General features: G+C 41.4%; 1 protein-coding gene across 1 annotated transcript; it reads left to right on the top strand.

Moving 5' to 3' along the window:
• Positions 1-20335: 20335 nt before the first annotated feature.
• Positions 20336-68914, top strand: LOC140740544 (palmitoyltransferase ZDHHC1-like). The gene is made up of 11 exons (XM_073069795.1): positions 20336-20499; positions 24962-25177; positions 27776-27951; positions 29180-29281; positions 37321-37445; positions 42460-42615; positions 51246-51361; positions 55016-55086; positions 56298-56400; positions 59697-59799; positions 68206-68914. The coding sequence occupies exons 1-11, from the start codon at positions 20449-20451 to the stop codon at positions 68355-68357; spliced, it is 1371 nt and encodes a 456-aa protein (XP_072925896.1). The 5' UTR covers positions 20336-20448; the 3' UTR covers positions 68358-68914.
• The last annotated feature ends 3175 nt before the right edge of the window (positions 68915-72089 follow it).

Below are 72089 nucleotides of genomic sequence, written 5' to 3'. Positions count from 1 at the left end.
ACCGTCGCCACCAGGAAGAAGGCACAGGAGCCTCTATGAGATGTCTGTCCAAGAATCTGATAACAGTGGGGCAGAAGCTGTCCTTGAGCCTGATGGTATGTGCTCTAAAGCCCAACGGGATAGGGAGAAGAGAGAACGTTTCAAGTGGGAGAAGTCCACATTTACCGAAGTGGTAGAAGTCAGAAGGTACAGCTTTTTACCATTTTCGGGCTCTAAAGATGTGGACAACAGGGAGAAGTGGTGGCACAACCAGGAGTGCATTTGGCAAACTGGGTGCAGTCCCCATAGGGCAGTGAACAAATGGAATTGAAAGACAGACAGTAGGTTAGAGCTTACACTTAGACTATTGCACAGTCTCATCAGAAGAATTGTGAAATCAATCAATCCACTTTCCAGATAAAGTTACAATACTGTGAGTGACAGGGCAGCGTTCAAGTGGATGGGAAGCAAGAGGGGAGCGTGGAGCTCCAGAAGACCTGAAGGAGACACACCAGGATGGAACTAAAGGTGTTGTGAAAGGGCTTAATGGGCTGTGTAGGGTGAACCATGATAAAGGATTTACACAGTGAAGAGGCTACTAACCTATAAGGATTTGCATCTGTTGTAGGTCAGCTAAATATTGTGACTTGTATTCTATCAGATAAGATGGAGATTAATTCTTAAGGCCACCAATTAAGAAAAAATCCCTGCTAAGTTTAGTATCTTTAGCAGGGATGCCATCTGCTCCAGTGAGCTTCCTGTTTCTATTTGGTTCTTCTCACCATCTTCGTCAGTCAAGTGCTTGAAGATCCAAACCAAGAACGTAAAGCTCATTGCACTAGCTAGCAGAGGTCAGGGACTTCCTACAGCAGGCACTTTAAAGCAGAAAGACCCTGCAAACTCCTGCAAATACAGTGGCAGGAGAAGCAAACCAACATTAGCATCATCAGAGAACAGCTCCACTGAGGCCATAATTATGCCATCATCCAGTATGCAAATGATGTTCCGTGCTGACACTGCATTTCCAATCTAGATACCATTCACAGCTCCATCATAGGAATAGATGTAAATGGCCAGCTGGACAGAAAACCAAAGATGTCTGTCTCCTTCAAACAAATGCAACATCCCTACACTTGGAGTAAACATTGACTCATAACTAACAGAACACCTTGTGGATCCAAGGTGTGGATAAGGCCAATGTATGCAAAACCACCACTCAAATGCAACACAGAAGGCAATTCTAGGAAGTTTCTAACATTGGAAATGTCAAACTAGTCTAACCACACTGAAAATGTCAAAGACTTGACAATACTCATAGGATTACAGATTTTCACCAATCCATTGTCACACATGTTTAGTCATGTATTGATACTTTTACTTGGTTTGTTCTGACAATTTGAAGGAGTCTTCATGTTTTCATTACTTCAGCCAAGGTAATTGCAAGGGCAAAGACCACCATGGAAATTATTACAGACAGGGATGATAGTGAGCACAAGGTCTGCAACAGAAGATTGAAAAGAATTATGCTGGTGTAGTTGCATCAAGAATAATAAACAGCTTTTTATTTTCTAAACTAAGAAAAGCTCATCCACTTTTAGAAAGCCACTTGCCTTGGAATACCATTCAGGCAGATGTGACTGAAGATGGGTTCATTGAATAAGTCCATAAGGCAATAAAACTTTATAGATGTGGTTGGTTTCCTTTTTCATTTTTGTGATGATTAGCCAAGACGTTTCTACATGTTGGGAAGTAAAAATAATAAGTAATCATGAGCTATTTTAATATTCTATATTTTGAGTCTGGGGAAAGAACAAGTGCTTCATTTTACAGAATCAGGGACAAAGAACTTACAATCATACAAGGCTCCAGACTGTCAGGAACAAAAATTTCAGTTCTGTAATGCACAGATACTTGGAAAATCAAAACATTTGCACACTGAAGTTGGATGTTGTTTCATTTCCAATTTGATTATGATATTGCACAGTCTCATCAGAAGGACATCTAATAAATATCAATTCTTTCCAAATCGCAACTTCAGTTGGAGAAATTCAAAGCATTCATTACTTATTTCCTCTAATTAGATTTGTGAAATCAATTAATCTACTTTCCAGATTAAGTTACTGGAAAACAGGGTAGAGGGAATGTATAAACATTGACAAACTTGGAGTATTGAAAAGACCCAGTGATGCTGGGCACATTCAAGATTGTACTGGATTTAAACATTATCTCCTCATGAGAAAAATAATTTTAAAAAATGAAAATTCAAGGTACTTGATGTAATAGCCATGTATCGTTTAGAGCCACTATTTCCAGGAACATTTGATTTGTTGATTTATAGCTGAGAATTCCACAGATGTAGTCTCATACATGCCACTTTCAGAGTGCAAAGCTGGAAAATCATGGGTGAATTCATTCATCATTTATAAATGATAAATGAGATACAATCAATCTATGTATATTGAGTTCAACCTGGATAAGTGTGAGGTGGTTTATTTTGGTAGGTCAAATTTGATGGCAGAATGTAATATTAACGATAAGACTCTTGGCAGTGTGGAGGATCAGAGGGATCTTGGGGTCAGAGATCATAGGACACTCAAAGCTGATGTGCAGGTTGACTCTGTGGTTAAGAAGGCATATGGTGCATTGGCCTTCATCAACTGTGGGATTGAGTTTAAGAGTCTAGAGGTAATGTTACAGCTATATAGGATCCTGGTCAGACCCCACTTGGAGTACTGTGCTCCGTTCTGGTCACCTCACTACAGGAAGGATGTGGAAATTATAGAAAGCATGCGGAGGAGATCTACAAGGATGTTGCCTGGATTGGGGAGCATGCCTTACGAGAATAGGTTGAGTGAACTCAGACTTTTCTCCTTGCAGCGGTAGAGGATGGGAACACCTGATAGAGATGTATAATATGGTGAGAGGCATTGATTGAGTGGATAGTCAAAGGCTTTTTCCCAGGGATGAAATGGCTAACGTGAGAGGGCACAGTTTTAATGTGCTTGGAAGTAGACACAGAGATGTCACAGGTAAGTTCTTTATGCAGAGAGTGGTGAGTATGTGGAATGGGCTGCCGGCGACTGTTGTGGAGACATATGCAATAGGGTCTTTTACGAGACTCCAGGATAGGTACATGGAGCTTAGAAAAATAGAGGGCTATGTGTAACCACAGGTAATTTCTATTGTAAGTACATGTTCAGCACAACTTTGTGGTCTGAAGGGCCTGCATTGTGCTGTAGGTTTTCTATGTTTTTATATAAGCCATCTTAAACAAGAGAAAATCTACTGTTATGTACCCGTGACACGTGACAGTGATACCCTTGTCATGTGACTGGGGTTGAAGTTATACTGGACTTGAGGTAATGGTCTTGTGATGGTGGAGTGATGTCATTTTCCCACCAGTAGAGGTCATGTGACAGTTTTTTTTTACAGGGTATAAAAGGAAGACCCCACCCTGTGGGGAGGGGCAGTTCATGGCTGGATTTGCCAAGTTGACTTCATGCCACTGCATGATTTAATGTGATGACGCAGTTTAGTTGAAAAATGAAGTTTTATCTAATGCCTAAAGTTTAAAAGGTCATTGCCAGCAGTTTCTTTACTGTGGAGAGTGAAGATAAAAGTTTGGAAGTTAAAGATCGAGGAGAATCGATTTTCGACGGTGGAATGGTTTCGACCTTGTGTGATCCTCATTCGGAAGGATTTCGTTGACTATTCTTGTGTTAATCTCTGCTGGGAAAGCAGGAGATTGAGAATAGTGTGGAAGAAGAGGTCAGTGCCTTTAAACTGTTATGTTTCATAAAATTTCTACGTGGGAAGAGTTTGACGCCTGGGGATTGAAGGACAACGATGTGGAAGAGAATTTACATCACCTTAAAAAGTCTCTCCTTTTAAATGGACTGTGAGCATTTTTAACTTTCGGCATACTGCTTTAAAGAACTGTTTTTTTTTCAATACCGCTTTAAGAACTGTTTTTGCTGCATCGCTTTAAGAACTGTGAAGTTGCCGCACAGCAGCTGTTTTCCGGTTACGTTAGTGTTTGTTTACTTTTGGGGGGTTTGTTTTCAGTGTTTAATAAACGTGTTATTTGTTATAAAAACCCTTGCCTAACTCACATATATTTATTGTTGCCTGAATACGTAACATAAATATGGGGGCTCGTCCGGAATTGGATCGTTTGAGTTTAAATGCTTGTTAACTTTTGAGTCGGTGTTTTGGAAACGGGGAATACTCGATTCTTTTGTTTGATTGGCTTGTGAGTGGTATTCGGCAACGATGAATATTGATGAGTTCCTGGATTCACCAGATGCGGATTTGTTAGTGAAGGCGAAAAAAACTGAGGTGTCTGAGATAGCTAGTCGATTGCAACTTAAAGGTATTTTGCAGACTACATCAAAGGCTGCAATACAGAGAAAAATCGCATCACACTTTGTGGCTTCGGGTGATTTTGATGAATCGATTTTAGAATCGTTTCCAATAAATAATATGGAGATACAGTTGCAAATTGAACAAATGAAGTTGGAACAAAGTAAAGCAGAATTGGAGCATTATAAATTGGAAGCTGAACAGAAAAAGAGAGAGTTTGAATATGCAATGGTGGAATTAAGGTCTGGGAAACAGTCTTCTGGTTCTAAAAAGCCGTTTGTTGCTAGTCAAGAAATTAAATTGGCCCCTCCATTTAGTGAAACAGAAGTAGAAAGATATTTTCAACATTTTGAAACTATTGCTTGGATGTCAGAGTGGCCGAGAGATAAATGGTCAGTGTTGTTACAGAGTGTAATTAAAGGCAAAGCACAACAAGTTTACACAGCTTTAACTGCTGCGCAAGCATTAGATTATGATATTGTGAAAACACATATTCTCAAAGCGTATGAATTAGTCCCAGAAGCTTATAGGGAAAGATTCAGGAGTTTGAAAAAGTCTGTGGAAAAGACTTCTGTGGAATTTGCCTATGATAAATCTATGTGTTTTGAGAGATGGGTTTCTTCTAAAAATGTAAATGAGGACTATGATACATTGAAAGAGCTGATTTTAATGGAGGAGTTTAAAAGAAGCATTCCTGTTGAAGTAAGGACTTACTTAAATGAGAGGAATACTGATAAATTGCAGGACTGTGCTAGATTAGCTGATGAGTATGTTTTAATCCATAAGAATAAATTTCCTGAGGACAGAATTTTTAAGAGGAAAAATAATATGGAGACTCAAGGTAAATCAGAAATTAAATCAGAGGTTAGTGAGAAAAGTAAGGAGGAAGGAAAACCTGTGAAGGAAAGACAGTTTGGTCTTATTTGTAACTATTGTAAGAAGCCTGGCCATGTAATAGCTAACTGTTTCAAATTGAAAAAGAAAGAGAAGGAAGCAGTTCCAGATGCTTGTGTGCAACATACTGAAGCACCTGTAAAGTTACAGGGTTTGGTAAACACAAAGCCTCATTTGTTAGAGTCTGACCAAGTTAGAAAGGGATATGATCATTTTATAACTGAAGGGTTTGTATCCTTGAAAGAAGGATCTACTCTAGTGCCAATAAAAATCCTTAGGGATACTGGAGCTTCTCAATCACTGATGTTAGACAATGTGTTGAAGTTTACTGAACAGAGTGATACTGGTGAGGTAAATTACATAAGAGGTGTTGGGAGTGATTTTATGCCTGTACATTTACATAAAGTAAATTTAAAGTCAGGGTTAGTTACAGGATTTGTTAAAGTAGGATTACAGCATAGCTTACCTGTGAAGGGCATTTCTTTATTGTTAGGTAATGACTTGGCAGGTGGACAAGTTTTTCCTGAAGTACATTTGACAATGGAGTCAGAGGAGCCAGAGATGAATTCTAACACAGATTCTTCCTGTGTTGTGACTACAGCTATGGCTAAAAAGATTGATGTGCAGAATGAGGTTGTTACTCATGACTGTTCAACTCAGGATTCGAGTTTTGAGGATGTGTCAGAGACTTTCTTACCTTCATTGTTTGAACAAGATTCTGGGAGTAAGTCTGACTATGAAGATTTATCTCTGTCTCGGAAGGAGATGATAGCAGAGAAGAATAGAGATCCTGAGATTATAAAATTGAGGGAACAAGCTTTACTAGATAGTGAAATTGAGGTGTCAGTAGGATATTACTTGGAAAAAGGAGTGTTAATGAGGAAGTGGAGGTCACCTACAATTCCTGCAAGTGAGGAATGGAATGTTGTTTACCAGGTAGTTGTTCCTAAAGTTTATCGGAATGAGATTTTGACTTTAGCTCATAGTGTGCCTTTAGGTGGACATCTTACCAAGGGGTAAGGAAAACTGTGGACAAGATTTTAAAACATTTTTACTGGCCTGGTCTATGAAAAGATGTGGCGATGTTTTGTAAAATGTGCCATACTTGTCAAATTGTGGGTAAACCAAATCAGGTTACACCAGTAGCTCCATTACAACCTATTCCAGCATTTGCTGAACCGTTTTCTAAAGTTATTGTAGATTGTGTTGGTCCATTACCAAAGACAAAAACTGGTTATCAGTATTTGTTGACTATCATGTGTACTTCGTCTAGGTTTCCAGAGGCAGTACCACTTAGGAATATAAAAGCTAAAACTGTGACAAAGGCTCTTATAAAATTCTTTACTTATTTTGGATTGCCTAAGGAAATACAAACTGATCAAGGCAGTAATTTTATGTCTGGATTGTTTCAACAGATAGTTTATAAATTGGGAGCTAAGCAAATCACTTCGTCTGCATACCATCCAGAATCGCAAGGTGCCTTGGAGAGGTTTCATTCTACCCTCAAGAATATGATTAGGACATATCATATGTCTGCTCCTCAGACAGGATGAAGAGGTCAATACTCCCCAATGCCATTAGGCTTTACAATTCTACTGCCAGGACTTAAGAACTTTTTAAAAGCTATTATTAATGCTTTTTGAGATAGTGATTTAGATGCATATCATATTTTTTTACTGAGTTAAGTATTGTATGTAATTAGTTTTGCTACAACAAGTGTATGGGACATTGGAAAAAAAGTTGAATTTCCCCATGGGGATGAATAAAGTATCTATCTATCTATCTATCTATCTATCTATCTATTGTGTGGAAAATGAGAGTGACTTGGATGAGGGTATAAATTTACTTTTATTTGCAGTAAGGGAATCGGTACAGGTATCTTTAGGTTTTAGTCCATTTGAACTTGTGTTTGCACATAGAGTTAGAGGACCTTTAGCTTTATTGAAGGAACAGTGGATTAGTAAGGAAGTGCACACTAATTTGTTGGACTATGTTTTGAAATTTAAGGACAGGTTACATAAAGCTTGTAGCTTAGCCAAGGAAAATTTAAAGTTGGCTCAGGAGAAAATGAAAACTTGGTATGATAAAGAAGCTAGGATGAGGATGTTTAAGCCTGGAGATAAGGTGTTGGTTTTTTTCCCAGTGCAGACAAATCCTTTACAAGCTAGATTTCATGGTCCTTATGAAATTGTGTCTAGAATCAATGATGTGGATTACATAATAAAAGCTCCAGATCGTAGAAGGTCAACACAACTTTGTCATATAAATAAGATTAAACCGTATTTTGGGAAACAATCTGATACTGTGACTGTTGTGGTTAGTGAGAATGAGTTTGATGTAACTGGGAACATGATAGATGATTCATCTGACTTTCATTCTAAATCCAACATTGTTTCTGTTAGGTTACCTAATTCGACCATTCTGGAAAATATGGATGAGAAATTAGCACATTTACAGCTAGAGCAGAAACAACAGATGAAGGAATTGATTTTTAAATATAAGGATTTGTTTCCAGATGTTCCGAGAAGGACTACTATAGCTTCACATGATGTAGATGTTGGAGATACCAAACCTATTAAACAACATCCATATAGGATGAACATGGAAAAATGTGAACTTGTTGAGAAAGAAATTGAATACATGTTAGAGAATGATATTATTAGATATTCTAACTCGAATTGGAGTTCACCATGTGTTATGGTGCCAAAACCAGATGGTAGTATTAGGTTTTGTACGGACTATAGGAAGGTGAATGCTGTAACGAAAACAGATGCATATCCAATTCCTAGAGTAGATGATTGTGTAGATAAAGTTGGAAAAGCAAAGTTCCTTACAAAGATTGATTTATTGAAAGGGTATTGGTGTGTTCCATTAACGGACAGAGGTAGAGAGATTTCTGCATTTGTAACTCCATCTGGGTTATATGAGTATAATGTTCTTCCATTTGGGATGAAGAATGCCCCAGGTACTTTCCAGAGGATGATTAACTCTGTGATTCAGGGATTGAAAGATACTGATGCTTATATTGATGATTTAGTGACAGGAAATGATACTTGGGAAGCACACATAATTGCGGTGGAGAAATTGTTTGAAAGGGTTTCAAAAGCTAACTTAACTATTAATTTAGCTAAGAGTGAATTTGGACATGCCACTGTGACTTACCTTGGTTATGTTGTGGGTCAAGGTATGGTAGCTCCTGTTCAGGCAAAAGTTCAGGCAATTTTAGAGATTCCCACTCCAACGGGGAAAAAAACTCTTAGAAGATTTTTGGGAATGGTAAGATATTATCGAAAATTTTGTAAGAATTTTGCTAATGTTGCCCTTCCATTAACTAATCTTTTGCAGAAGAATGTGAAGTTTGTGTGGACAGTGCCTTGTCAAGAAACATTTGAAAAATTGAAAACAATGATATGTCAACAACCTGTGCTTAAGGCACCTGACTTTGAAAAACCTTTTTCATTAGCTGTAGATGCTAGTGATGAGGCTGCGGGAGCAGTATTGATGCAAAGGAATGAGGGTGATGAGGTTGATCATCCAGTAGCTTACTTTTCTAAGAAATTCAATAAGCATCAAAGAAATTATTCGACAATAGAGAAAGAATTGTTGTCTCTTGTTTTAGCTTTAGAATATTTTGAGGTATATGTTGGTACAACTCAAAAACTACTTATTGTTTACACTGATCTTAATCCGTTAGTTTTTCTGAGTAAGATGAAAAACAAAATCAGAAGATTATTAAATTGGAGTTTGGTGTTACAAGAGTACAATATTGTGATAACTCATATTAAAGGTAAAGATAATGTGGTTGCTGATTGTCTATCTCGATGTTGAATGTACAATGTAATTTTTTTTGGAGTGGTTATTTTTTCTGATTGATACACTCCTACTGTATTGTATATTGTGTATGTTATATAATTTATACATTTGTTTTTCTTGTAAGTAATTGTTAAAATTTTTGTTCTTGTCAGAGCAAAAATGTTTTTTTTTGGAGGGAGGTGTTACATACCCGTGACACGTGACAGTGGTACCTTTGTCACGTGACTGGGGTTGAAGTTATACTGGACTTGAGGTAATGGTCTTGTGATGGTGGAGTGATGTCATTTTCCCGCCAGTAGAGGTCATGTGACAGGTTTTTTTTACAGGGTATAAAAGGAAGACCCCACCCTGTGGGGAGGGGCAGTTCGTGGCTGGATTTGCCAAGTTGACTTCATGCCACTGCGTGATTTACTGTGATGACGCAGTTTAGTTGAAAAATGAAGTTTTATCTAATGCCTAAAGTTTAAAAGGTCATTGCCAGCAGTTTCTTTACTGTGGAGAGTGAAGATAAATGTTTGGAAGTTAAAGATTGAGGAGAATCGATTTTCGACGGTGGAATGGTTTCGACCTTGTGTGATCCTCATTCGGAAGGATTTCGTTGACTATTCTCGTGTTAATCTCTGCTGGGAAAGCAGGAGATTGAGAATAGTGTGGAAGAAGAGGTCAGTGCCTTTAAACCGTTATGTTTCATAAAATTTCTACGTGGGAAGAGTTCGACACCAGGGATTGAAGGACAACGATGTGGAAGAGAATTTAAATCGCCTTAAAAAGTCTCTCCTTTTAAATGGACTGTGAGCATTTTTAACTTTCGGCATACCGCTTTAAAGAACTGTTTTTTTTTCAATACCGCTTTAAGAACTGTTTTTGCTGCATCGCTTTAAGAACTGTGAAGTTGCCGCACAGCAGCTGTTTTCCGGTTATGTTAGTGTTTGTTTACTTTTGGGGGGTTTGTTTTCAGTGTTTAATAAACGTGTTATTTGTTATAAAAACCCTTGCCTAACTCACATATATTTATTGTTGCCTGAATACGTAACACTACAGAAGTTGCAACTCAAAACAACCCACACAAAATGCTGGGGGATCTCAGCAGGTCAGGCAGCATCTCTGGAAAAGAACACAGTCAACACTTGGGGCTGAGACCCTTCATCAGGAGTGTTAAAAAAGATGAGGAGTCAGAGTAAGAAAGTGACGGGAGGGGAGGAAGAACTACAAGGTGATACGTATTTATTGTAAAACACAAAATGCTGGAGCAACTCAGCAGAACAAGCAGCATCTGTGCATTTTATGTGTGTTGCTTTCGATTTGCAGCATCTGCTGATATTCTGGGGTTTACGTACTGTGTTCTTTTTTATTGTGTTCTTTATCTCTTTGTGGTTTTTTTGGGCTGCATCAGATCCAAAATTCAATTATTTTGTTCTTCATTACACTTCTGCATTGGAAATTACATTAAACAATTTTGAATCTGAAGTGTGGAAGGAGTGTTGAATGAATGGGTAATTTGAGGATTCGCAAATGCATTCGGTTTCGATAGAATGAAGCAATCATTTAGACCCCCATCAGTTCCGTCAACTGTATTGTGACGCTTTGGCAGGAGAGCATGGTCGACAGCCTGCCCCTGCATTTCTAATGACCAGTACTGTTTATTGTTCTTGTGTTAAAATGCTTTTGTGTGATTATGGTGGGAAATTCAAATTCATTTATTGTTGCTTGGGTTATACAGTTATTTGCTTGCGTATTTACTGGTCACCCTAACGGTAACTGGGGTGCGTGATGGTCACCTCCCCTGACTGCAAGAGACTGGTTGGGTTCACTTTCTGGGTCAAGGTGCCCGGTCTGTTTTGAGTCTATCACAATTAAATGGTTGTTGAGTTAACAAGCTTTCTCGTCTGTCATTATGGACTAAATGCTCGCCACATTTGTGTCAGGAGTGGGATGCGAGATTGAAGAGCTACGACGTTGGATAGAATGCCTTAAGACCCGGGGAATAAGACAAGGGACCAAGCAGAATGCCATTAGCGTGCCCATGGGCAGGGCCCATGAGGACGATAGCCAAAGGGAGGACCGGCAACCTGAGCATCATGCCCTCCCAGGGGTCTCCAACAGAGTGAGCGTACCCAGGCTCTGCAACCCAACAGAACGGGGCGCATCACCTGCCTCCATTGCGACCTGCTACAAACTGTACAACATGTTTTCCCAGGAGTCCCAACAGAGCAAGCGTACACAGGCTCCCCAACCCTGGGAACAGAGCAGAGTGCATCACCCACCTCCATTGCAACCTGTGCCCGAGAAACCAAGATGCCGTAGCCATGGGATGATGGGCACCATGGCAGATGCCACCAGAGCAAGTGGAAGATCAAAGGGCCCTAACAATTTGTACCTCAAGGTCTATCCTGAAGATCCCCAGATCCAATGGTACCAGCCGCCTGGAGCCTTACCTGACACAAGTCAAACTTGCTACCTGGCACAACAGGTGGAGCCCCACTGAGACAGCGGTACACCTTGCCCTGGCACTGGAAGGAGACGCCCTGTGGGCCCTCCTCAATCTAACACTAGTGGAGCAGCGTGACTACAGGGCCCTTGTAGCAACGCTAGAGCAGTTTTTCAAGCAGAGGCTGTTGGTGGAAGCAATGAGGATAGAACTTTTATTAGCAAAATATACTTTATTCACAATATAATTATTTACAATAAACTATTCAATAACTAAATTATTCACAGACTATTACATTCTATACAGTTTAAAAATTTCAGCCACTCACGTGGCGCTCTGGTGGTTCATATTATACAACCATAGATGATGTTCCGGCATACAGGAGGGATATGACTGGGAGGGCCCCTCTCACCGCCAGCCAGGCTCGGTTTTGGTGCCTGTCGGTGAGATCTGGCACTGATGCATTTTGCCAGATGACCTGCAAAGTCTGCTCCGGGAACTATCCCACCGTGTCTATCACGTCCTTCTCCTGCAGTGCCTGCAGCACATTCTGTGTTGACCACTGCCAATGGCCCTGTGGTCAAAGATGTTGTTCTGAAAGAACTCTTCCATGAAGGACAGGTAGTGCGGCAATGTCCAGCTGACTGGGGCATTGCACGGGAACGGGGCCAGACCTATCCTTCGTAACCAGGGCGACAGGTAGAACCTGGGTATGTAGAGGTACTTGGTCCCGCATATTTGGGATCCACACACAACCTGATGCAGCCACACACGAAGCTGGTCATCAGGATGAAGGTGACATTGGGAACATATCTGCATAAGAAATAAAATGGATGATCTTGAAATTCAGCTACAGATTGGCAAGATTGTGGCCATTTCTGAAACTTCGCTGAAGGATGGCTGTCATCTGAGCTGAGCTGAGCTGAGCGAAGGGCGCTGAGTAGGCTACGGTCAATTATGGATAACTCTGAACATCCTCTACATAGCACCATCCAGAGACAGAGAAGTAGTTTCAGCGACAGGTTACTATCAATGCAATGCTCCTCAGACAGGATGAAGAGGTCAATACTCCCCAATGCCATTAGGCTTTACAATTCTACCGCCAGGACTTAAGAACTTTTTAAAAGCTATTATTAATGCTTTTTGAGATAGTGATTTAGATGCATATCATATTTTTTACTGAGTTAAGTATTGTATGTAATTAGTTTTGCTACAACAAGTGTATGGGACATTGGAAAAAAAGTTGAATTTCCCCATGGGGATGAATAAAGTATCTATCTATCTATCTATCTATCTATCTATTGGGTGCTGAACGTCCAAGGATATTCGGTGTATTGGAAAGATAGGTTAGTAGGCAGAGGGGGTGGTGTGGCTCTGTGTGTAAGAAATAATATTAAATCATTTGAAATGGATGACATAGGATCAGAAGGTGTAGAGTCTCTATGGATTGAGTTAAGAAATGGCAAGGGTAAGAGGACCCTAATGGCAGCTGTTTATAGGCCTCCAAACAGCAGTCGGGATGTGGATTACAAATTACAGCAGCAGATAAAAGGCATATCAGGAGGGCAGTATCATTATCATTGTAGGGGATTTTAACATGAAAATGGATTGGGAAAACCAGGCCAGTACTGGACCTCAAGAGAGTGAATTTGTAGAATGGCGAAGGGCTGGCTTTTGGAACAGCTTGTTGTTGAGCCCACTAGGGGATCAACTGTGCTGGATTGGGTGTTGTGCAAAGATCCAGAGGTGATAAGTGAGTTTTAGGTTAAGGAACCCTTAGGGAACAGTGATCACAAATATGATGGAGTTCACTTTGAAATTAGAGAAGGAGAAACTAAATTCCAATGTGTCGGTATTTCAGTGGAATAAAGGAAATTACAATGTCATAAGAGGAGAACTGGCCAAGGTTGACTGGAAAGGGACACTAGCAGGAAGAACAGCAGAGCAGTAATGGCTGCAGTTCCTGCGAAAAATTAGAGCAGTGCAAGACAGATGTATTCCAAATCAGAAGAGATTTTCAAATGGAAGAAGGACACTGCCGTGGCTGACAAGTCAAGTCAGAGCCAAGTAAAAGCAAAAGAGAGGGCATGCAAGGAAGCAAAAGCCAGTGGGAAGATAAAGGATTGGGAATCTTTTAAAGACTTGCAGAAGGAAAGTAAAAAGGTCATTAGGAAGGAAAAGATGAATTACGAAAGGAAGCTGGTGACTAATATCAAAGAAGGTTCTAAAAGCTTTTATAAGTATATAAAGGGTAAAAGAGAGTTGAGGGTAGATATAGGATGATTAGAAAATTACACTGGAGATATTTTAATGAGAAACACAGAGATGGCAGAGGAACCAAATGTGTATTTTGCATCAGTGTTCACAGCGGAAGACATCTGCAGTATACCAGACATTCAAGAGTGTCAGGGAAGTGATGTATCTGCAGTGAAAATTATGACTGAGAAGGTGCTCAGGAAGCTTAATGGTTTGAGGGTGGATCAATCTCCTGGAACTGATGGAATACACCCTTGGGTTCTGAAGGAAATAGCTGGAGAGATCGCGAAGGCATTAACAATGATCTTTCAAGAATTGACAGATGCTGGCATTGTACCGGATGACTGAAAAATGGCAAATGTTACTCCGCTATTTTAGAACGGTGGGAAGCAGCAGAAAGGAAATGACAGACCAGTTAGCCCCACAGCAGTGGCTGAGAAGTTGTTGGAATCAATTGTTAAGGATGAGATTACGGAGTACCTAGAGGCACATGACAAGATAGGCCAAGGCCAGCATGGTTTCCTGAAAGGAATATCCTGCCTGACTAACCTACTGCTATTTTTTGAGGAAATAACAAGCAGGGTAGACAAAAGAGATGCAGTAGATGTGGTGTACTTGGATTTTCAGAAGGCCTTTGACATGGTGCCATACATGAGGCTGCTTAGCAAGATAAGAGCCCATGGGATTACAGGGGAGATACCAGCATGGGTGGAGCATTGGCTGATCGGCAGAAAACAGAGAGTGGGAATAAAGGGATCCTATTCTGGCTGGCTGCTGGTTATCAGTGGAGTTCCACAGGGCTGAGTGTTGGGACCACTGCTTTTAACAATGCATGTCAATAAAACCACACTTGGAGTACTGTGTGCAGTTTTGGGCTCCATTTTTTAGAAGGGATATATGGACATTGGAGAGGGTTCAGAGAAGATTCAGGAGAATGATGCCAGGAATGAAAGTGTTACTGTATGAAGAACGTCTGGCAGCTCTTGGCTGTATTCCTCAGAGTTCAGGTGAATAACGGGGGGGGGGGCGGGCAGGGGGAGGAGGAAATCTCATAGAAACAATCTGAATGTTAAAAGGCCTGAACAGATTAGATATGGCAAAGTTATTTCCCATGGTAGGGGAGTGTAGGAAAAGAGGGCACAACTTCAGTATTGAAGGATGTCCATTTAGAACAGAGATGTGGAGAAATTACTTTAGTCATAGCCTGGTAAATCTGTGGAATTTGTTGCCACCAGTAGCTGTGGAGGACAAGTCATTGAGTGCATTTAAGCTAGAGATAGATAGGTTCTTGATTAGCCAGGACGTCAAAGGGTATGGGGAAAAGGCAGCGGAGTGGGGATGACCAGAAGAATTGGATCAGCATATGATTGAATGGCAGAGCAGACTTGATGGGCCAAATGGTCTACTTCTGTTTCTATATCTTACAGTATAACGCAGGGGTCCCCAACCTTTTTTGCACCGCGGACAGGTTTAATATTGACAATATTCTTGTGGACCGGCCAACCGGCGGGGGTGGGGGTCGGGTGTTGGTGTTCAACTTTCCCACTCCCAAATTAGGGACAAAAGTAGCAGTCAAATACGGGACACTTGTTTTTACCCCGAGAAAGTCTACCATGACCATGAAGCCTTGCGCAGGCACCTGTGTGCACATCCGTATGTGCCGATTTTGTTCTCCTCAAATCAGTATTGCCTTAATCTTCCTGATTCTGTTAAGTGAAACCCTGACAAAGAGTCAGCAAGCGTTTGGCGTCGTCCTGACCATGAATGGGTTGTTCGAAGACCTTCTTCATTTCAGCAACAAAGGAGGGGAAGGAGGAACAAACCTCTGGCCTGTTATCCCATATCACGGTTGCCCAAGCCAAAGCATCCCCTCGTAAGAGCCCCATGATGCACGCGATCTTCGACTTATCTGAAGTGCAGGTACGTGGCTGTAGCTCAAAGACCAGAGAGCATTGTAACAGGAAGGCCCAGCACCTCCCTATGTCCCCAGCGTAGGGTTCAGGCTCGGGAATGTATGGCTCTTAAGGGGACTGTGATGCTGCTCCCGGGGGTGACGCCATCCTGAGTGGTGCGGTTTGGGTCGTTGGGATTCTTGGAGAGAACAGAGAAAGGGCAGCTGGAACTTGATCCGCCTGCTCACTGACCTTCTGTACATTCGTGGACAACGTCTGACGGTTTTCCATGACCTCCCTAAGTAGTTGGTCGTGGGTGCCCAGTAGGTAGCCCTGACTGGCAAGGGCCTGTTGTACGGGATCCATGTCTGCTGGGTTCATTATGGCCAGTTCATTCTGTTGCAAGGACGAGGCTGAGGATGAACCCAAGTGCAGAACATGGGAGCGGAGGCAGAGTCAGGAGGCGTTCTTGACGTAGCGAGCGTGGAATCGGTATTCAGGAGTGATGCTAGACTTAGAACTGACAGTCCTAAGAACCATGAAACAAGGTTACTCACACCGGAGTTGACCAACGAACTGGCAGCTCCTTCTTCTTCCATTTCCGGCAGTTTAGACGCATCTTGGCGTATTTCTGCCCTCCACAGAATGTATAATTAGTTACAGAGTTTCAAGAAACTCAGATTCTTGAGTATACACTAGTCGCACATAGAAACAGAATAATAAACTTTTCAATCAGATTGTGGTTCTCTTGGTGGCCAAACAAAGATTTAACAGAAAAACAAAATACATTTAAATCAGACAGCCTCTTGATCAATATGCTTCTCCCAATTTTATATCAATTACAACTCAGCAAAATATGCTGAACTGTCGCTGGACTACCAGTCACATAATCCAGTAGGATACCTTCCTATTATCTTTAAGTAATAGTTTAGCCCACAATGCCCCAACCTAAATCTTGTTAATTTCACCATATCTCTATGATTTAAAGAGTAACAGTCTGAGACCTTTTTAACTAGTGACTAGAAAATAAATGCCTTCCCTTTAATTCATTTTTCCAATTCTCCTGCCATTGCTTCTCGATAGTTTTTAAAAAAAATCTTAGTTCTCAATTCTGCACCACCAAAGAATATTCTAATTCCTACTTGCCCACTCTGTAAGGAAGACTTTGCAATGCCATCCACAATTTCATTTCCCTCCACCCTATCATGCCCAGGTATCCATGTACATCTGACTTCACAACCCATCTTCCCTACTCTAAATAAAGCTAAGAGAATCTCAGTAATTATGTCAGGATGAGCTTTTGATTTATTCCCTTTTATAGCCTCTAAGGCAGCAGCAGAATTTGAACAGATGACAACCCTGCATAGTCGAGAGTCTTCTATCCACCATAAGGCCCAGAGGATTGTTAATAAACTGGCAGCTCCTTGTTGTGATCACAGGGTTTTTATCCTGCATTTGCTGATGGAAAGCAGGTGTGTGAGTTAGTGGAACCTGGGAATGACTGGAAACTAAAAGAGGTGATTGAGGCCCAATTCCTGAGGTCAATAGCCAGGTGGGTGATTGCCAGAAGGGACCATGACACTATCCCAATGAGTAGATCTTGGCGATTTAATTTAACTCTGTTATCCGATGAGAACTTTTTAAAATTTATGAAGAATCAAATTACTCATTTTTTTTGAAGAAAATACGTCAGAAGGACGTACCGAAGGTGCTGTACCGAAGGAATTTAATTATTATTGAGCGTGGCTTTCTATCCTGGGTAGGTTTTGGGACTAATGCGCAGTGGGCTCTTTCGACTTCCAGCTTCATAGCTGGGGGAAGATCCGCAGTAATTTTCTGACAAACTCCATCATAGACGAGCCCTCTGCTGCTTCGGGAATGTTGTAGATTCTGATATTTTTTCACCGTGATCTTCTCTCCAGGTCAAGCAGTTTACCTTCTTGGTGATATATGATTTTTATTGTCTTACTCAGTATCCATTCCACGTTTTGAATGCAATCTTCCACCTTCTCAATTTGAGTCTCTGCTACCGCTATTTTTTTATTAACGCTGGCGAGCTCTGCCTTAATATCATGGCGCTGCTGTTCTATTTCTTTCCGGAACTTCCTTATCTCTTTCAGGATTTCAAAGATATTCACCGCTTTGCCTGAACGAGGCCCAGCAGCCGCCTCTCTCGCACGCGGTCGGGTTGGAGCGCCACTCGCTGCACTCCTCTCGGCCGCAGGCTCCACAGTGTCGCTTTTTTTATTTCCATTCCTTTTCCCCAGTCTTGCCCCTCTTTTCAGTTCAAACATTTTTTGAAAGATATTATATCTGATGAATTAACGGGGCTTAATACACATTTTTCCGGAGGAGCTAGCGACTTAAGCTGCCATTTATGACGACGGCATCACCGGACAAGCTCTCTTGTTTCTATATAGATATTTCCCCCTACTGTGATAAATGTACTAATGGAGTGGCCACACTAATTCATATGTTTTGAACATGTCTGAGCCTTGAAAATTTTTGGAAAGGTGTATTTCAAAGTTTTTCTGTACTCTTTAATGTGATTTTTAAGCCAAATCCCTTGACTGCCATGTTTGGTATTGCTGAGGATAGTATTACAAAACTGAAGCCATCTAATTTGTGGGTATTGGCCTTTATGTCTCTTATGGCCAGGAGGGCGATCTTGCTCAAGTGGAAGGAGGCTGCCTCACCCACTCATGTTCAATGGCTACCTGAAGTTATGTTGTGCCTTGATCTAGAGAAGATTCGTTGTTCGATTTCTGATTCTAAACATGATTTTCTAATGTTATGCTTATTCCTGATAACGATGGATAAATATCCTGCTGAGAAACAGAAGATGCGTCAATACAAAGTTACATACTTGGAGTATGGTTTTATTCCGTTCCCATCAGATCAGCAATGCTCCATGAGTCTTCTCTGTATTGCCTAATGAAGGAATGAAACCATCAAGATTGCAGGAACACTTCGGTAAAAGACACCCTCAAAAGGCCGCTTATGGTGTTACTCAGTTCCAGAAGATGAAAGAAGCATTTGAAAAGCGTTGAACACTCAAAGACCTTGATAGTGGTCTCATTGCTTCTTATAACATTTCCAAAATTATAGCAAAATGTGGAAAATCTCATGCAATTGGTGAAAGGTTAATAATGCCAGTGTATCAGAAATGCTCACCACTGTTTTCAAAATGGATACCAGCATTTTAATATCAATTCCTAAGTAATTACTCTGTAGCTTGTCGTATTGACAAAATGAGTGACGACATTGAGAATAATCTGTGCATAGAGCTACAAAAACAGAATTTCTGATACAATTGGATGAATAAACAGTGCAAGACAACGAGGCATTGCTAAAGGCATATGCATGGTTTATCAAAATTGGAAAAGCTTATGAAGAGATTGTCCTTTGTAAAAAGTTAAAAACAAATATCTGTCAAAAGGCTGCTGCTTAACACGTTTCTATGATCTTTTTGACACGGTGGTTCAGTCTTTGCTCCAATTCAACAAGAGCTTGGGAAGTAAGATTGAACTTCTACATGGAGCTGTAGCGTACCAAGCCGATCTGTGTGATGAAATGAACATTCTAAATACGAAACTGTAGGGTGAGAATTTCAATTTAATCCAGGCAAAAAGCACAGTGTCCACTGTGGGTAAGGAGTTGGACGTTTGGAAATAAATAAGCAAAACATTGGGAGAAGTATGTTCTCACAGTTTCCCTGTGTGGAAGGTCTTTCACAGATGGTGACTTAACAGAGTACTGCAGTCACTGTAGAAAGATTTTCAGAATGGATTCAAGGACTTGAACGATCTGGAAAATCTGGACTGGGTAAATAACCCGTTTCTTTGCAAGATGGAAGAACAGAGAGAGCGCTTGCAAGAAGAAATGATCAAAATTCAGGATGATAAAGAAGCAATATTTTTTCAAAAATGTTGGCTTTTTTGGTGTGTGATTACACTGTCGTACGAAGTTTCCTAGTCTTTGGACAAGAGCCAAACTGCTCTTCATTGCATTTCCATCCTCCTACCTTGTTGAAAGAGGCTTCAGTGCAGTGAACGACATACAAAGAAAAAAGAAACCGCTTGGACATTGTTACGCGTGGGGTCTTAAGCCTTTTGCTGTCACAACTTGATCCCGATATTTCAACTCTTGCTAAAAAACCATCAAGCTCAAAGATCACAATGATATCGAAGATGCTGTACAACGTGGTGTGTAAGATAGCTTCTAAAGACAGATAAAAGTTTAAAGCAGAATCATTTTCTCATTTTAGCATATGGTAGATTTGATTTTACACTATGGCGGCGCCGGAAAGTATATTATGCCTAAGAGGAGTGTTGGCAAGTAGGAAAGGTCGGAAAACACTGGGACTTTTTGGGAAAGGAGGAGCGGGCAGACGATCGGAGTTGGAAGAAGAAAACAGCCCCTCCCCCAACGATCCGCAGTCTCCCGCGCCGCGCAGGCGTCGGAACACGCAGGCGCAGTGTGTGTCGCGTCACGAAAGGCGGTTTGTGACGTGGACAGTGGTGACCATGGTGTTGGCGGTTGCAATGGCTCATAACGTGTTTGAAAGGTATGGCGAGCGGACGTGTTTTCTGCTCGGGGAGTGGCGGGCATCACTATCCGCTGTCCGCCCGGTCGGTGCCCGCCGTGGCGCGGTTCTTGGCGATATGGTGGTGCAGGGTGAAATCACAGCCGGTCATTCACTCGCCCTGCGCGATGGTGTGGGCAGCGCTCCGGTGCCGAGCCCCGGGTCGGGCTGCCGAGGGGAAGGGGATGGTTGTGTATTGCTGAACCGAGTTACTTTTCACGGGGACGGATTTAACGATAATGATCCGCTTCGAAAGGATCTCAGACCCAGAGCCAATGTCACGGCCCAAGGTAGGAGCATGGCACATCGTAAACTTACATTGCGATGTCCTCCAGAGCCGGCCTTGTCGCCACCCTCGTCTACTACATTTACAATACTATCCCGAACATGCGAAGTAGTGACCAGGTATGACAGTGTAAAACCACTCTAGTCAGTTTTCTTTCAATTGTCGGCACAAATATTCATTTTCATCATCATTGTATGCCGTATCAGCCAAAGTGTTAGTGCTGTCAAATGGGACTTAACCTGCTGTAACCTGGGCTTGGGTGCCCAATGCTGGTTTTGCCTGGATCACACAGCAGAGGTGAAAATGTAGATGAGACAGCAATTTTCCAGTAGTGAGGTGAGAGTGACCAACATTGAGGCACTTCAGGATGTGCGATGGCTTGTGGTATCAAGGAGTCCTGGTAAATTTGAAGCTTGCTGGCATCACTCTTCTGGCCCAGGTAGTGCCAGTGAACAACGCCACCTCAGGTTGATGTCCAGTCACAAACTGGAGAAAATCTGCAGATGCTGGAAGTCCAAGCGACACACACGAAATGCTGCAGGGGCTCAGCAGGCCAGGCAGAGAGTGCAGTTGACATATTGGGCCCACTGTACTCTTTTCCATAGACACTGCCTGACCTGCTGAGTTGTGTGTGTTGCTCAGGTCGATGTTCTTGTTGCTGTTCCAGGGATTTGTTTGTTGTGCCGGGGAGGGAGGGTGATGTTCTTGCTGCTGCTCGGGGGACTTTTTTTTGCGGGGGGGGGAATGTTTTATTTTGAATGGGTTTTGTGACTGTGGAGAATTTAAGTCTCAGGGTTGGCTACTGCATGCAATCTTTGATATAAATATACTTTGACCTTTGATCAAAGGGACAATAGAGAGACAGATTAGGGGTGCTGGAAAACTGGAGTGACACGTGCTGGATGCTGGAGGAGTTCGGGGGTCAGGCAGCAGCTAGGAGGGAAATGGACAATCCCTTCATAAGGCTGGAAGGAAGGGGGACATGCGCCAGAAGGAGAGGGCAAGAGTGGAAGAGGTGTTGATGAGTGATGGGTAAATCCAGGTGGAAGGTAGGTAAATGGGATTACTGTCACGTGATAGAAGAGGCAAAAGGTTGAACAAGATGGAATCTGATAGGAGAGGGCAGTTGACTGTGGAATAAAGGGAAGGAGGTGAGGAATCTGAAGGTGCTGGTCTGTGATGTTGATGCAGGTTGGAGACTATCAGGATGGTATTGCTTCGAGCAAGCCTAACACTCTAACATGGTAGTCGAGGAGGCCCTAGACAGATATGTCAGTGTGAGAATTGGAAGCGGAATGGAATGGCTGCTCACGAGGATATCCTGACCGTTAGCATCTGGAATGAAGGTGTTCAATGCAGTGGTCCCCAAGTCTGCTTCAGGTCTCTGCAATGTAGAGCAGGTCACGCTGAGGGCACTGAATGCAATACATGGCGCTGATGGAGTTGCATGTGAAAGCTGCCTCTCCTGGAAGATTGTTTGAGGCCCTGAATGGTGGTGAGAACGATGAGTAGGGGCAGGTTGCTGCGATAAGAGCCTGGAGGGGAGTTAGCGAGCGATGAGCAGGCAAGGGAGTTGTGGTGAGTGATCACTGCAGAAAGTGGAGAGGGGAGGGGAATATGTGCCCTAAAGTGGAACTCTTGTAGTTCTTCTCTCACATTTTGGACTGGGTCAGGAGTTAGCTTTTTCATTGCAGTGCTTGTAAATCTTTGAGATTCTCCGTTGTCCCAATGGATTGGAGCTGATCGACTACCTTCACAGCTGAGACTGACAGCTTTTGGTAGAATGATTACATGTTATAGTTCTTCAGTCATTATATAAACTGTTCAATCTCAGCAATAATATTAAAGCGCAGTCTTCAGAAAGAATTTTAAATTACTTTGTATATTTAAAACAGTTTCCTGTTGCTACCTACATGATAATATCTTGTGGTTACCTTCCATTTCAAAAAGCTATCAGTCGCACTGATTGCCTACAAGCTGACTGGGCTGGGAAATTTCAAACATTTACTCTCTTCTCAGTGAAAAGGTCTTCGTCACTCGGTCCTAAGTGACTGTCATCTCCTTGGATTTAGGTCTCTCTTTTCAGAATATACATCAAGGCTCATAGATTGTTAAAACCTAATGCAAAAATGTTACCGTGTGGTCTCCGCTTGCTCCTTTAAACTGAATGGGATGTGTGTCATGCAGGTGAGAAACTGCTAGAAAATTCAGCAGTCTAATGAACAAATAGGCAATTAAAAGAGAGAGAGGACTCTGACTTGGTTTTGATAACACTTTTAATTGTGACCTTGAGAGAGGGAGAGAGAGAGAGAGAGTACGGCGCCAGCTGAGACACAAGTTGGGAAGTCACCATGGTAACAGCTCAGAGCAGTTGAGCTAACGGACGGCTGGAATTTCGAATGGATTATAAAAAGTTGAGGCTTTTGGTCTGATAACGGCAGAGGAGACACAATATGGGAGAAGTGCGGAAGCTACCCGAGAACCCACTGGTGGAGTTTAAGACCACCACGAGGGTGGAGGCCACGGACCGATTAATTTCAACCTGTAATTACCAGTGTGGGTAAGAGCTTGCCGGTGGGGGGTCTGCTGGTGGTGAACCCGTGCTGTGGGTTAGTAGACCGTTCCCTAGATGGGGCTCTGTCCGTCTGTGTGGGGTTCACACAAAGTGACTCTAAAGACTTTGGAAGCAAGAACAACTAAAGCTGCCAACTTAAACATCAACTCAATTAACTCTCTCTCTCTCTCCCCATCAATTCAACTCGACGCAGCACAAAGTGAACTGAACTACTTAAACTTACCTGACACCGTAAGACTGATATCTACCTCCGGGACTATTATCTTTGTATCCACACACATTTGTGGAGAGATATATATAATATAGTTTATAACCTGTATCGTATTATCCGGTTTAATGATATTAATTCGTAGTAGTAATAAATATAGTCTTAATTTATAGTAAACCAGACTCCAGGTGTGTTCCATTTCTGCTGGTCCTTTTCAACTTGTCACGAGATTCGTGACATGGGCCTGTTTGGATATATGGAACAATTTCCTTATGTCCGGGAACAGGAAAGTGTTGGATGTATTGGAAAGAGGTTAAAGCTCGGGAGAAAGCACAGAAAAGAATGATTTGTCGGAATGAAAGGCTTTGTATGTTATGACAGACAAAAATAAATTGTTTTCACAAAGAGAATGTTAAATAAAATCTACATATTTTGTTTGAATTTGGGAGGTTTTAGTAAAACAGGTGTGCGGCTGACTGAAAGATAAAAATCAGAATCAGGTTTATTATCACTGACTGATAGGTCATGATGTTTGTTGTTTCGTGGCAACAGTGCAACACAAAGATACAGTCTACTATAAATTACAAAATAAATAGTGCAAAATCCAAACTAATGAAGTAGTCTTTGTGGACTATTCAAAAATCTGCTGGCAGAGGCAGGAGGCTCCTGTACCTCCTCTCCAGTGGTAATTAATAGAAGCGGGCATGCTTGAGTGGTGAGAGTCCTTAATGATGGATGCTGCTGCTTTCTTGGGACTCCGCCTCTTAAAGAAATACTTAATGTCGGGATGGTCTCTGCCCATGATGGACTGGCTGAGTGTATGTCCCTCTGTGTCCTCTGTCGATCCAGTCAGAATGCTCTCCACCACTCAACTATAGACATTTGTGACATGCCAAATCTCTTCAAACTCCTAATGCAGTACAGCATGGAGGTGCTTTATTTCAATATTTTGGGCCCAGGATAGATTCTCTGACACACAGAAGCTTGAAGCTGCGACCCTTTTCCACCGCAGACCCCTCAATGAGGACTGGTGTGTGTTCTCCCAGTTTCCCCTTCCTGAAGTGCACAATTAATTCCCTGGTGTTGCTGACATTGAACACGAGGTTGCTGTATGACACTTCTCAGCCAGCTGATGTATCTCACTCTCTCACGCCTTTCATTTTCAGATTACTAAAAGAACATGGGGAGATTATACTGCAAATACAACAATATGACAGGAAATACAGCAACATTAGCAGTATTTTGCAGAAAGGGCCACAGGATTATTGATTTAAATACATAGTGCAGTTCCTTAGAATACAGACCTTTTTATAGAATTTGAGATATATAGGATTTTGATATCCTGATTCACACTCCACTTCAGAAGGTGGTGGTAATGCACCTCAAAGCTGTTTGCAAGCTGCCATATAGCCGGAGGAGAAGAAAAATAACTAAAAGGAGAGGGTGTGGCAGATGTGAAAATGTTTGTGTAAGGAAAACCATCTCACAGAATAAATAAAATCAAGGTTTATACAAAGGGAAAGTGAATTGAAACTGCATAGGAACTACTATGAGAATTCATTTTACACTCATGACTGGGGCATAAAGTTAACGCAGTGTAAACTGAATTGCCTCTATAGTGGAACTAACATAACTTTCATTTCAACGTTAATTTACTTATGACTTTTTAATGTTACATTGCAGATGGATTGCTTCCGTAAGGGTCATAAAACTGAACCAGAGGAAAACCGTCGTAGTCAAAGACGCTGCACCCCCAGGCGTCCAAAGGTCAATGGTTGGAGCTGGCCACCCCATCCCTTTCAGATAGTATCTTGGATCGCCTGCTTGTACTTCCCTATCGTTGTAGTGGGTATACTTATCCCTCTTCTTCCATCGAGATGGGTACCTGCTGGCTACATTGTATCCTTTTTAACAGGACTGCAAGACCTTACTAGTGCGCGGTTAAGGAAATAGTTGCACAGCCTGACCTGTTTCCTTGCAGTGATCTTATTTGCGAGTTGCATCTTGCAGATAATCTGCTGGTTTCAGGTTTGGTGAGCATGGAAATTTACAAGCATTTGAGCTGATAAAGAACTGTAGTAGAAGTGGGTATTAATCATGTAAAAATATACTGTATGAATTTTATAATTTATTCTTCTGATTTAGCACATTTTCCTGTAATAAACTAGAGTCTAAAGTATTAAGGTGACTACGAGACCAGGAAATCTTACTGCAAATGGCTAGCAAGTACTGCCTGTCTCTGCAGGCAAACCCTATCATAGAATGGTTACAGCATAGAAGGAGATCATTTGGAGAATTGTGTCCATGCTTGTTGTCCATCCGAGTAGCTTGTCAGTTCTACCCATTGGTCATTTCTCTGCAGCCTTTCAAGATTTTCCTCACCATTTATTTATGCAAGGACAGAACGGAACCTGCCTGCATCACATATGCAAATTACTATCATTCCAGATACTCATTGGCCACTTTATTGAATACAGGAGTGGAACTCCGTGTGTCCTTCTGTTGCTGGAGCCCATCCACTTCAAGGTTCAAACATGTTGTGCATTCAGAGAGGCTCTTCTGTACACCACTGTTGTAATGCAAGGTTACCTGAGTTACTGCCACATTCCTGTCAGCTTGAACCAGTCTGGCCATTCTCTGACCTCTCATTAATGAGCTATTTTTGCCCACAGAGCTGCTGCTCACTGATTTTTTTTTTTCCTTTTTGGCACCATTCTCCGTAAACTCTAGAGACTGTTTTCTATGAAAATCCCAGGAGATCAAGAGTTTCTGCGATACTCAAGCCACCCAGTCTGGCATGGTCACAGTCACTTAAATCACATTCTTCCCCGTTCTGATGTTTGGTCTGAACATCAGCTTCACGTCTTGACCATGTCTGCATGTTTGTATGCATTGAGCAGCTGCCACATGATTGGCTGATTAGATATTTGCATTAACGAGCTGGTGTGCCTAATAAAGTGAATATATATGTTGCATAATGAAAATGAGATTTATCTTAAGTCACTCTTAATTGATTTTCCCTTAGTTATATACCTGTGACTTTTAGTTCTTTACCCCTTCACCAGCGGGGACAGCTTCCCACTATCCCCTCTGTCCAGACCCCTCATCGCTATCAAATCTACACTCAGATTTCTCTTCTTTTAGAAAAGTGACACAAACTTTTGTAATATTTCTAATTGTCGTATCACATTCCAGGAATCACTCTCATAAAGTTTTTTTATTGCAGTCTGTAAAACCTCCACATCTTTGCTGTCATGGGATGACCAGTACTGAATGTGATACTTATGTTTATAAAGGTTCAGCATGACTTCTGTTTCTTTTAATAAAATATAAAGTTGTCTCACATAGTCTACTGTAGTTTTGTGTTGTTTCATGTAACGCCATGGTCCTGGAGGAACGTTGTTGCATTTTTACTGTGTACTGTGCCAGCAGTTTATGGTCGAAATGACAATAAAAAGCTATTTGACTTGATTATGGATCACCTTCATTTGCCTGTGGATGGGCAAAGTGACTGAACTTCAAAGACACGCGGGACCAATTTATGAAATATGAGAATCTTTAGGTTGAAAAACCCATGAGGGAATATTTCTGTTTAATGGGAAAAGCATGAACTAATGATAGAATAGTTACGGAAGAATGATCAGTATTATCAGTTTAAAAAAAGTATTATCAGTGATTTGATTCGATATTAAATCTAAGCTTTAAACCTGAATACGCTACAAAACATGCAACATAAGTTGGGGGAACTACATTAAAGAATATAACAGTAAGCAAACAATGAGTCTCTCACACACATGCGCACAGCTGGAGGAACTCAACAAGTCATAAAGCATCTATAGAAAAGAATAAAGAGTTATGCTTTGGGCCAAGGACCTTAATTAGGACTGAGACGTCGACTCTTTAGTAGAACAGGGTTTAATACAAACAGCCTAATGATTTTACCACCTTAGAAGAACTTACAGTTTTTTCAATATTCGTGCATATATTTTGGAGCTATTCACTTTTACAATCCTAAGGAATTTTAGCAGGGCTCAAATTGATTAAAATATTTTACTTGGGTGATGGTTTGACCAGCTTAACACCAATAATGCAAGACATTTAACTTGGATCAAAGCTGAAATAGCTGACTTGTGTGTATTCATGTGTGTATAACACTACTGTATTTAGTACTTCCAGCTTTAAAATTATAGATAGGTCAGGTCAAGTCAAGTCAAGTCAATTTTTATTGTCATTTCAACCATAAATGCTGGTACAGTGCATAGTAAAAATGAGACAACGTTTTTCAGGACCATGGTTCACATGACACAGTACAAAAACTAGACTGAACTACGTAATAAAAAAACACAGAGAAAGCTATACTAGACTACAGACTACAAGACAAGTTGTTATTTGGCTTGGTCATGTCTAATTTTATTTCAGTGTTTTAAAACTGATAAGCAAAGAGTTACAAAATTTCATCCATAATATTCAGAACATTTTAACCTTAACCCGTTTTAGTGGTTTGGTGGTACTTTTATTTGGCACGTAGCTTTTCAGGTGATTGCAGCCACCATCGACCCAGCTGAGGATATCGTTCGGGCCAAGGGATATAAAAGATTACCCCCGGTGTACAAAGGCAAACCACTTAAATCTGGTCGCCATAAGCGCTACTGCCCGCTTTGTGAAGTTATGGTGTAAGTATCAGATTGAGTAATGCTTCTGTTGCTTAGAACTGAAAAATATACAAAGTAGAGGATCGGCGAGGTTCATTTGTTCAATGGTAGTGTGGCAGTCGGAGTAACACTTTATAGCACTAGCTGTGAGATGAGGTCAATTCCCAACGCTGTCTATAAGGTGTTTGTATGCTCTCTCTGTGATTGAATGGCTTCCCTCCAGGTACATATTCCAAAATGTATGGGCTAGGGTTATTGAATTGTGAGTTTGCTACATTTGTGCTGGAAGCATGGTGGTACTTGTGGGCTGTCCCCAGCATAAGTGATGGAGTTGTTCTGACTGTATTGGCTGCTGAGACAAAACAGTGCGTTTTACTGTAAGTTTTGATGTTTCAATGTACATGTAACAAATAAAGCTGATCAGATCAGGTTTGAAGAACTTTATACCTAACCTCTGACCTTGTGTCTTTGTAGACCTATGATGTCGTAAGCCATTAGAATAATACAAAATCATGTATATTACTCAATGCAGAATTAAGATTGTCTAAACTGATATCTTTATGTCTATATCATATTAACAGTTTTGAACTCCAACCAGTAGTTACTTGATACCTTTATAGTAACTGCAAATAATTGCCTTAGAATTGTAAAATTGATTGAAAATACTTGCAACAAAGAAATTATTTCTTTAAGTCCTTGACGACGAGGCTGTTTTCCTGTGACAATGCTCCGCAGTTTCTTTTGATATTGAAGAAAAAGATGCAAATACTAAGTAAGGTTTTAGAAAGTATGATATTCGGAATATTCAGAGTAAAACACGGTACTGTATTATCTATCGAACATAATACATTGGAGCACAATTAGTTCATTTGGCCCATTAAGTGTGCTCTTCCATCCATCATGGCTGATTTAATATCCCACTCAACTCCATTGATCAATCTCATGAACCTCCTCTGGACCCTCCCCAATGAATATTCTGATCTGTGCTCTCCTTCAGACTTTGACTGTTTATCTGTTACTACTTCCCACCATGTCGTTTCACTACAGATGCTGTTTTAGAATGCTGTACAATATGTAGGCTATTTGCACTGCAGTGTTAGTGTAATTTATTTGTATTTTGACCAAACTAGAAGCACACTAGGACCCTACAGTTATTCCTCTGTGGGAAAAGTATAGAAGTTCCTATTTTTTAATATTTATTATAATTTTGGGATGATAGATTATATTTTCTTGTGTTTCTGATTCACAGGTGTCGAAATTCCCATCACTGCAATAGATGCAAGAAGTGTGTAGGTAATTTTGATCATCACTGTAAGTGGCTGAACAATTGTGTAGGAGGCAGAAATTACCGGTAAGGCAGGTTTTTGTATGCTTGTCAATAAGAAAAATACACATAGCTATTTCGCAATATTTTTGAGTGGAACAGAAGTTGAATTAAGCTGTTATGACCATGTATAGTCACATGGTCCTGACTAGAGGCTGCGGTCGGGTCTGGTTTTAACATCATTAAGTTGAAAATTTGCCCAATCAGAACCAGTTCAAACACAAACCAAGCTAAAGTACTTAAATTTTCGACCAAACCCTCACCATCACTGTGAATGTAAGTTTCGTATGTGCTATTGATTGGAGGTATGATATAATGGTCCTGATATATTAAGTGGTATTGTATCGATGGTTTTGCCTAATTCCGAGTGCTAACTTACGTAGAGCTTTATTTCAGTACATCTGTTAATGTTTTCATTCAGTAAAGTGCAGATGATTTAAACGAGTGTTACTGGACTCACTGCTGTCCATTTCGCGCACGTTTGGGAGTGCTGGGTACCAAATATATCTCCAAAGTATGTTCAAAGATCGTGTAACTGTAATTTTGCATCTTGACATTTAATAGCCGTGTTTGTTGTGAGGGTGCACAGAAATATAATGTAGAAGGAAATATACAGAATGTACTGTTCACTATGCACTGAATGCTTTGAATACTGTATTGGGAATCAGAGCTGGAAAACGAATGCCTCTTTGCTTTTGAGATCAGTTTTTCAGGTACCACTAGATGCGGATATTTAACCTCCTGTTTGATTGTGGAACAAGCATAACATTTCATTTTCAGTTCAATATTATTTTGCTTTCCCTGATTAAGCTCAACCCATCTCAGCATTTGCTCCAGTTTCCAGATTTTGGTTATTGGTTTATTATAGTTATGTACAGAGATACAGAGGAAAGCTTGTCTTGCAGACTGTTCATACAGTCAAATCCTTTGAAGTAGAGCAAGGTTATACAATATGATGATACAGAATAAAAAGTTACAGAGGTCACCAGGAGATACTCATGGAGTGAGCACTGTTTTAGATTCGCTCCATAACCTTTACTTTTTTACCCTATGATCACCTTTATTTAACTTATTTTTACCTACACCAGAAGATTCTTGCTACTTTTTTGGACTTATCTTTAAGAGGGAACTGTGAATTTTGAAGAAATGAGTACTGAAATGGCTTTAAGATCTAAAGGGCGAGACCCTGGGAAAGATTCTAACAGCAATGGAAAGAAAAAAAAAGACTGATCCTAAGCGTACTGAATTGACTTATGATACGTTATTGGAGCTCTTGAATGAAAAATTTGAAGAACAACAACAAACTTTCAAAGCAGATTTAAAGGCTTTCCAGGATTCTCTGGATAAGATTGGTCATGAAGTTAAACAGCATCAAACTTTAATCACAACTCTGCAAGAGGACACTCAGAAGCGAGACTTGAAAATCGAGAAACTAGAGCAGAAATTATTTTTGGCGATTAAACAGTTGGAAATACTTAAAACCAAGAGTGTCGATTTTGAAAATCGGTCTAGAAGACAGATCTTACGCATACTTGGTCTCCCGGAAGGTATCGAATAAGGGGACCCCTCGAAGTATTTCGCTCAACTTTTAAAGGATGCGTTCCCTTCTGTATTCCCAGATAGTCCTCCGTTACTTGATTGTGCCCATAGAATTATATGCCGATCACCAAGTTCTTCATCTAAACTACTTGTTGTAATTGTTCGATTTCATTATGTGCATTTTAAAGAGCACCTTATTCGTTTGGCTCGGCGTTTAGGGATGGTTAAATTGAGAGAATTCCAATTTCGGCTTGTGGAGGATTTCAGCCCAGAAGTGATGAAGGCGCGGCTCGCTTTTAAACCTTTGATGTCTGAATGTTATGAGAAAAATCTAAAACCAGCGCTTTTATACCTGCAAAACTTAGAATCTCGCCTTCGAATGCACCACGACGTGTTTTTCTCTCCACATCTGATGCTTTAAGCTTTCTGGATGAGAACTACCCTACTGCTTCGGATTCTCGTCTCTAATAAATGTATGGTTTTGATCGTTAGGAGATAGTTTTTGTTTCCAAAACCAGATTTTGTTTCTGACTATTGGTGTAGGTTTATTTTACATTTTATATTCCAATTAAAGTTTTTCTTTATCGACGTACTAATCTTTTTAATTTACTTACTTGAACCATTGTATTTTATTTTTGGTCATTATTATTATTCCTTTTGAAGGTGTATTTATTTTAACGTTTTGATATATTTCTTCAGTTTTTGTGTAACTAAGATAGCGGTTTCTTTTCTAAAATATTTCTTGCTTTTTTTAAAATTTTGCCTTTTTTTTGTCGTCTTCTTCCTGTAATGCCTTTCTTATCACATCCTAACTTTTATTTGTTCGGGTTTTAACCCGATTTATAAGTTACCAGTGTTTATATTCTTTTTGTTTTTTTTTACTAGCAATTATATTAAGAAGTCTGTTTTAGTATAGTGTTAATTACTTTTTAGGATTTTGGGTGGATCTTTTTTTTCTCCTTTATATATCTGGAGTCGCCTTCTGGAGACATGGGGGTAGATTTAGTCTCACACCTTTTTTTCCTGGCTTCCTTTAGACTCAGGAGGGTCTCTTTTCCATGGGTGGTGGGCGGGCGGTTCCTTTCTAATTCTATTGCTCTTTTTATTAGTTTTTCTAGTTCTTTCATTTGGGCTGATTTCAAACTACTAACATGTCCGCCGTGTCGTCATTTCCGGGTCTTCCCCTTATTTTTGTTCCTCTTCCGGGAGCATGAGTTCATACTTTGGTTAACTCTTTATATACCAAAGGGTTGATTTTAGAAATATGGCTCAGTCCATTAATTTTGTCTCTTGGGATACTAATGGCTTAAACCATCCGATTAAACGGAAAAAGATTTTTAAAGTATTCCAAAGACTGAATGCGCATTTTATTTTTGTACAAGAAACTCGTGAGGAAAGAGGGTAGTCAACGTTTTTTTAGGTTTTGGGGGGGTCAACAGTACCATTCAAATTCAAATGCTAAAGTAAAAGGCGTTTCAATTTTTATTGACTCCTCTATAACTTTTGTTCTACAGGATATTATTTCGGATCCGAGTGGTAGATTTTTGTTAATTACTGGGTTACTTTTTAATAAGAAGGGTGCTATGGTTAATGTTTATGCTCCAAATGTGGATTATCCTGATTTCTTTAAGTCTTTATTTACTTCTGTACCTAATCTAAATGAATATATGTTAATAATGGGTGGTGACTTCAGCTGCTGTTTAAATCCTTTGCTGGATAGATCTATATCCATTCAGACTTTACCAAATAAGTCGGCCACTTACATCAATTCTTTTTTGACTGATAATGGAATTTTCGATATTTGGAGATTTCTGCATCCTAAGGACAAAGAGTTTTCATTTTTCTCACATGTTTATCATTCTCGAGAATTGACTATTTTTTCATTGACTCTCGTTTTATTCCATCTGTAACTGGTTGTGATTATGACATTATAGCCATCTCTGATCATTCTCCAATGAAACTTCCTATTAAATTAATGGATACAGCTTCTAGTAGTAAGCAATGGTGATTTGATTCTACCTTACTGTAAGATCCGGATTTCATTAAATTTATGAAGGAACAGATTGATTTCTTCTTTTCAACTAATTCCACGGATGAAATTTCCTGCGGAATACTTTGGGACACTTTTAAAGCATATATACATGGACAGATTATCTCCTATTCTGTTGGTTTGAGAAAGCGTATTAAGAAGGAAACTCTTTTATTGGTTGATAAGATTAAAGAAATTGACAAGAAATATTCGATTGCTCCCAGTAAGGAGCTTTACAAACAAAGGTTTGAGCTTCAACTGGAACACAGTTTATTACTTACATCTTCAATTGAAAATCAGTTAATGAAAGCCATAACTGATTTTTATATACATAGTGATAAATCGGGTAAACTGTTAGCTAGCCAATTGAAAAATGCTTTGGTTAAACGTCAAATTATTAAGATTCGTCAACAGAATGGTGAACTGACAGTTAACCATGATGAGATAAACAAATCTTTTCAAGATTTTTATACCTCCCTGTATCATTCTGAATTTCCTCATGATCATAATACCATACATGATTTTCTTGGGAAATTGAATTTTCCAAAATTATCATAAGAACTTTTAATATTAGAAACTCCTATTACAGATGCAGAAATTAAAGGTGTTATTTCCTCCAGGAATTCTGGGAAAGCACCAGGTCCATATGGGTATACAGTGGAATTTTTGAAGTGTTTTTCCTCTACTCTTTCTCCTTGATTATGCAAGGTTTTTGAAGAAGCAATTAGACTCGGTAAATTGCCACAATCATTAAATAGAGCTTCCATTTCTTTAATATTGAAAAAAGATAAAGACCCTACTGACTGTGCATCCTATAGACCAATATCCTTATTGAATGTAGATTCCAAGATCTTTTCCAAGTTACTGGTGACCAGGCTGGAGAAGGTATTACCTCAAATTATCTCGGAGGATCAAACTGCTTTCATTAAAGATCGCTATTCTTTTTTCAATATTAGGAGATTATTGAATATTGTTTATACTCCTTCAAGCAGCACCTCAGAATGTGTCATTTCATTCGCTGCAGAGAAAGCATTTGATATAGAGTTGAATGGCCATATTTATTTACTGTGCTTGAGAAGTTTAATTTTAGTCCGACATTTATATCCTTGATTAAATTGATATATCATGCTCCAGTAGCCTCGGTTTTTACTAACAATCAAAGATCTCCCTTTTTTCGTTTATTTCGGGGTACCAGGCAAGGCTGTCCTCTTAGTCCATTATTATTTGATATTGCTTTAGAACCTTTGGCAATTGCTATTAGAGAATCACCTAACATTTTTGGCATCACTCGCGGGATGGATATACATAAGTTATCATTGTACGCAGATGACTTGTTATTATATATTTCTGATCCTGAGAAATCCATTCCTGCAGTTATATCATTGTTGGCTCAGTTTAGTAATTTTTCCAGGTATAAATTGAATCTTAATAAGAGTGAATTGGTCTCCTTAAATAGACAGGTTCCAATTTATGGAAATTTACCTTTTAAATTAGTTAATGACTTTTTTATATACTTAGGGATTAAAATTACAAAAAATCATAAGGAGTTATTCAAGGTTAATTTTTTACCCTTAATTGATCAGATTAAATGTTTGTTCACTAAATGGTCACCATTGTCTTTATCTCTGATAGGTCGGATTAATGCTATTAAGATGATTATTTTACCCAAGTTCTTATATATATTTCAAGTGGTACCAATTTTTATTCCGAAATCCTTTTTTGACAATGTTGATTCAAAAATTTCTTCATATATATGGCAGAACAAAAATCCCAGATTAGGTAAAAGATATTTACAGAAGGCAAGAAAGGAAGGTGGATTGGCATTGCCTAATTTTAGATTTTATTATTGGGCAATTAATATTCGATATTTGAAATGTTGGTTAAGGGATTGGGATTTATCTCCTAGCCCTCATTGGGTAAATCTGGAAACTAAATCTGTACAAGGATTCTCATTGGGTTCTATTTTAGGGACTTCTCTTCCCTTTGCTTTTTCTAAATTGCATAAACGAATTGACAATCTGATAGTCAAACACACTTTACGTATATGGTTTCAATTTTGGAAATTTTTTGGGTTGAATCAATTTGTTTGAACTATTCCTATTGTATCAAATTTCTTTTTTCACCCTTATATTATGGACTAAGCTTATTCAGCTTGGAAGACTAAAGGAAGACTACAATTTTCTGATTTATTTTTGGATAATTGTTTTATGGCTTTTGAACAATTATCTATTAAATAAAATTTGCCCAGGTCTCATTTTTTTCGATATTTACGGATTAGAAATTTCTTAAACACTGTATTTCTTACCTTTCCAAATCTTGATTCTTTGGGTATTTTGGAGAAATTGTTAGAACTAAATCTTTTTCAGAAAGGTGTAATATCAAATGTTTACAATATAATTATGAAAATACGTTCAGAGGCCTTTTATAAGATTAAAAATGATTGGGAAAGAGAACTTAACTTTACTATCCCTATTGAGAACTGGGATAAAATTCTTCAATTAGTTAATTTATCCTCTGTATGTGCTAAACATTCATTGATACAGTTTAAAGTTGTGCACAGGGCTCATATGTCCAAGGATAAATTTGCTCATTTTTATTCCCATATAAATCGTATATGTGACAGATGTCATTCTGAGATAGTTTCTTTAACTCATATGTTTTGGTCATGTCCACTTTTGAAAAAATATTGGAAAGACATTTTTGATATTATTTCCACAGTATTGAACATTGAATTACAACCTCATCCTATTACTGCAATCTTTGGTTTACCAATGATGGAGTCAATCCATTTATCTTCTTCTGCTTGTCGGATGATTGCATTTCTTACATTAATGGCTAGAAGATCTATTTTGTTGAATTGGAAAGAAATTAATCCCCCTACCGTATTTCATTGGTTTTCTCAAACTATGTTATGTCTAAATTTGGAGAAAATTAAAAGTGTCGTATATGACCCTTCTATTAAATTTGAAAAGATTTGGAGGCCATTTATTTCATATTTTCACATGATGTAATTTGACCCTGTTCCAATCCTATTTGTTTTTCTGGTTTTGATTTATATATATATATATATATAGAGAGAGAGAGAGAGAGAGAGAGAGAGAGAGAGAGAGAGAGAGAGGATCGGAGTTGGGGACACTGATGATTTTGTAATTTTTTTTATAGATTCTATAAACAGCCCATTTTTTTCCTCTTTTTTTAATAGTTAGTGGTTAGTTTGTTAGTTTAGTTTTTCTTAGGGTATTAATATTATTTATTTATTCATTTTTCTTTCTCTTTTCTGTTTTTTTTTCCAATATGATTTACCTAGTTTTTTTTGTTTCATTTATGTGACATTTGTATCATTCATGATTTGAGAAGACTTAACTATATTGTACTTATTGCTTGTGTATCCTTTTATGTTCATTTTAATTTTGTAAGTTTGTAATCCCATTATTGATGTACTAATCTTATCATGTTGATGTTAATAAAAAGAGTGAAAAAGAGAAAAAAAAGAATAAAAGGTTACAGAGAAAGTGCAGTGCTGATAAGCTGTATAGTGCAGCATCATAATGAAGATTGCAAAGCCAAGAGTTGATTTTATTTTACAAAGGAGCAGTCTTATAACAGCAGGATAGAAGCCACGTTGAGCCTGTTGTAGTTGCTTTCAGACCTGTGCATCTTCTGCTCTGTGGGAGAGGGGAGAAGAAAAAATGCCTGGAGTGGGTGGGGATTTTGATTATGCTGGCTGCTTTACAGAGGCAGCAAGAAGTATAGACAGTTCATAGAGATGAGGCCGATTCCCGTGAGGTGCTGACCTGTGGACACAACTCTCTGCAGTTTCTGCAATCAAAGCCAAGGTGTGATGCATTCAGATGATCTGGCGGCTCTCCTGTACAGTGACAGAGGGATCAGCAGAATATTCACAGGCAATAACCAGCTACTGGAAGGTTATCAGATTGGCTGCCATGCTGATTGTGTCAGGTGGACCTCACCACTGTAGATTCTTGCCAATGACCAAAAGCAAAGGAGGGTGATCCCACTTCCTCCCAAATCCCAAAGGTGGGCTAATGAGCTGCTGTAAATTGCCCCTAATGTGCAGGTAAGAGGTGTAATCCAGGGAGTTGGTGAGAATATGAGGAGAATAAAAAGTGAGAGTACTGCAGAACTGGTGTAAATGGAGAGCTGGTGTAACATTTGTTGCATCAAGGTGTAACACACGCAAAATGTTGGAGGAACTTATCAGGTCAGACAGCATCATGGTGAAAAATAAACAGTAAACGTTTTAGGCTGAGACCCTTCATCAGGACTCGGTTGACTGTTTATTCATAGGTGTTGAAGAAAAAGCTCGTTTATTTAATCTTTGCTAAAATTGCTCAGCCATCCCTTCTGCACCACACCTGTTCAATAGGCTTTGACGGCAGAAAATCAGAATTGTAACAGCTCAGGTCACTGAAGTCTTTACAGTGCACATGCTTTAATATTCATTAACTTGATGTTTTTAATTTGCTTTCTCATGTAGGTACTTCCTGAGCTGTGTTATCTCTGCTGTCCTTGGTTGTCTGATAATTATCACCATTTCAGGCTTTGTCTTTGTTGGATTCTTTTTAAATCCAAAACTGCTTCGAAGCAACCCAAAATTTGGATGTAAGTTTATTTGCTAAATTTTAATTTCAGTGATGTTATGTCTCGGATGCTTTGTACAACGCAAGTTATTTTGCTACCTGTTTTAATTGACTGTGTTTGAATGATGTGAGAATTCTTTCAGGAGTCGCTTCTATTTTGAATCTTTTTCTTGTGTGCTCACACAATTATGTTTATGAATAGAGATGTCTGATGTTTTTGCCTCCTTTTGGTAGGAGCCCAAGAGCATGTATAAAGACTCTGCAGTTCCATTGGCATATTTTAGCTAATTTTCCAGAGATGATTTCAGTTTCCCTATCAAGGGGTAGTGGTAGATGCGGGTACAATACTGGCATTTGAACAACATTTAGAAAGGCACATGGATGATTGAAGGAGGGGAGGGTTAGATTGTGGTTAAGTAGTTGGCTCTGAAGAGCCTTTACTGTGCTGTAGTTTCTCTGAATCCCATGTTACAAGTGGGGCTGTATACTTACACAATACTTCCTCTTGCATTGAGCCATTTTATCAGTGAGGACAAAATAACGCACTGCCATTGTTTATTAGTTGTGGCTAACATTAGACTCTGGGGTTGGACAAGACTACTGCGGAAGAAACAACACAAATTGTCAGGTTTGACTTCTGGTCACTGTACTGTCGATCCATAAGATTTGGACACGAGTCACTGCTTTGAGTGGGTTAACAGTCACAGGCCAGTCTCTCCTTTGCCACACTCTCTCCAGTCCAAGGATGCGAAGATGACAAGAGGTGTTTCATGGTGCTGTGTTCCTCTGTGAGGCACATTTTCCCTGGCGCGTAAGGCTGAGGGATTAGGAAAGGGTTCAGCAAATGGGGCTATGAGGGAAATGGATGAAATTCAAGGATTGGGGATCATGGAAGAAATAGAAGCAGATGGGGGGGGGGATAATGGGCGCAAACATTGTGACTTAGTGGAAGTGCAGTAAAGGCTTTGGGAATACTGTACTTTAATGAGGTAGCCATGGTACTGCATCTTCCCACAATGCTTTGCAGGTGCTGAGCTTGGCAGCGCTGCACTCTGACCTGTGTGTTCCTGTGTCAGCTGACTGGAGGAACCCGGCAATAATTTTAAATTCAATTGACATTATACCAAATCTTATTCCCTCACCTTTCTGTGTGAATAAAAACTGACACTTTCTTTTGTTTCTTTTAAACATTTATTTTTTTCCTGATATAACTTCTGTATGAGCAAAACTTATTCTGTATCTCAATTTTTGGATACTGATTTGTGAAATCTGTAAGTGAATTTCTGTAACCTAAGTGGCTTGTAACCCAAATGCAAGGTCACCTGTACATGTCAAACAAAAAGAGGTTCATGCTGTGGGATCTTTATAAATTCCTCAAGATGGCAGCATCCATCATAAGGCCTGCCATCACCCAAGACATGCCCTCTTCTCATTTTTACCATCAAGAAGGAGGTACAGGACACTGAAGATACATACTCAATGTTTCAGCTTTTTTCCCTTTGTTATAATATTTCTGAATGAACAATGTATCCAAGAACCCTCCCTCACTTTTTACACTACTTACGTAATTTAATTATATAGGTAGCGAGACAGAGAGATATACTTACTACAGTACAGTGCAAAAGTCTTAGGCACATATGTATAGCTGGGGTGTCTGTACTGTAGTAAGCTTATATATTGCACTGCACTGCTGCCCCAAAAATAACAAATTTCATGACATATGTAAGTGATGATAAACCTGATTCTGAAGTGGGTCCCTACTGTGGACTGAGAGTGGGAAGGGGACAGGAAGAGGGGTATCATGTTTAGGAAAAGGGGTCGGGAGAGAGAAGAGAGCAGGAAGCATGAGGGAGATGTTCTGTAATGATCAAAAACCAATTGTTTGGGATCAAGTGACCTTGCCTGGTGTCTCAGGGCTGGGTATGTCTGCAGCCATGTCACCCCTGCCCCAGCACACCGGCACTGCCACCTGTACCACACCCCGCCTGCAGTGCTCCCCCCTCACCATTTCCAGCATCCTTTGCTCCTGTGGATTTACAAGTTTGCTCAGCACTCCATGTTGACAGGTACAGCCCTGTTCAACAGTGTTAGGCACCCTATTTACATAGTTCTAAATACAAAGCTTTTTGCGCAGTACTGTATATATACCTCATGTCAATTATAATTGTATAATGATGTATTGCAATGTACTCCAGTGATATTAAACCTGATTCAGATTCTTATGGAAATATTTCTTGGAGAGGAGCAGTGAGTTCTGTGGTTGGCCACTTTAAATTCAGACCATTATGTTTACAAAAGTAATGAGTGCATTCCAGCCTCATATAGGCACCACTTGTTAGTTCGGTTTGGGTAATGGAGACTCTCCCTTGCAGAATTCATAAGCGTGACCCTGAAATCCGATGCGGACTAAGAACTTGCTGTTAAGAAATTCATGTATGGTGGGGATGGGAAACATATAAGCAATTATATTCATCTCTCAGTCCTTTATGCATAGATAATAGGCCTGTCAGTTTGACGTCAGTGGTGGGTAATTAATGAAAAGTGTTCTTAGAGATGGTATATATAATTATCTGGATAGACAGGGTCTGATTAGGAATAGTCAACATGGATTTGTGTGTGGAAGGTCATGTTTGACATTTTGTCAAATGTTTGACAATTTGACAAAAATTGAATTTTTTGAAGAGGTTATGAGGAAAGTTGACGAGGATAAAGCAGTGGATGTTGTCTATATGGACTTCAGTAAGGCCTTTGACAAGGTTCCGCACGGAAGGTTAGTTAGGAAGGTTCAATCGTTAGGTATTAATATTGAAGTAGTAAAATAGATTCAACAGTGGCTAGATGGGAGATGCCAGAGAGTAGTGGTGGATAACTGTTTGTCAGGTTGGAGGCCGGTGACTAGTGGTGTGCCTGAGAGATCTGTATTGGGTCCAATGTTGTTTGTCATATACATTAATGATCAGGATGATGGGGTGGTAAATTGGATTAATAAGTATGTGCAGGTGATATTAAGGTGGGTGGTGTTGTGGATAATGAAATAGGTTTTCAAAGCTTGCAGAAAGATTTAGGCCAGTTAGAAGAGTGGGCTGAACGATGGCTGATGGAGTTTAATGCTGATAAGTGTGAGGTGCTACATTTTGGTAGGAATAATCCAAATAGGACATACATGGTAAATGGTAGGGCATTGAAGAATGCAGTAGAACAGAGTGATCTAGGAATAATGGTGCATAGTTCCCTGAAGGTGGAATCCCATGTGGATAGGGTGGTGAAGAAATCTTTTGGTATGCTGGCCTTTATAAATCAGAGCATTGAGTATAGGAGTTGGATGTAATGTTAAAATTGTACAAGGCATTGGTGAGGCCGAATTTGGAGTATTGTGTACAGTTCTGGTCACCGAATTATAGGAAAGATATCAACAAAAGAGGGAGTACAGAGAAGATTTACTAGAATGTTACCTGGGCTTCAGCACCCAAGTTAGAGAGAAAGGTTGAAGAAGTTAGGTCTTTATTCTTTGGAGCATAGAAGGTTGAGGGGGGTCATGATAGAGGTATTTAAAATAATGAGGGGGATAGATAGAGTTGACTTGGATAGGTTTTTTTCATTGAGAGTAGGGGAGATTCAAACAAGAGGACATGACTTGAGAGTTAGGGGGCAAAATTTTAAGGGTAACACGAGGGGGAATTTCTTTACTCAGAGAGTGGTAGCTGTGTGGAATGAGCTTCCAGTAGAAGTAGTAGAGGCAGGTTCGGTATTGTCATTTAAAGTAAAATTGGATAGGTCTATGGACAGGAAAGGAATGGAGGGTTATGGGCTGAGTGCGGGCCAGTGGGACTAGGTGAGAGTAAGCGTCGGCACGGACTAGAAGGGCCGAGATGGCCTGATTCCGTGCTGTAATTGTTATATGGTTATAATGTGGCTTTGTATTATGTAGCATAGACATCTGGATTGTTTTCTAGGAGCAGAACCCTATCTCCACCACGTCCCAACCAAATAACATAGGTTTGCCTGTATTCACCAGCTACAGATTTGGGAAAAAACAGTTTGATCATCGATTCTAATGCATATTTATAATTTTCCAACTTTTTCCCACAATAAATGAGGTTCTGAACAGGCTCTCTTCTTGATAAGCTCCAATTTGCTTGTATTTGCTAGATGCAACAGTTCTACTTTGCCATAGGATTAAACATTCAAAAATTAGTATCAGTTCAAGGTTTTTTAAACACTTAGTTCCAATGACTTGATAATTTGAATAATTACTGTAAAGAAATATTTAAAATCCTGAATTGAAATTCTTAATTATGTTAATATTTTGTGTAAATGTGTTTTGAAATATTAATGGTAATCAATACACTTGGATCTTGATTTAAGTGTGTCTTGGAGATCCATATTATCTAAGGCAATATGAGTTTCTGGCTTTCATGCAATTATGTGCAAGAACACTACATTATCAATTCTTTAGTATTTTTATACTCAGTTATTTCTCATAGTTAATAATTCCTTGACTCTAAACAGAAAATTGAAATATTATTTCATATTGGTGTATACAGTCTACCCTCCCCACAGTGACAGAAATATTATTGCGTTTTGGTGTATACAGCGTACACCCCCCACAGTGACTAAAAAGCTTATATCATGTTAGTGTATTTACTTTCTTTGAACATTTTTAAGTCCCACTAATTTTATTGCTCTGATGGAATTATTTTATCACTTTATGTACTTTATAAAAATTGTAAAGTCATTGATCTTTCAAAAAGCTTGAAATCTTTAGTTATGTTTGTAGAAATGTGGATAAAAGGACGTGCATTTTAGATTAAGTTTGATAATTTTATACACCAAGCGCATTTCACAAAAGAAACAATAAGGACTTTTATCAAGTTTAAGTCGTTTTATGGAATCAGGCAGTCTGATTATCAATAGAGGTTCTGCTGCTCTGAATCTTCAGAATTATACCTTAAGCCCTTTTTAAAAAAAAAACGTAGACTGGGAAAGAACTGGTGGAACTTAAATCAAGTTTAAACTTGTACTCTTTATTCCAACAGTTGTAAATGATACAAATACCTGGCTTGTATTTCTGCCATATTTTTCCATTCATACAAATGCAACTACTATTCTTGTTCTCGCTGTGGTGACTATTGGACTAAGTGTGACTGCACTGATAGTTTTGTGCGAACTTCTGTTCTTCCACTTCTACATCAGTAAGTAATGTACAGAATGTCTGCTCCCGTTTTAATGTCAGTAAGATTCACCGCTAGTATACTGTTTTTTTAAAAAAGAAATTCAGACCTCTTTAAATTATGTCTTAAAGATTGTGTTACAAGGAAAAGATTGTTTAAAAGTTGAACTTGATCCGTTCTGTGCGATGGAAGGTATCTACTTTGACAGATCATAGAAAATATGACTGATGATAAAATAGGCTTAGCATATGGTTTTAACCACAGTTGAGCAGACTAATCCTACTTTCCCAATAGAGAACTCCATTTATTAAATAGAAAGTTGGTTTTCCTGGACTGTTCCTTGTAATTATCAGCAGCAGGGTACTGTTCCATAGTTTTAGTTTTACCACTTCTGTTCTGCTTCAAGGGTGCAGACCTCAAACCTTGCATTTCTTTTCATGAAGTAATTGAAAGGAAGATGGGTACTTTGTTAATCTCACCCAGAGGGCAGCATAAATGTAATATTTAACTGGATTACTAATCTAGATGAATGTCAGAGTGGAGAATTGTCTCTACCAAAGAAGGTGTAATGCGCTCCTTGCCTCAGTCTACAGGTCATCCTTGGGCAAGGTGTAGCACCTGCTTAGAGCTCCACCACCCCCCCCCCCCCCCACTGAAAGATCAGGGTGACATGAAGCCATGGGAGCAGGTGCTGGAAGATCATATGAGCAGCTGGTGCATATCATAAGTCCTGGTTATGTGACCGCTGACACCAGGCAACCTCTGAAGAATATTGATAATGGTTGGGGTCATCTGTCTTGTAAAGAAACTGCCCAGAAGGGTGCAATGGCAAAGCATGTCTAAAAAAAAATCTACCAAGGACAATTGTGGTCATAGAAAGATTATGATGCCACAGGTCATATGACACAGCACAGAATAAGAGAACGAACAAACGAAACTAATCTTGAAGTTTGATGCCTGACCAAAGACAGTTAATCGTTCCTGATTCTGACAGGACAGGTTCAAATCTTGGAACAGATTCAAAGAATGTAGAAATGAAGGTAAATAGAAATGGCCTTTGCTGTTCTCATACACATTCAATTGACCATCAGATCATTTATGTTTCATAGTTCTGTAGCTCTTGGTTGTATTCAGATTACAAAGCCAGTTCATTATTAGCAAAGTGGACATTCTGAGATTGAATTTTTTTCAAATAAAGAAATTGATGTATCATAGAAATCAAAATATAGTAATTGAAGACAATAAGACAGAGAAGCAGAATTAGGCCATTCAGCTAATGAGTCTGCTTGCCTTTGTATCATCACTGATTTATTTTCCATCTCAACCCAATTTTCCTGCTTTCTCCCCATAACCTTTGATGCTCCGACTAATCGAGAACCATCAAACTACACTTTAAATATGTCCATCGACCTGGCCTCCGTAGCCATCTGGTGAGGCTACCCAGAAGGAATATGAGTTGTTGCTTCTCCAGTCTGAGAGTGGCCTCAGGACAGCATGTGAGGCCATAGTCTGATATGTCGGAATGGGAATGGGAAATCAAATTGAAATGTGTGCCCATGGGAAATCCCATCTTTTTGCGGCAGATGGAGCGAAAGTGCTCATTGAGTGGCCACTCAGTCTACATTGACTCTCACCAATGTAGAGGAGGCGTCACCAGGAGCACCAGATACAGTAGATGACCCTGACAGATTTGCAGGTGAAACGTCGCCTCACTTGGAAGGAATGTTTGGGACTCTAAATGGAGGTGAGGGAGGAGGTAGGGGCAAGTGTAGAACTGGTCATGCTTGCAGGCATAAGTGCCAGGAAGAAGATGAGTGGGGAGTAGTAAGTGCCCCAGGGAATCATGTAGAGAGAGATCCCTGTAGAAAATGGAGAGTTGGGAGAGGTAAAGATGTGCCTAGTGCTCGGATCATGTTGAAGAGGGCAGAAGTTAGGGAGAATGATGTGATGGATATGGAAAAGCATATATTCTTTGTACCATTGTAAAGGGGATTTCTTCTTTTTCTTTGTAATGTCCAGCCCTAAAGGGGCGGAGGTGTGGGCGGAGCGGACCTCTCAGTTGTTGGGTGAGTGGCAGTGCTTGGCTGAGGGAAAGCGACAGGGATTGGTTGGAAGTTTGAGTAGGCGGACTGGTGGCGTTGTTAGAACTGTCGGGTACAATTACCTCGGGGTGACAGCTGTCAGTTATGTGAAAGTGTGGGAAAATGCGTGTGGCTCGACTGGAAGTCAAATGCCGCAGCTGGGGGGGCTTATCATATCCGTGGCAGGAGATTGGTGGAAAGTTTTTAGGGTATCCCTTTTGGCTAGGGGGGCTGATAAATTGCTTGCGGTGCCAAGGGGATCTGTCAAGGGTATCAGCTCCTCCCTCAGTTGTTCAGTTGATCCGAGAGGTGTCAGGGAACTTGGAGGAGGCCCAGTGGGGGAACGGCTTGGGGTCTCTGGGGGAGCACGTTCCCAGCAATGTAACAAAGAACTCCTGAAAGAAACAGACCCTATTCCTGAAGGCTTAGAGGGACCACACGCACAGGTGTTGTTACGGATGGATGGAAGTCAAGTTAAAGCCATCCTCGGCACCGGGGCGCCGGTTAAGTTGCTGTACAGTTTGTTTTATAACCGTTATTGGAAGCATTTACCCTTGACGACATTGAGGGCACTGGAGATTTGGGGTACCAGTGCCGGTGATTATCCAGACGACAGTTGTTGGTCAGTGAAAATGGAGTTCTTAGAGGTAAATGTAGAGGGGGCTGAGGTTCATGAATCATTAATGCTGATGTGTCCGGACACCGTTGAGACGGGCAGCATTTCGGTTCTGGAGAGAACCAGTATCCTACTGGTGCGCTTGGGGGCCTGCCCGGAGGAGGCGGATGAGAGCTGTTTGGAGGCATTGTCGATGCACCCAGAGTTTCGAGCTGCTTGTGCGGATGTGTGTAGCAACATTGGGCCAGTACCGAATTCAAACAAGAGCCGGTGGTGGTACGGCCTGGGGGAAGTATCTGAGGGTGAGACCCTCTTAGTGGACGCTGCGAAATACCACGAGGGAGGGGAGTTGACCGCTGAAGACACCTCAGTGAGAGAGAGGTTGCGGCGACTGGCCCCTGAAGCCGTGGAAGACGTAGGTAGTGTGTGTGGATTATATTGCGCTGAAGAGGCAAAGGTCAGTGACCGGAATATGGCCCTGAGGGCCGAAGAGGCCATGGCCTATCTGAGTGGTGTGAAGTGGTTTAAGGTGCTGGATCTGAGGAGTGGATGTTGCCAGATCCCGATGAGTGGAGCCGACAAGGAGAAGACAATAGGTGCAGAAGTCGACCATTCGGCCCTTTGAGCCTGCACTGCCATTTTGAGATCATGGCTGATCATCTACTATCAATACCCGTTTCCTGCCTTGTCCCCATATCCCTTGATTCCCCTATTCATAAGATACCTATCTAGCTCCTTCTTGAAAGCATCCAGAGAATTGGCCTCCACTACCTTCCGAGGAAGTGCATTCCAGACCCCCACAACTCTCTGGGAGAAGAAGTTTTTCCTTAACTCTGTCCTAAATGACCTACCCCTTATTCTCAAACCATGCCATCTGGTACTGGACTCTCCCAGCATCTGGAACATATTTCCTGCCTCTATCTTGTCCAATCCCTTAATAATCTTATATGTCTCAATCAGATCCCCTCTCAATCTCCTTAATTCCAGCATGTAGAAGCCCAGACTCTCTAACCTCTCTGCGTAAGACAGTCCAGACATCCCAGGAATTAACCTCGTGAATCTACGCTGCACTTCCCCTACAGCCAGGATGTCCTTCCTTAACCCTGGAGACCAAAACTGTACACAGTACTCCAGGTGTGGTCTCACCAGGGCTCTGTACAAATGCAAGAGGATTTCCTTGCTCTTGTACTCAATTCCCATTGTAATAAAGGCCAACATTCCATTAGCCTTCTTCACTGCCTGCTGCACTTGCATCAGTGACTGATGAACAAGGACTCCTAGATCTCTTTGTATTTCTCCCTTACCTAACTCTACACTGTTCAGATAATAATCTGCCTTCCTGTTCTTACTCCCAAAGTGGATAACCTCACACTTATTCACATTAAACGTCATCTGCCAAGTATATGCCTACTCACCCAGCCTATCCAAGTCACCCTGAATTCTCCTAACATCCTCATCACATGTCGCACTGCCACCCAGCTTAGTATCATCAGCAAATTTGCTGATGTTATTCTCAATACCTTCATCTACATCGTTGACGTAAGTTGTAAACAGCTGTGGTCCCAATACCGAGCCCTGTGGCACCCCACTAGTCACCACCTGCCATTCCGAGAAACACCCATTCACCGCTACCCTTTGCTTTCTATTTGCCAACCAGTTTTCTATCCATGTTAATGTCTTACCCCCGATGCCCTGAGCTTTGATTTTACCCACCGATCTCCTATGTGGGACCTTATCAAATGCCTTCTGAAAATCGAGGTACACTACATCCACTGGATCTCCCCCGTCTAACTTCCTGGTTACATCCTCGAAAAACTCCAGCAGATTAGTCAAGCATGATTTACCCTTGGTAAATCCATGTTGGCTCGGCCCAATCCTATCACTGCTATCTAGATATGCCACTATTTCATCCTTAGTAATGGACTCTAGCATCTTCCCCACCACCGATGTCAGGCTGACAGGTCGATAGTTCTCTGTTTTCTCCCTCCCTCCTTTCTTAAAAAGTGGGAAAACATTAGCCATTCTCCAATCCTCAGGAACTGATCCTGAATCTAAGGAACATTGGAAAATGATTACCAATGCACCCGCAATTTCCAGGGTCACCTCCTTTAGTACCCTAGGATGCAGACCATCTGGACCTGGGGATTTGTCAGCCTTCAGTCCCATCAGTCTACTCATCACCATTTTCTTCCTAATGTCAATCTGTTTCATTTCCTCTGTTACCCTATGTCCTTGGCCCATCCATACATCTGGGAGATTGCTTGTGTCTTCCTTAGTGAAAACAGATCTAAAGTACTCATTAAATTCTTCTGCCATTTCTCTGTTTCCCATAACAATTTCACCCAATTCATTCTTCAAGGGCCCAACATTGTTCTTAACTATCTTCTTTCTCTTCACATACCTAAAAAAGCTTTTGCTATCTTCCTTTATATTCCTGGCTAGCTTGCGTTCGTGCCTCATTTTTTCTCCCCGTATTGCCTTTTTAGTTAAGTTCTGTTGTTCCTTAAAATCTTCCCAATCATCTGTCCTCCCACTCACCTTAGCTCTGTCATACTTACTTTTTTTTAATGCTATGCAATCTCTTACTTCTTTTGTCAACCACTGTGGCCCCTTTCCCCCCTCCTTCCTTCTCTGGGGGATGAACTGATTTTGCACCTTGTGCATTATTCCCAAGAATACCTGCCATTGCTGTTCCACTGTCTTTTCTCCTAGGCTATCCATCTAGTCAACTTTGGCCAGCTCCTCCCCCATGGCTCCATAGTTTCCCCTGTTCAACTGCAACACTGACACCTCCGAGCTGCCCTTATCCTTCTCAAATTGCAGATAAAAACTTATCATATTATGATCACTACCTCCTAATGGCTCCTTTACTGCAAGATCGCTTATCAAATCCTGTTCATTACATAACACTAAATCCAGAATAGTCTTGTCCCTGGTCAGCTCTCGTACAAGCTGTTCCAAGAATGCATCCCGTAGGCACTCTACAAACTCCCTATCTAGTGGTCCAGCACCAACCTGATTCTCCCAGTTCACCTGCATGTTGAAATCCCCCATAACTACTGCGACATTACCTTTGCCACGTGCCAATGTTAACTCCCTATTCAACTTATAAGTTCCGTTATAAGTTCCCTAGGGGTCTTCCGGTCCAAAACGATGCCACAGGGCATATCCGGAGCCCTTGCAACCTTCCTGCGGGGTATGTGGAAGACTATGGGGGATGTGGAGGCGTTTGGAGTTTTGGCGTATGTGGATGATCTCTTGGTATTTGGATTTGCCTCAGGAGAATATGAAGTGAGGTTGTTGCAGGAGCGGCTGAGAACTACAGAGTTAAAGTGTTTTCTGGACACGTGCCAGGGCTGGCGAAGGTCGCAGCTAGTGAGTAACTGTGTCTACGGAATGAAGTTTGAAATGAAGACGGAGAGACTGGAAAAAGTTGATCTGGAAGAAGTCATGAGGAAGAAAAAGCTGGAGAGAAGTGCAGTGAATACTGAACTGGAGGCTGACCAATCTTGAACTGCTGCTTTTCAGGTCGGGTGGAAGAAGCTGTTGGAGTAACTGTGTTCCAGATTGAGATGGCCGGGATGCGTGAGTCAGAACTGCTGAGCCTGTGGCGAGATTTGCAGGGGCCAGAGAAGAAGCTGATATCTCAATTGCAGGAGGCTGAAGAGACTGCAGGAGCAGTGCAGGCCACGTGTTTCCATTTGGAGAAGTTCAAACAGCAGCTACCGATAGCAGAAATGAGCACAAATACAGATTCGATGGATGATGTGCTAGATGTGTGGTACATGCTGCCTTTTGCTGACTTTCCCTCGATTGAGGACGAGACCTTTGGCCCTTCTCCCACTGAGTCAGGTGTAGTGGGGAGGGTTAGCTGTGTGCAGTGGGTGGCATGAGTGAGAGGTTGAGAGAGGAATTGGTAGCGGGCCCGAGGTATCCCCAGTTGTGTCCGAGCCTGAAGGGTTTAGGTGAGGAGGTACGGAGGTCTCAGAAGGGTTAGGGAACTCCCAGATAGTTGGCCTATGTAGCGCCTGAGGAACAGGGCATGAGGTTTACTGTGTGGGGAGGAGATGTCACTGTTTGTGCTTGGGTTAGGGTGTGTTGTCAGGAAAGGTGGCGAGTTATTTAATAGTCATGAGGACATGACTTTTATTTGGTGGGGGGAGAGTGTAAAGCGGATTTCTTCTTTTTCTTTGTTACTGTGTATGTAATCAAAATGGCTTCTTTGTTTTGTTAAAAGTAGGAATGCTTTGTTGCGAGAGAGTGCTGGAAGCTTGTTTGGATTAAAATTTACTGATAACGAGAATTGTATTCCTTTGTAAACCAATTGAGATTAATGTTGTTCTTTTTTCTGAGTCTGTAAGCTTTTGTTGGCGGGCTTTTGGGGAGATCGGCGCGAGGGGTTGAGAGAGAGAGGACGCGATGCTGTAAACTGGGCGAGGAACGGACCTAAAGCAGGGGTCCAAGACCAGGAGGTACCCCGAGGAGAGGAGATGAAGCTAGATGTGCTTGGTTGACCACTTCGGATGGTCCTAAGCTGCGAGTCGAGGAGATCGAATGGTGGCCAGAAGACTTCAGTAATTGAGCTCCAACGGTTGTGCACGAAGTGGTTTGGACTTTGATAAGTTTGGCGCCTTTTCTTTATTTTTTTTCTTCATATATACTGTATCGTTATTAATCACTTAGTTATAGTAACCTTTATATATTGTACTCATTTAATCGCATATGGTGTACTGTCTGTTTTTGGGGGAGGTGGGGACATCACACAGCATCCACACAAGCTGATTACCTAGTTTGGCGGGGCCAAAGGCTGCTCCCCCTAGACGAGAACGAGCTGAGCGAGCCTGAGGCGACCCAGGGGGTTACATTTACAGCCTTGGATTATAACTTGAAGACAATTGAATAATTCTAGAATGCACTAGCTGTGGTAATTATAGAAATAAAAGTTTTATCTTAGAAAGGTTGTTGGATCCAACCTGATGACATGGGCATTAATGTCTCTAACCTATGGAAATTTCTCCTGCTTTCCCATCCCTCTTCCATTCCCCAATCTGGCTCCCCGTTGCCCCTTCTTTTTTCCTCACCTGCCCATTACCTCCCTCTGGTGTCCTTTCTCCTATAGTCCACTGCCCTCTCCGATCAGAGTCCGTTTGCCTTTAGCTCTTCCATCTGTCACCTTTGATCTCTTTGTCTATCATTACCCTTCCCCAACCCATTTACTCTCTCCCTCCCCTTGTTTCACCTATCATCCCCCACCACCTTATTCTGGCTTCTTCCCACCCCCCCACATCTAATCCTGATGAAGGGTCTCAGCCTGAAACATCAACTGTCTATTCCACTCCAAGATGCTGCCTGGCCTGCTGACTTCCTCCTGCATTTGTCTGCGTTGTTCAAGATTTTCAGGACCTGCACAATCTCTTCTGGGTTTCTGTTTTACTGAAGGCTCACATGTTTTGCCTGTGTTTCTTCTGTCCATTAAATTATGGCCAGAATTGCCTTTTTGTTTATCAAGATACACCACATGCATGTGTGCCAATTCTCCATCCATAAGCATATAACTGGAAAATATCTTGCTAATGTTCCACCTAATTGCAGAAACGATACATGCATCCAAAACGACTGATATATTGCATAGTAGCAAAAATGAACGTTTTAGCATTTATCAAATAAACTTCTCAATGTTTTCATGATAAAAGTCGGTTCTAATGGTGTTCAGCATTAAAAAATATATTTTGATTTTCTAAAGTCTCAAAAGCTCTTAAAACATTTTACATATATTTTTCAGTTTGTTATCTTAATAAATTTTACTTCTAAATTTGATTCTCATTTATGTACAAAGCCCACAACTAACATGCAAAATGAATTTAATATTATTACTCATTTTGCAAGATGTTGTTAGAGATTCAGTGTAGAATTTGCAGGTGTCACATAACTTGGATATGTTCTTTATCTGACAGTGTGGAAACAAATAAGCACTTATGAATATATACTTTTCCGCCGTGAACAGAAAGTGTCGAAAGTTTCACCACAAAATGATCATGACATAGAAGCTTTACGATGGAAGTCTAATCAGGTAGCAAGCTGTCAGTTTTCTATATGTGATACGTGCATTTTATAACTTCTGATACTGTCCTGCGCCTGTTCAGAAAACTTTGCTTTATGTTCTCAGATTAAGCTGATTAAGATATTGACAGTGGATTGTGAATCTTGAGAGAGTGGCAGAAACAGGAAGTATTTTGTATGTAGAGAAATGAATAGGAGTTAATAGATTCTAACTAATAAAATGACATGGGCTGGAATTTAGGATATAAATAGTCTAGGAAGATTTGAGTAAAAGTAAAAAGTGGTAACGTGGAGGTCTACTAAGCATTGAGACATCATGCTAAGAAACATGAAAACATGTAGAGTACATCTGTGCTCCAGTATTGGACAATGAGGAAGGTTGACAAATGATTCAGCAGAATCTTAACCAGTCAGGAATATTGTCAGAGAAATGATGGGTGGACCTTCAGCTGGACCTATGTGAGGTGCTACACTTTGGGAGTTTGCACATAAGATGAAGGTATAGAGTTTTTAGGAGGATTCTTAACAGCATTGATTTACAGAGGCATTTTGGAGTATGTTCATAGCTCCCTGAAAGTGGCACCTATCGTAAGAAGGTGATAAAGCAGGCACGACATATTTGCCTTTGTCAGTAGTGGTGTTCAGTGTAAAAGTGGTGAAGTCATTTTGCAGCTGGTGTGCTACAATTTGGAGATTTGTGTGCAGTTGTGCTTGCTTCATTTCAAGAAGGATGTAGAGGCTTTGAACAGGGTACAGAAGAGTTCACCAGGATGTTGTCTGGATTAAAGAGATCAGCTGTAAGGAGAGGATGAACAAGCTTGGACTTTTTTATTTGTACTGTCAGAGGCTGAAGAGAAGACCTGACTGAAGTATGTGGTCTGAATGGAATGACGTGTTGGTATGGCACTGATGCAAAAATGTTGCGTTGTATCTTTGTACATGAGGCAATAATAAACCAATTTCCAATGTAAATTTGTGAAGCATAGATAATTTAGATAGTCAGAAGCATAAGGGAGGTCTACAGTTGCTAGAAATCCTGAACAACTGATGCACCATCAATAACTCTGAGACGTGAGGCGAGATATCAGCTGGAAGAAAGAACAAGCAGCAATTGACCACCATGCTACATCCTGGAGACTGAGGGCAGGTCTCAGGCCTCAATCGCCTTTATACCGGGGTCTGTGGGAAGAGCCACGGTCAGTGGGACGAGCCACAGGAGCAGTCAGCGGGGCGGGGGGGGGGCGTGTCCAGACAGGTGTATGTAGTTCACCACAACAACACACAAAGTTCTGGAGGAACTCAGTAGGTCAGGTGGCAGGTATAGAAGGAATTAAACCGTCAACATTTCAGGCCAGGACCCTTCAACAGTCTTTGTTTCAGAGTGGAAATGTTAAATGCTAAGGGGGATAGCTTTAAGGTGATGGTGGGGGTTTGGGGAGGAGAGTTCAAAAGATTTTACATGGCAAGTTTTTTGTACAGTGGTGAGATCAGCACTGAGATTGTGGTTGAATAATAAATTTAAGTGATGTTGACTGAGGAACCATTAGAGTAATTCTCTTTTACTTCAGGGTATCTCTATCAGGTTTCAAAGGGTGTTGATATGTTGCTGTGTAAGAGATGAGTGTTGATTTTGCCTGACGCTGCCCCCCTAGGCCTGAGTCGACATAGTAGTAGTAGTAGTTGATTTTGGGAAAATAGCCGGGTAAATTTGTTGCTTTTTAGATTTGCTTAGTATGTGTATTAGTGACCCACAGTATCAATGCCAAGACATTTTTTAATATGAGCATTGGTGTAAGTGAAGATGATATGTTTGTTAATGACCATATAAGGACCATGTTAAGAAAAGATATTAGAGTATGTCCTAAATGATACAGTTTTAAGGGGAAGAGATTGGCAAACATATTTAAAGGTGATTGTACAAAAAGATAAAATCTGAAACAGGTCTATTTGTCACATAAACCCTCTCCACTCTGCAGAGGTACCTGCAGGTCCTGTCTCAGTGTCTGCCAAAGCTGCAGGCCTCTTTCTCCTTCACCTACCATGGACCTGTCCAACATTTCATCCTCCACCATATCCATGCCTTCAACTGCCAGTTCTTTGCCTTCCTCACTTCCAGGAAGGATCAGATCTCCGTACTCCAGACCGCAGATCCCGCTGACTCAGACCCCGGTTCCGACAGCCCTGGACACCTCCATTCTGGGGATACAATCCTCGCCAACTCCAGCTCCAAAGAACCCGGGCAGCACCAGACCTCAGACTCCACCACCAACTCCAGTTCTAACAAACCCAGGTGGCACCAGATCTCAGACTCCACCACTCCCAACTCAGGTTGCAACAAACCTAGACAGCACTGGACCTCAGACTCCATCACTGCCAGCTCCAGTTCCAACAAACCTGGGTGGCACTAGACCTCAGATTCCACCACCAGCTCCGGTTCCAATGTACCCAGGCAGCACCAAACTTCAGATTCCACCACTGCCAACTCCAGCTCCAACGAACCCAGGCAGTACCAAACCTCAAACTCCACTGCCAACTCCAGTTCCAACGAACCCAGGCAGCACTGGACCTAGGACTCCACTGCCAACTTGAGTTCCAACAAACCCAGGACCTTGAATTCCACCTGGCTTGACCTTTTCCCTTTTCCTTCAGTACTTTTTCATCTGGCATCTTCCCGCTTCCTTTCTAGTCCTGAAGAAGGGCCTCGGCTTGAAATATCAACTGTTTGTTCATTTCTGTAGATGCTGCTTGATCTGCTGAGTTCCTACAGCATTTTGTGTGTGTTGCTTTGGATTTCCAGCATCTGCAGAATTTCTTGTATTCACTATTTACATTACTTGTATTCCTTGAAAACAATATAATAGGCAATCTGCTTGAGACGTCAGTTGAAAATAAAGTAGAAGCATCAATGGTTAAGAATTGAAGAATAAAAGGTTTTAATATTAGAGATCAACCATTTAAAGGCAAGATAAAAAGTTTCTCTTGTACAATCTGTAACTCAGTTTAAAAGTAAATTGGATAAGCTTCTTGGACGAAGTGGCCAAAGGAAATTAAACAGAATAAAAGTAATTTTCTCTATCTGAGGAAGCACTATCATTGGCTGAAATTGTATGATGTACTTTTATTTTCAGATTTTGGCTATTGATAAAGCAGTTACTGGTTCTGAACTTGATATTTAATGTTCAAATATTGACAGTTACGTTCCAGTATAACAATTTGAATTGGACAAATTACTTTTATCCCCTTTATGCCATTTCTAAAGATAATGACGGTGAAAATTCAGTTTCAAGGGCAAATATTCGTTAATCTGGACAAGTTGCACCCAATGTCAGCCCTCCACACATGTGCATCTTCCAGCAGAGTTTCTTACGATTGACAGTTTAGCTTTGAGCTTAGCAGGCTTGGTTTATGACTTAACAAATATGTACCAATCCTAGCATATATTTATCATTAAATATTAAACAAAACTGAAATTCTGCCATTTTTATCTTTAATTGTATAATCATTAACCTTTGGTTGTACTGATGAAACGTTTTGCTTCCATCCCGAGAGACCAGTAATGAAAAGCTGATTGGCAAAAATGTGTGTTTCTACCTGGGCCACTTTGAAAGAAGCATTTTTTTTTAAACGGAAGCTCAAATGGTATGGTAACCCTTCTGTTTTCCAGAATACTAATAATGCGGCATCTCATCAAAAGGGTAATACTCACGTTCACTTTGAGAGCACCTCAACAGATGGGTCAGTAACAAATGAATAATTACTCGTTCTAACTTGTCTCAGCATCCAAAGCTAAATTGATAATCATTTTAAAAGAAGTGTTAGAGTAAGTCCATAAGATAGCATTATGTTAATTTACAACATTAAATCAAATCCATTCAAATTAATTTGATGGCGGAGGAGAGGGAACTGTTCCTGAAACGTTGAGTGTGTGTCTTTAGGCTCCTGTACCTCCTCCTGGATAGTAGCAATGAGAAGAGGGCATGTCCTGGGTGATGGGGATCCTTAATGATGGATGCCTCCTCTTTGAGGCATCACGTATTGAAGATGTCCTCGATGCTGGGGAGGTGAGTGCCACATGATGGAGCTGGCTGGGTTTGCAGCATTCGACAGCTCTTTTCAATCCAGTGTAGTGGCCCCTCCATATCGAACATATACCACCAAGTTGAGTCTTCATGTACAATACTTATTTATACCAGCATGCAACATCTTAATTTGCTCACATTATCTAACTATAACCCTGCAGTTAGATGTATTATTGAAATTGGGTGTATATTTTTTACAACAAATTATTCTTTTAAATAGGCTTGTTGGAATTCAAGTACATTTAAATCTGAGGACATGTTTATAGTGAATGCCTGATTCGGTATACATGATAGTCCTTAGATCAATATTGGTACTGGGCCAGAAAGCAGATATTTTTTTAATTTGGAGATGTTAGATGTTTTCTGCAATCAAAATCAGTTATGAAAAATATATTGGTAACCATGGTAGGGTGTAGGAGAACTGATTTTATTCTGTTTCCTAAGTGCTTGAGATTTTGCGTACATCAGAAGAACAATACAGTGAGATACCTAAATGGGAAGTGATAGAAATGGCAAGATAGACTTTTGTAGATGGGAAGAGAGAAAACTCGGAAACACCAACCTGTTAGCCTATCATCAGTAGTTGGACTCTATAAGAAAGCTTGTGAGATCGAGACTCAGAAATACTAATAGCATTGAACAAAGTCAGCAGCAAAAGAATGCTTGACTGATTTATGCTTATCAGTAAAGTTAGACCAGACACAGGATTGAATGTGTCAGGTTACATGTTTACATAGATAACCATCAGACAACAAGGTAAATTTATCTGTTATTTCCCTCTTTACTAGTGTGAAAAATCTTGCATCTTACCACTGACTGTCTATACATCACTTTGTTTTACTTTGTATCCTGTCGTCTGTTTCATAGGTCAACATCAGAGTATCGCCAGGACACTGTCATGATAGAGGATGAAAGTTTCCCAACAGTTGCTTCTGGTTGTAATCAAGACAGAAGAAAGAAGATTTCGCAGGTAAAGGAGGCTGATGCAGAGAACATTTCGAAGTATTTATAATTAATGAATTCAGGATGGATCTTCAGAGGTATTGATCAGAATCAGGTTTATTATCACTGGCATGTGTTGTGAAATTTGTTAACTTACCAGTAGTTCAATGCAATACATAATACAGAAGAAGAAAAAAGTAATAAAATAATAATAAATAAATCAATTACAGTATATGTATATTGAATAGATTAAAAATTGTACAATAACAAATAATATATATTAAAAAAAGTGAGGTAGTGTTCACGGGTTCAATGTCCATTTAGGACTCGGTTAGCAGAAGGGGAGAAGCTGTTCCTGAATTGCTGAGTGTATGCCTTCAGGCTTCTGTACCTCCTACCCGATGGTAACAGTGAGAAAAGGGCATGCCCTGGCTGCTGAAGGTCCTTAATAATGGACGTTACCTTTCTGAAACACCGCTCCTTGAAGGTGTCCTGATTACTTTGTAGGCTAGTACCCAAGATGGAGCTGACTAAATTTTCAACCCTCTGCAGCTTCTTTTGGTCCTGTGCAGTAGCACTCCCTAACCCCCCCGTACCAGACAGTCATGCAGCCTGTCAGAATCATGTTACATCTATAGATGTTTTTGAGTGTATTTGTTAACACACCAAATCTCTTCAAACTCCTAATGAAGTATAGTCGCTGTCTTGCCGCCTTTAACATATAACCGTATAACCATAGCAGCATGGAAACAGGCCATCTCAGCCCTTCTAGTCCGTGCCGAACGCTTACTGTCACCTAGTCCCACCGACCTGCCCTCAGCCCATAACTCTCCATTCCTTTCCTGTCCATATATCTATCCAATTGTTTTTTAAATGACAGTATCGAACCTGCCTCTACCACTTCTACTGGAAGCTCGTTCCACACAGCTACCACTCTGAGTAAAGAAGTTCCCCCTCGTGTTACCCTTAAACTTTTGCCCCCTAACTCTCAACTCATGTCCTCTTGTTTGAATCTCCCCTACTCTCAATGGAAAAAGCCTATCCATGTCAACTCTGTCTATCCCCCTCATAATTTTAAATACCTCTATCAAGTCCCCCCTCAACCTTCTATACTCTAAAGAATAAAGACATAACTTGTTCAACCTTTCTCTGTAACTTAGGTACTGAAACTCAGGTAACATTCTAGTAAATCTCCTCTGTACTCTATTTTGTTGACATCTTTCCTATAATTTGGTGACCAGAACTGTACACAATACTTCAAATTTGGCCTTACCAATGCCTTGTACAATCTTAACATTACATCCCAACTCCTGTACTCAATGCTCTGATTTATACAGGCCAGCATACCAAAAGCTTTCTTCATCACCCTATCCACATGAGATTCTACCTTCAGGGAACTAAGCACCATTACTCCTAGATCACTCTGTTCTACTGCATTCCTCAATGCCCTACCATTTACCATGTATGTCCTATTTTGATTATTCCTACCAAAATGTAGCACCTCACACTTATCAGCATTAAACTCCATCTGCCATCTTTCAGCGCACTCTTCTAACTGGCCTAAATCTCTCTGTAAGCTTTGAAAACCTACTTCATTATCCACAACGCCACCTAGCTTAGTATCATCTGCATACGTACTAATGCAACTTACCACTCCATCATCCAGATCATTAATGTATATGACAAAGAACACTGGACCCAGTATAGATCCCTGAGGCACACCACTAGTCACTGGCCTCCAACCTGACAAAGTTATCCACAACTACTATCTGGCATTTCCCATCCAGCCACTGTTGAATCCATTTTACTTCTTCAATACTAATACCTAACGATTGAACATTCCTAACTAACCTTCCGTGTGGAACCTTGTCATAGGCCTTACTGAAGTCCATGTAGACAACATCCACTGCTTTACCCTCGTCAACTTTCCTGGTAACCTATTCAAAAAATTCAATAAGTTTTGTCAAATATGACCTTCCACGCACAAATCCATGTTGACTGTCCCTATAACTTTATAACTGCATCGATATGTTGGGACCAGGTTAGATCCTCAGAGCTCTTGACACCCAGGAACTTGGAATTGCTCACTCTATGAGGATTGATGTTATGTTGTGCTGACTTCCCCTTTCTGAAGTCCACATTTAATCCTTGGTCTTACTGACGTTGAGTACAATGTTGTTGTCACAACACCGTTCATCCACCTTCCTCGTCACCATCTGAAATTCTGCCAACGGTAGTTGTGTCTGCAGCAAATTTATAGATGGCATTTGAGTTGTGCTTAGTCACACACAGTTGTGGGTGTAGAGAGAGTAAGCACGTATCCCTGAAGCACACCATTGTTGATTTTCAGCGAGTGGAGATGTTATTTCTGATCTGCACAGACTGTGGTCTCCTGGTGAGGAAGTTGCATGGAGAGGTACTGAGGCCCGAGTTTTGGACCTGATTTCCAAAACTCTGTTCTCATTAGAACAGAGCGTGCTGTCGATAACATTGAGGCCCGAGTTTTGGACCTCATTTCCAAAACTCTGTTCTCATTAGAACAGAGCGTGCTATCGATAACATTGAGCGCTGAGCCATAATCAATAGACAGCAGCCTGAGCTAGGTATTTCTATTGTACCAAGAGCCAGGGAAATTGCATCTGCTGTAGACCTATTGTGGTGATAGGCCAATTGTGCTGGATTCAGGTCCTTGCTGAGGCAGGAGTTGGTTCTAGCCATGACCAAGCTCTCAAAGCACTTAATCACAGTAATTGTGAGTGCCAATGGGTGATAGTCATTGAGGCAGCTCACCCTTCTCTTCTTGAACGTTGGTGTGATTATCACCCTTTTGTAGCTTGAACCAGTTTGACTATTCTCCTCTGACCTCTCTCATTAAGGTGTTTTTGCCTGCAGACCTGCTGCTCACTGTATGTTTATTGTGTTTTGCACTGTTCTCTGTAAATTCTAAGGTCTGTTGTGTGTGGAAATCTCAGGAGATTAGCAGTTTCTGAGAGATGCTAAACCACCTCATCTGGCACCAACAATCATTCCATGGTCAAGGTCACTTAAATCACATTTCTTGCCCATTCTGATGTTTGACCTTAATAACAACGGAATCTCTTGACCACGTCTGCATGTTTTTATGCATTGAGTTGTTACCACATGATTGGCTGATTAGATATTTGTATTTACGAGCTGGTGTACAGATGTATCTAATAAAGTGTCTACTGGATGTAATTAAAGTAGTACTTTGCATGTGAACAGCTCGGTCAGTTTCTGAATGAAACGTATATATCCTGGCAGAATTTTACATTCGGTGAATGACTGATATGAATCTTTCTGTAGTTGAAGGAAAAACGAAGACGTAAAATGTGTGCACGTAGATTTAAACGCACGGCTGCAATCAGGACCACTAAAAGACCATTTCGACCTTCTCAACTACCACCAGGTAAGGGTTAAATAGTTACTACCTGAAGTAAAGTTTTAAAAAAAGTTTGTACTTAAAACAAATTGAAGGGATTGTGAACTTTTATAATGTCCTAATAGCCTGATTTTCTAAATTTTCATAATTTGAAATGAACTAATCTATTTATCAAAAGAAGAACATTTGTTTAAATGGTATCAACATATTGCGACAAAGTTAATGTAAAAGTCATAAAAACACAAAATGCTGGCAGAACTCAGCAGGCCAGACAACATCTATGGGAGGAGGTAGTGACGACGTTTCGGCCCAAAACCCTTCATCAGGAGTGGATTGAGGTTTCAGCCCAAAACGTCGTCACTACCTACTCCCATAGATGCTGTCTGGCCTGCTGAGTTCTGCCAGCATTTTGTATTTTTATTTATTTCCAGCATCTGCAGATTCACTCGTGTTACCTTTTAATGTAAAAGTCTGTTGATTTTAGTTAATAGATAGCTAAAGCATCATATTTACTGCACTTTATTTCAGTCTTCTGAAATATATTCAGCTATTTGAGTCATGTTGATTTTCATCTTGTGCTGAATTACTCAACTAGTTTCTTTCACTGTAGTTTTATTGACTTTCATGCATTGTAGGTAAGGGGCAGGGCATAAGAAATCACTCTGGCTCCCCACATTCCAGATAGTCCCTTCCCTTGTACCTGTGCCATAGTCTCCCACCCACTGCTGGAAGCTTTTCTATTGTGACCACTTTCTCCTCGGGGTTCTGGGGCATTCCTGATCGTTCTAATTGTAGGTGATCTTTGTACCTTGAGTTGGTACAGCCAGCCACCCCTGTAGGGTGTAGGTCGATTTTAAGAGGCAGTTTTGTTTCTTCGATTCATCCTTTTAATCAGCCCTGATGCTTGGGCCTTCATGGAGGATGTGATACACCGTTGCTGGTGGCCCAGTCTTTCAGGCTCTTGTTATTTAGAGATACAGCACGGAACAGGCCTTTCTGGCTCAGCAAGCCGCACCAACCAGCAACCCCCTGATTTAACACCAGCTTAATCATAGGGCAATTTACAATGACCAATTAACCTGCTAACTGGTACCTCTTTAGACTGTGGGAGGAAACCAGAGCACCCTTGTCCTACAAAATGAGACCCGTTATCCGATTGTATATCCTGCGGGTCCCCAAAACAACGGATCGACTTCTGCAATCCCTTCAGCGTATGGTCCTGATCAGACTCGAGTATGTCTCGGCCATGGTGAGCAAGTACTTACATCGTTACTGCTGTGGCAGGGCTTCGATGTAATCCATCTGCCACATTAGGGCTGAACCAGTTTCCCTTTTAGTGTGGTGGGAGTAGTGGTCTTTCAGGGAGAGCTGTCTTTTTAACCTGCTGCCAAATGAAGCCCGTAGCGACAGCTTCCTTTGTTACGTCCACGGGTTGCAAGCCCATTCAGTGGTGTCAAGTGACCAGCCGTGTTCCTTTTCCCCAGGCACTCAGCAAGATTCATTAGGCCATACCCTTATTCTCCTTTTGTTTGGGAAACCCTATCTCATTTAACAGAGTGACTTCCTGAGTCAAGGAGCTGTCATTAGTGCTTTCCATCAGCATGGGAGAACACCTTCATAAATAGGGGCATCACCGCATGAATTCAGCATAACCCCTTTGTGCAAAAGATCACATCTGAAGTATAGTATCCAGTTTTGGTGACTATGCGAAGGCCTTCAAAGGCAAAGAAGATTTACTGGAAAATTTCCAGGAATGAGTGATTTTTGCTTCAAGATGAGATAGGAGAAGCTGGAGTCATTTTCCTCACACTAAAGAAGATTGACTGGATATTTGATGGAGTTGTACAAGATGATGACCAGTTGGACATTTGTTGGACCTATACAAGACTATGACCAGTTAGAGATTTGATGGACATGTTATGGAGCTGTACAAGACTATGACCAATTTTAGGTTAAAACCAAGAAAAGCTCTCTCAAATATGACTTAAGGATCTTATTTTTGGAGGGGTTGGTTGGAGCCCAGAGATATAGTTGAAGTGAAAGGGAAATACAGTAAAGGAGAGGTATAAGGAGAAACACTATTACACAGTGAGAGGCAGATCTGGAACTCTGTGCCTGAAAGAGTCCTAGAAGCAGGAACAGTCAGGGATAAGATAAATGGAAATGGAGAAAATAATTTTCATAGCTCGGGGGAAAGAAGATAGTTTGGGACCAAATGAGTTGCTCTTTGGGTACCCACAGTGGGCAATGTGCTGAAAGGCACACTCCTGTGAAGCAACTGATCTGTGATTCTACAACAAGCCAAGGGGGGGGGGGGGAGGGAGGGAGGGCGAGAGAGGGAGGGAGAGAGAACTTTGACAGCTCAAAGCATTGATATTAGTCATGGAGAATTGAATACAGAGATCCTCAAGAGGCTAGACTTAGAAGAGTGCAGATATGGTAAATTATTCATGAGATTGCAAGACAGAAATGACTAGAGGAATATGAAAAACAACCATTTATGAAATTGAGATTTTGCTTTACCATAAATCAAGAAGCCAGAGTAAAGGATGTATGAAATATAGACAACAGAATTCTGAATGATTATATTTATGGAGAAGAAAAGAAGAAAGACAGGCCAGGAATTCTTCGTGCTTCATCAAGTGTACAGTTAACAAAAAAAGAGGTTTGAGTGGTAGAGCTTTGGCAAGGATGAGGGGATGTCCATAAATAGAGGGGAATACAGGAGATCTTACTGATGACACGCACAAGGCCAGTCTATTAATTTTGAGGAAGTTTAGGATCAAGAGAAGATGTCAAGTGGTAAAGCTGAGGCTGTCATTTCAAATAATGTTGACAAGAAGATGCACATACAGGGAGAAGGGGGAGATGTGATCGCCAGAGGTAACGGTGCAAATGATGCAAGTGCTGCACAAAATTCTACTGCTGATGGCAGTCTGGTGAGAGCAGGTGAATGTGATTCTATTCATCCAGAAAACACTGAATAGATATAGGAAAAGGAAAGTGAAATCAACATTGAAGGTTGCAGACAGGTTGAGAAGGAAGGACACAAGTTCTTGTTTCAATCAAATCGGATGATAGTAGTGATCAGAACTTTAGCAATAGTGTGGCACAGGTGGGAATTTGATTTGGTGGATAACAAGATCTAAGTGAGATCGACAGATGTAGGAAGCCCAAATATCCTCATAAAGTTTGGAAAGGAAAGAGCAACTGGAGCTGAGGTGTTCGACAAAGAAAGAGCGAGGGACTTGTAATTATGAGTATCGTGTTTTACTAAAAGAGCGTTGTAGCTGAGGGACCTGAACTATCCACAAAAGGACCAGCACTAGAAGCAGGAAGGGTGATTCTATATTTATGAGTTTACAGCAAATAAAATCAGAGTGGGAGATGCACTGGGGTCCCACACCACCCAGGTTCAGAGTGGGAGGTGCACTGGGGTCCCACACCACCAGGTTCAGAGTGGGAGGTACACTGGGGTCCCACACCACCAGGTTCAGAGTGGGAGGTGTGCTGGGGTCCCACACCACCCGGTTCAGAGTGGGAGGTGTGCTGGGGTCCCACACCTCCCAGGTTCAGAGTGGGAGGTGCGCTGGGGTCCCACACCACCCAGGTTCAGAGTGGGAGATGCGCTGGGGGTCCCACACCACCCAGGTTCAGAGTGGGAGGTGCGCTGGGGTCCCTTACCACCAGGTTCAGAGTGGAGATGTGCTGGGGTCCCACACCACCAGGTTCAGAGTGGGAGATGCGCTGGGGGTCCCACACCACCCAGGTTCAGAGTGGGAGGTGTGCTGGGGTCCCACACCACCAGGTTCAGAGTGGGAGGTACACTGGGGTCCCATACCACCAGATTCAGAGTGGGAGGTGCGCTGGGGTCCCATACCACCAGGTTCAGAGTGGGAGATGCGCTGGGGTCCCATACCACCCAGGTTCAGAGTGGGAGGTGCGCTGGGGTCCCACACCACCAGGTTCAGAGTGGGAGGTGCGCTGGGGTCCCACACCACCAGGTTCAGAGTGGGAGGTGCACTGGGGTCCCATACCACCAGGTTCAGAGTGGGAGGTGCGCTGGGGTCCCACACCACCAGGTTCAGAGTGGGAGGTACACTGGGGTCCCTTACCACCCAGGTTCAGAGTGGGAGGTGTGCTGGGGTCCCACACCACCAGGTTCAGAGTGGGAGATGCGCTGGGGGTCCCACACCACCCAGGTTCAGAGTGGGAGGTGCGCTGGGGTCCCACACCACCAGGTTCAGAGTGGGAGATGTGCTGGGGGTCCCACACCACCCAGGTTCAGAGTGGGAGGTGTGCTGGGGTCCCACACCACCAGGTTCAGAGTGGGAGATGCGCCGGGGGTCCCACACCACCCAGGTTCAGAGTGGGAGGTGCGCTGGGGTCCCACACCACCATGTTCAGAGTGGGAGGTACACTGGGGTCCCATACCACCAGGTTCAGAGTGGGAGGTGTGCTGGGGTCCCACACAACCCATGTTCAGAGTGGGAGATGTCTATAAGCTCTTTTTGCAGTTGAGGGTGAAGGAGATAGTTAAGAGGGGTATAATAAGACAACTTACACAGGATGAAAACAGTTGAGGTTATCCTTACACCGCAGAATGATTTTTGGAGTAGTGACAAGTTTTGGTAGCTACACGGAGGGTGAAATAATTCTGCATCCAGTTTAACCAGATCAGATGCTAAATGGCTAAAAATTTCCACCTCATCCATTAAGGATCCTCAATATGAGGTGAGGAGTGCTGTGCCAGGCCAGGGTGAGGGAAGTAGTTTGAACAGGAGGGAGGCAGCAGTACTAAGATGTTGCAGAACTGCTGTAGTGAATGGAGATTGGACAGGGATCTCACAGATGGAATTAGGATTGTCCTTATGAGGATGAGTTTCTTCCTCTGCACTTCTGTGGCTTTGGAGGTGGCCAATGAACTTTTCCACTGATGAGGCAGGTAGTTTGTGAGGTGTGCTCCTTCCACTGCTACTGCGGGAACTGCTGAGTTCCTCCAGCAGTTTGTCTTTTGCTTTGGATTACAGCATCTGCAGTCTGTCCTGTCTCCAGACGAGAGCTCTGAGTTCAGTCATTTTCTGTTCCCGTTTAGTGACAAAACTCTAAAGTACTGTTATGGTACTATTATAGGTTCACCAGTGAAGGGCAGAGTTGATTGGGATAAATCAGTTCCTGCACTGCAAACTAATTTTCATAGCCGAACCTGAAAGTGAGATGGGGAAAACCAGACAAACAGCATCAAGGCTGTCAGCAGTGTAATCTGTGACTATCGGGGTTGCAGTTATTTGGTCTTCACTAAGCATCAGGTGGATGATGGCAAGTCAGTCACTCATTTTCTACCCGATCAATGAACAAACGAAGCAGGCAGCCTTGAATTGGGTGCTGATTTACAGTTTCTAAGGTCCAGTCTCATCGCTGACGTTGTGTGCTTTTCCATTATGACAGATAACAGGCTTCGTTGTACAACTTAATAAATAGTCAAGCAGGTTTGTAAAATAGTCTGCAAATGATTACTACAGAATGCAGTTTTGCATGTCATTTTTCAATGATGTAATATTTGTCAATGTTCAGAAAGAAGTTTGTTATCACTGATGTATGTCATAAAACACATTCTTTTGTGGCAGCAGTGCAGTTGCAAGACATAAAATTGTTACTAGTTACACTAATAAAAAGTGCAAAAGAGGAATAGTGAGGACCGTTCAGAAATTTGATGGTGGAGGGGAAGCAGCTGTTACTAAAATGTTGAATGTGCTGGCAGTAATGAGAAAAGTGCATGTCCTGGATAAGGAGGCTCATTAGTGATGGATGCTGACCCCACCACCGTTTGAAATGGTGGGCAGTTGTGCCTGTGGAGCTGACTGAGTCTAACAGCCCTCTGCAGCCTCTTTGAGTACATTGGAGCCTCCACACCAGACGGTAATGCAACGAGTCAGAATGCTGTCACTAGTAATTTGTCAGAGTCTTTGGTAACATTCCTAATCTTCTCAAATTCCTAATGAAGCATGATTGCTGGTGTGCTTTCTTCATTAACTTTGGGTCCAGGATAGATCCTCTGCAATACTGACACCACAGTGCTGGAAGCTGTTCACCCTTTCCACTGCTGGCCCCTAGATGAACACCGGTGTTTATTCTCCCTTTCCCTGTCCTGAGGTCCGCAATCACTTCCTTGGTCTCACTGACATTGAGTGCAAAGTTGTTATTGTGACTCATTCGATCAGCTGATCCATCTCACTCTTGTACACCTCCCTGTTGCCATCTGAGACTCGGCCAACAACAGCGGTGTCATTAGCAAATTCAAGGACGGTATTGGAGCTCTGCCTGGTCACACAGTCATGAGTGCTGAGAGTAGAACAGTGGGTTGAGCATGGGGTTCTTACAACCATTCAGCACCACTTACGAATAAGCTGGATGAACTCAGCAGGTCGGGCAGGATTCATTGAAATGAGCAGTCAACGTTTTGGGCCGAGACTGACTTTCAGGACTGAAGAAAGAGGGGGCAGGGGCCCTATAAGGAAGTCAGGGGGTGGGTGGAAGGTGCCAGGTGGAAAAACCAATCAGAGGAATGATCAAGGGGAGGGGTAGGGGAAGCAGGTAGGGGATAGGCAGGAGAGGTGAAGAAGGAATGTAAGGGGAAAGCACTATGGGTAGTAGAAGAAGGCAGAATCATGAGAGAGGTGATAGGCAGCTGGAAGAGGAGGCAGAGTGAAAGTGGGATGGGGAAAGGGAGAGGGAGGGAATTACCGGAAGTTGGAGAATTCGATGTTCATACCAAAGGGTTGGAGACGGTATATGAGGTGTTGTTCCTCCAACCTGAGTTTGGCGTCATCATGGCAGTAGAGGAGGCCATGTATGGACATATCCGAATGGGAATGTGAAGCAGATTTGAAGTGGGTGGCAACCGGGAGATCCTGTCTGTTGTGGCGGATGGAGCGTTGGTGCTCGATGAAGCGGTCCCCCAATCTGCGTCGGGTCTCGCCGATGTAGAGGAGGCCGTACCAGGAACACCGGATGCAATTGATGACCAGTAGACTCACAAGTGAAGTGTTGCCTCACCTGGAAGGACTGTTTGGGGCCCTGAATGGTGGTAAGAGAGGAGGTATAGGGGCATGTGTAGCAATTACGCTCGCATGGATAAGTACCAGGTGGGAGATCTGTGGGGAGGACCACTGTAGTTTCCTGATGAGGAAGTCAGGAATCCAGTTGCTGAGAGAGGTGCAGAAGATCAGGTTTTGAAGTTTGTTGATTAGTATTGAGAGGGAGATGATGCTGAATGCTGAGCTGTAATCGATAGACGGCTTTCTGTTGTTGGTATTCCTGTTGTCCAGGTGGCCTAAGGTCGAGTGGGAGAGCCAGTGCAGTTGCATCTGCTGTAGATCTGTTGTGGTGGTGGGCAAATTGCAGTGGGTCCAGCTCCTTGTGCAGGCGGGAGTTATCTCTAGCCATGACCAATCTTTCAAAGCACTTCATCACAGGAGACGTGAGTGCTACCATGCAGTAGTCATTGAGGCAACTCACCCTGCTCTTCCTGGACGCCAGTACGATTAATGCCCTATTTAAGCCTGTGGCTGACTGTAGCAATGAGAGGTTTGAAGATGTCCTTGAACACTCCAGTCAGTTGGCTGACATAGGTTTTCGGTATCCTGCCAGGTTCAGCATCGGGGCCTGACACCTTGTGTTTTATTTAATATCTTTCTCTTGTTTTATGGAACATTTTTTTCATGGTTACCCCGGTGTTTCAGTTTTGTGTTCTGTTTTACTTTCTCGTTGTCTCATCTCCTGCATCTTCTCCACTTGTACCCTGCTTTGTGGATTCTTTTGGAGCCTTTAAGTAATCTGAGACGAGCTTCAAGGAAGAAAGATATTGGGAATCTTGCAGGCATGGACCTTTTTTGAGAAATAAGGCATGGGGGATTAGGTGGGGTGGAGGGCCCAGGTGGGCAGAGGCATGAACATATGACCCATGTACTCAATCTTGACCATCATTATCCCCAGGCCTGAGCATAATCATGCCAAATCCTGAAGGTTAAAGCTGTCATGTCGACATCCTTGAGCTTTTCAGCCGTATACTATATCAGAACAGCTTTAGTGCAAGATTTCTGTAGTACCTTAGTTGTGTCTGCGAACTTTGCGGTGATTTGCCCCACTAATATGATGAGCTGAACTCTGAGGCTTTGGGCCTATCCGGGCTGCTCTGGAGATTTGGATCTCGGGACTCAGTTTGGTTCAGAATGCTGCTGTTGCTCACTTCCATTGTTTGCATGATTTGTGTTATTTTTTTCTCTGCACATTTGGTGGTTGGTCTTTATTTTTATTAAATTGGGTTCTTTCAGGTTTCTTGCTGTGTGGCTGCCTGCAAGCAGACAATTCTTAAGTTTGTATTATTTATACGTACTTTGAATCTTTAATTCCACTTGTTGTTCCATTCCACAGCTCTCGCTGCTGCTATTCGGAGTTCAGTGCTCTCTCTCCAATCCTTCCCATCAATGAATTATCTGTCTGCTTTATCAGTGAGCGCTGTCCGCTCCGTGCGGGCTGCAGGACCTCCAGCTGAGTACCGTTCAGACTCTGTAGAGTCTGAATGAAATCCCGATGGTCCAGACAAGACTCGGCAGTGCAGCAGTGGCCATGCAGACCAGCACAACCTTCCACACCACAGAGAAATTTTGGAGATTCTCTGCAGACTGCTATTTCTAAAGAGCGCCACAACAAAAGACCAGATCAGCCAACTGAAGCAAAAAATCGAAAGGCTTGGATCCAAGCATTGAACAGTTTTCCAGCATTTAAGGCCATTTCTTAAATGGAACTGCTTCTCAGGGACTGGTTCAGTGTGATGATTTTTAAGTATCACATCACATTTTAAGTACCCTCCATTAACAAATTGTTCATTGTGACAATCTGAGGGGAAGAAAACATCATTTAACAGCTTCTTTTAAACACTTTTCCTAAAACCACAGCATTTATTTTGTGTGGCCTTGGCAATCTTTTAATGGCAATGTGACATTGCTCTTGTTTTATTGAAATTTTATTTCTATGTTGTTTAATAGTTAAACTCTTTAGTGCCAAAAGTATTATAGATACAATTTTAATTTTTTTAAGACTACAACATTGTTTCTATACTAAAATAAATTGTTTTAAAGTATTCATACCTCTTGTGAAATGTATTTAAACATTACTGCAGAACACTTGCATCACTAAAAAGCCATGTCGTATACACATCATTATGGTTATTTCTATTAAGCCTCCACACTGGAAGACCAATTTAACACCTTCATCTCCTTACCGTACACTGAAACCTTTTCCTCTCAACTCAGTTTGCAGACATTAGTATTGCTCCATCACAAATGGTGGTGCACCTCAACAGAAAGGCGGCCAGCACTCCAAGATTCCACTTGTGGAACTAAACAAGGCCACGTTGCTGAGATCAGAGCACTGCAAACAACAGCCACTGACTGTCTCCTAACAGTAGCAAACATAGATTCTAGAAGTGAAGCATCTGTTTTCTGCTGCATTAATTATATTCCTGCAAACCCAGCACTCTTGTCTCATAGTAGGATGGAGAATGTGTGGGGATTAACAGACCAAATCAAAACAATAATGGTGAGAGAAATTCCAGCCTTGTGTCCAATTTATTGGAGGGCTGTCTGGAACAACAACATGAATAAAATATAAACTGCTCTAAATTTGTTACAAACCATACAAAGAGGATGTAACTCATTTATCCCGGTAGAAGCCCTACTAAGCCATTGTGATACACAGTGGCATGGTTTCCTTCCTGTTACGAGCATTCTCGTTTTCATTTCACAACTGAGTGGCAAGGTAGCGTAACGGTTAGCGTGTTGTTTTGCATCGCCACAGACCCGTGTTCAATTCATGGTGCTGTATGTAAGGACAGTGTGGATTTCCTCCAGTGGCTCTGGTTTCCTCCCACGTTCCAAAGACATACAGTTTATGAGGTTAATTGGTCACATGGGTGTAACTGGGCTGTGCAGGCTCATCGGTTGGAAAGGCTGTTACCGTGCTATGTCTCTAAATTTTTTTTTAATCTAAATCTAACAATGTAAGCAATGCTTGATCTCAAATGTTTCTTAGTACCTGAAGCATTGAATCTGTTTCTCCACAGATAAGACCGTAAGACACAGGAGCAGAATTAGGCCGTCCAGCCCATCGAGTCCACTCCGCCGTTCCATCATGGCTGATCCTGAATTCCATTCAACCCCATACACCTGCCCTCTCACCATATCCCTTAATGCCCTGACTGATCAGGAATCTATCAACTCCTGCTCTGAGTATGTCCACGGACTTGGCCTCTACTACATTCTGTGGCAGAGCATTGCACAAATTCACCACTCTTTGGCTCAAAAAAATCTTCCTGTTCTAAAAGGTCACCCTTCAATTTTGAGGCTATGCCCTCTTGCTCTGGATACCCCGACCATAGGAAACATCTGCTCCACATCCATGCTATCTAGTCCTTTCAATAGTTGGTAGCTTAACCCCTTCATTCCCAGAATAATGCAGCCTGACCTTCTGTATTTCCAGCGCTCTCTGTTTTCATTTCAATTTTGCAAAAACAGAAGATTTTTTGCAAGTGGTCCTGTTGTGATTGTAGCAAAGAAAGTCAAACTTTTGACTATATCATCAAAGCTGGCTTCCTAGATCTTTCCCAGATCTCATGATCAACATTAGGCAAACCAGATCTATGTTGTTATTATTGTCCGATAAGAAAATGGGAAGAGATCTAGTTATGGCTCTTAACAACTATGGATAGTGCCTAGCCTGATGAGAAATTAGGGAAGATTTAGCTTGCTATATCACAGGAGATTAAGCCGGGCAGATCAGAAGAGATCTGGCTTCCTTGCTGAAATCTGTGCTGCCTTAACAGCTCTCAAGTGGTGGTGGATATTCTGAAATTTGCCTCTGTAGGATCAAAGGGGCAGAAAGGTAGGAGAAATCAGACAGGGTTTCTGATGTGCGCTCAAACTCCTCCTGGAAATGCATGTGTGATGTCAGATAACAGCTTAAATAATAACTGTTGGAGGCCAAACTATGTATGAACAGAACTAAATTAATTGGTAAAACAATTAAAGGGTATTAGTAGAAAAGTTTGAGGGTAGGAGACTGAGACTTAGAATAAGTAACCTACAGGCCAGAGCTGCCGAACTGAAAAGTGAATTTTGGATGGGTATCTCTTTTACAGTGGGATAAATGACCAGGCATTTCTGTGAACCATTCAGATAGTGGAACCGTTATTTTAGCAATCTAGAGTTCTGTTACACCAACCCAGAGATGCTCGTTTCCAGAGTAATAGACCATGTGTTCTGCACATAACAATTATTATCTACTCTTTGATTTCTCAAAATGCAAGTGGTAGTTTGCACTGAAGTGTCGGGAGATCAGAATCAGATCTATTATCACTGACAAATGACGTGAAATGTTTTGCTGCAGCAGGGCGGCAGGTGACATCAGACAAAAGATCTTCCCCTGAACTGTATGCTTGTACACTAAATGTCTGTGACTCGAGTACCTGTGTATCATTAGAGTCACCCTTCAGTGTGGGAAGTCAGCGATCCTCCCAACAAGTACTGACTCTGCTTTGGCAAGAGAGCATGAAATCTATTTAAATTCCTTTGCAAACAGGCCTCAATGACCCAGTTATATAATAATGGTCAAAGGAACTGGCAAATGTTTTGAATATCCAGCCTGAAGGAAGCCCGAGTGTACAGTTACCTTGACACCCACTCGCAATATGGTCCCTATGTTTGTAATTGTGTCGGTCTGAGTCAGCAGTCACCTGTACATCCTGCAGCAACAGGGTCCCTGCGCCATCTAGTGGTTGCAATCGTGTTTGCAGTAGGTGGCAGCTTCCAGTGAAGAGATTCCGCACAATTCACCCACTTGTCACATGATTGATTGAGAAAAGGATATTAGTTGGATATAGAGTTCCAATATGGCAGTGTGGTCAATAATACACATGATCTGTCTACTCTGCATATATCGAACAGACATTAGCTGTGATTCTGGCATCACAAATATGTGCAGATACACTTGTGCTACAAATATGTGCTACACTTCAAACCTGTAACACTATGGGTGTTATTTCGGGTGCACTTTACGCTGTATGGTGCACTTGCTACCCGACCTGGCTGTCTCCAAAGATCATTGCAAAGTTGAATAGTTGGGTTATAATGCCCTTGTTATTGCTGTGCTCATCTTTCTGCCTTAGTAAGAATTACTGTTGACCTTCTATTGACAGTGATCAACACATGCAATGCCCGTGGAGATGGCTGAATTCAGACATTATTTAAGCTCTAAGCCTT

Source organism: Hemitrygon akajei, chromosome 17 (genome assembly GCF_048418815.1).
Source record: "Hemitrygon akajei chromosome 17, sHemAka1.3, whole genome shotgun sequence".
Taxonomy (NCBI): Eukaryota; Metazoa; Chordata; class Chondrichthyes; order Myliobatiformes; family Dasyatidae; genus Hemitrygon; species Hemitrygon akajei.
Note: the sequence above shows the minus strand (reverse complement) of the source record. Positions and strands in the feature narration are given on the sequence as shown.

Excerpts from the sequence above, each read along its gene's own strand:
- LOC140740544 (XM_073069795.1), top strand. The coding sequence starts at position 20,449 with ATGATCCGCTTCGAAAGGATCTCAGACCCAGAGCCAATGTCACGGCCC. Across the intron at positions 20,500-24,961 it reads AGCCAATGTCACGGCCCAAG|ATGGATTGCTTCCGTAAGGG; the intron begins GTAGGAGCATGG and ends GTTACATTGCAG. Across the intron at positions 37,446-42,459 it reads AAGCAACCCAAAATTTGGAT|TTGTAAATGATACAAATACC; the intron begins GTAAGTTTATTT and ends TTATTCCAACAG.